Source organism: Salvia hispanica, chromosome 5 (genome assembly GCF_029641045.1).
Source record: "Salvia hispanica isolate PSC_SH4W2 chromosome 5, Shi_PSC_v1, whole genome shotgun sequence".
NCBI lineage: Eukaryota > Viridiplantae > Streptophyta > Magnoliopsida > Lamiales > Lamiaceae > Salvia > Salvia hispanica.
Genome location: NC_142696.1, coordinates 11,414,385 through 11,486,473, shown reverse-complemented (window position 1 = coordinate 11,486,473; position 72,089 = coordinate 11,414,385). Strand labels below are relative to the sequence as shown.

The 72,089-nt window shown below is 37.8% G+C and overlaps 3 protein-coding genes across 4 annotated transcripts; 2 read left to right on the top strand and 1 right to left on the bottom strand.

Moving 5' to 3' along the window:
• The first annotated feature begins 16,930 nt into the window (after positions 1 to 16,930).
• Positions 16,931 to 21,571, top strand: LOC125190276 (membrane-associated protein VIPP1, chloroplastic-like). 2 transcript variants are annotated; one of them, XM_048087537.2, is made up of 11 exons: positions 16,935 to 17,240; positions 18,029 to 18,153; positions 18,237 to 18,347; positions 19,200 to 19,264; positions 19,337 to 19,418; positions 19,497 to 19,571; positions 20,400 to 20,470; positions 20,566 to 20,648; positions 21,020 to 21,084; positions 21,158 to 21,232; positions 21,315 to 21,571. In XM_048087537.2, the coding sequence occupies exons 1-11, from the start codon at positions 17,120 to 17,122 to the stop codon at positions 21,420 to 21,422; spliced, it is 981 nt and encodes a 326-aa protein (XP_047943494.2). In that variant the 5' UTR covers positions 16,935 to 17,119; the 3' UTR covers positions 21,423 to 21,571. The 2 variants fall into 2 exon arrangements, with proteins under 2 accessions (XP_088915768.1, XP_047943494.2); XM_089059642.1 differs by having other exon boundaries at positions 16,931 to 17,240; positions 21,158 to 21,571.
• A 9,544-nt stretch (positions 21,572 to 31,115) lies between these two features.
• On the top strand, positions 31,116 to 36,270 carry LOC125190707 (coatomer subunit beta-1-like). Its single transcript, XM_089058483.1, has 5 exons — positions 31,116 to 31,173; positions 31,366 to 33,455; positions 33,963 to 34,472; positions 35,690 to 35,775; positions 35,845 to 36,270. Exons 2-5 carry the CDS (start codon positions 31,416 to 31,418, stop codon positions 36,047 to 36,049), a joined length of 2,841 nt encoding a protein of 946 aa, XP_088914609.1. The 5' UTR covers positions 31,116 to 31,173; positions 31,366 to 31,415; the 3' UTR covers positions 36,050 to 36,270.
• A 2,321-nt stretch (positions 36,271 to 38,591) lies between these two features.
• On the bottom strand, positions 38,592 to 40,546 carry LOC125186064 (isopentenyl-diphosphate Delta-isomerase I). The gene is made up of 6 exons (XM_048082380.2): positions 40,221 to 40,546; positions 39,906 to 39,961; positions 39,506 to 39,597; positions 39,277 to 39,379; positions 39,052 to 39,189; positions 38,592 to 38,977 (listed from the first exon to the last, which is right to left on the bottom strand). The coding sequence occupies exons 1-6, from the start codon at positions 40,427 to 40,429 to the stop codon at positions 38,709 to 38,711; spliced, it is 867 nt and encodes a 288-aa protein (XP_047938337.1). The 5' UTR covers positions 40,430 to 40,546; the 3' UTR covers positions 38,592 to 38,708.
• Positions 40,547 to 72,089: the final 31,543 nt, after the last annotated feature.

Below are 72,089 nucleotides of genomic sequence, written 5' to 3'. Positions count from 1 at the left end.
TATCAAGACCGAATCTTTCAGTAGATAGCATAAAGACATGTCTTACTGTTAGATCCATTCAGTGCTATACCACACCAACGTCATCTTATTTCAGAAAGGCTTAGAAATAATCGGACTGACATTGCAACCTTTCACGATAGGTATTCTAAGCTTATCTGGGTTGTGCAATTTTTCTTTTTCTTTTGCAAAGCATTGCATAGAACCAACTGTGTTACCTTAAAGTGGACGACGCCCACGACCAGTCTACTAAGCAAAAGACTTAGACTTTGTTTGGTTCTTATACATTTAAATGTTTATAAAACTTCTTATAAATGCACAAGCAAACACAATGTAATAATATATTGATTCTATTCGTGCGAAACTGCTAGAATAATACTGAATTGGGTTAAAAGTGGATTGTAGAGTTTTACGTACACAAGCAATATTCTATTCGCGCGAAACTTGCTCGAAACATGCTTTCAGTAAACCAAACTGATACACTCGCATTTTGCACTATTTTAAGGCCATTTTGTGATCCGTTTTTAATATCAAAGTTGCATTACATGTCCAGTAGTTGCATATTTTATCTATTTTGGTATTTTGACAAGTTTTGTGAGAAATGTGCATATTTAGGCCTAAAAAGGGAGTTAAAACACGAAGTAGGAAATCTGGAGAACTTCAAGTGGCGTCCGGCGACCGCCAGTGCTTAACGGAGACAATGACACGGCCGGTGACCGCCGGGAAGTGCGTGGCGACCGCCACAAAGAGTCAGAAACTTCTGGAATACGCACGGCGACTGCCAGCCAAGGTGCGGCGGCCCGCCACAAAAATGCAGTGCGCGACAGTTGTCTTCAAACTCAATTTGCCGGCGATCCTGAAGTCCGATCAGGGTGTTCTACACACCATTTTCTTCGCCTTGAAAGGAGCTTCAGGATGGTACAAGAATCACCTCAATCTCAGTTCTTTGGAGAGAGTTATGGCCGTTCTACCAAAGTCGTGCAATGCTGACAGCTGCAGGTTAGGCGGAAATTTGAAGAAGGAAAGAATATATTACCTTGTGAAGCCAAATCTTTTCCTTCTACTATGGGCAACGAAAATTACATCTTTCCTAATGCTTGGAGGAAACTTATTACCAAATTTATATCCTTCTAAAGCCTATATATACCATATAACCTCATTCATAGAATCCAACCCTTCTTTAGCCCCCAAAAGGGGAGCTTTCATATCTCCTCCTCCAACCTAATTCTTCATCATCTTTTTGCCAATTACTTCCATAGCATAAATTTGAGAGTTCTTCATTGTGCAAGGGGTTGGAGAAAGAAGCAAGAACATCAAGAACGACATGGATTCAACCTACGGGTTTTATTTGCTTTAGTTTTATGTTCCAATTGTTTTCACTCCAATCTATGTTTTTAGCTTATTCAATTATGTCTAACTAAATTCATAGGATTCTTTGGATGTGTTACTAACTTTTATTGGTTTGTACAATTCCTTTTTCTATTTAATATCCGTTTTGTTTTTACTTTGTTTCTTCCCTAAGTAGTTCTAATGTTGCATGATTGAGTGACACAATCTTGTATGATTTAATATAGTTTGCTTCATAACTGTGAGAGAGTTCTAGCGAGTTAGATTCACCTAGTAGACGCTACAGTTAGCTTCCCTTAAAACGGCACTGTTAATTGAGAGTGAGGACTTTACAAGGGTCTTAGGAGCTTTTTGGAGTTACGTGTTAGGATTGACAACCCTAATGTTGTAATCAACGTTTGTATCGCATGATTATAAGCTAGGTGACTCGTCCTTTCAAAGTATAAATTGTGCTAGGGTATTGTAGTTGGAATTTGTATAATCATAATTGTGAACGCACATCCATGAAATTCTCTTATCTCTCATATTTTATCTTTGTGATTTAATTGCATTTAGTAGTTTGATTGCTTTTAATTGTTTTTACTTTCAAAACCCAAAACTTCTCTTGTTTCTCTAGATAGTATTTGACGTTTAGTACATAATAGTCAGTTGCAATTATATTCCTCGTGTTCAATATCCTGGTACTGACCTTTAGCTATACTAGATCTACCCTGTATACTTGCAGGTATTTTTAGTGCTAATAAAAAGTGCATCAAGTTTTTAGCGCCGTTGCCGGGGAATATTCTTGCTTTAAGCTGATATTGTAGAAAGGTTGATAATACTAATTTAGAGTGTAATATTATTTAATTTTGGTTTTTTTTTCTTTTGATTTTTTTTAGGTACATGGAGAGCAAGGAGCGCAGCAACGGAGGTGTTCCAATAATACTTTAATTTTTTAGGTTTTTATTTTTATTTTCATTTTTGAAAAAAAAAACACTTTTTCGTTTATTTTCGTTTATGATTTAATGTATAATTTTCTAAATCTTTCTTCTTGTAGATGTTGAATAATGAAAGATAAACTATTGAAGATAGCATTGAAAACGATGTTGAATTCGGCCAAAGTTCTCCCCTTGATACTTGGAAGTTTGATCAAGAAAAGGCTAAGAAGGTTTTAGCTTTTAGGCTAATTGTTGATAAGTTGCCTTGTGAGTTTGTTGAAAGGAAGTGTTTTCAACACTTTGTTTTTATGATATGTCCTCATTTTAAGATTCCATCTAAAAAGGAACTTGGCAAGATAGACATTTGAAACTAAGATATTGAAGAGTGGCCACTTATTATTAGATTGTATGAAATTTTATTTTGGTTGGCATTGATGGCATTGCCTAGATGTGTACATTTTGTTGGTTGATTGATGTTAATCATGTTATTATAGTTTTGTAAATTTTTTTTATTTTGGTTTTTCGGTTTTTCGGTTTTTTCATCCAATTTCGGTTTTTGGTTGAAATTCATACAATTTTGGTTTTTCGGTTTAATTCGGTTTTTTAAGTTTGGTTTTCGATTTCGATCAGGGCGTTCTACACACCATTTTCTTTGTCTTGAAAAGAGCTTCAGGATGGTACCAGAATCACCTCAATCGCAGTTCTGTGGAGTTATGGCCGTTCTACCAAAGTCGCGCAAAGTTGACAGCTGCAGTCTAGGCGGAAATTTGAAGAAGGAAAGAATATATTTCCTTGTAAAGCCAAATCGTTTCCTTCTACTATGGGGAACGAAAATTACATCTTTCCTAATGCTTGGAGGAAACTTATTACCAAATTTATATCCTTCTAAAGCCTATATATACCTGATGAGTCTCATTCTAAGCCTTGGTTACAGGTCAGTATAACGTGCTTTATTGGATAATATCTGTAAAATAGTTGCTAAAGTGTGCAGGTTGAGGTACTAAATCAGGAGGAAAGGATCAGAAGGAATTGGCGTGAAAAAGCAGCAAAAAGTGTGCAATTGGCCAGTATGAGCAGAAAAAGTGCAAACTGGCAATTATGGGCAGAAAAGGTGCAAACTGGACACGAGAATGAAGGACTTGCTTGGAACAATCAATTACTAAAGAGGGGCAAAATTGTCATTTCGCATGAAGAGGCAGCCCTAGAAATTAGGGCAAGCCACCCTATAAATAGGAGTTGAACATAAGGGGGAATCATCACTTTATCATTTTTTTTTATCATCACTTTTATCATCACTTACAACTCATTTTTTTGGGGGAGAATAGCTCCATTAGCTCTAAGTTCCACTCTCTAAATCCAGCAGCCTGCCATGAAGATTCCGGCCACCAGCCAGCGGGGAGTCATCATGCCTGAATCATTCCAGCCGCCATAGTCCAGTTCCAGTTTCAGAAGAGGCCATCAACCATTTACATGCTTTCTTTTAATGGTTTTCTTAGTTTAAGAACTTGTTTTACTTGCATTTGTCTCGGATTTCAGTAGTTATATCTATTTGAAGCATCTTTTAGTTTGAACGTTTGAATGAAGTTAAGTTTTTATGGTTTTATTTGAGTTTTAGCTTTGTTATTGCTTTAAATCTCTCTAGTTAGCTAGATCTGATAGTTTTATGTTGATTTCTGTTGTTTAAGTGCTTGAATCTGCCTAGCTTTGTTAGATCTAGTTTTTCCTTAATGTTTACAAGTTTTAATATGGTTAAGTTTCTCAAAAATGCATGGAATTCGTTTCTGCTTGTTTCTGTCACCCTGTCCTGTTGACCAGTATGCGTAAATCTCAGTTTTTCTTGCATTCGTTCTTGATTTCAAGTTAAATATTGCATTTACGAATTTTTGAGCTTGATCATTCATCAATGGAGTTTGTTAGATCTGGTTAGTTTAGCTTGGTGAAGAAGAAAATGTCACAATCAAAGATATGTTGCTTTTGTTACTTTTTACTTTTGTACTTGCACTTTTTTCAGCTTTTCTGCAAACCCAGCAGTCAGTCTGCCAGCATGTCCTTTGATTCCCTTTACCTTTTGTCTAGCCATTTTTAGTAAGTTTCGTCTAGTAGCTTCTCATATGCATAACTAGGTGTCCAACTTTCACATTCACGTACACATCCAATAGCATTAAGCATTTAGTTACCTACTGGTCAGTATAGGTAGAGTCTCATTTTAATTTTACGCCTAGGTAAAACTCAACCCCAAAAGCGTGGTAGCTAACCAACCCTTCCAAAATGTCTTTGCAATTTCACTTCGCCTACATCCATCTCTGTGGGATCGACCCTTACTCCACTATACTAGCCAGTAGAAGTGGGTTGAGGTATTTTTGTTGACAAGAGGTTTTAGGCACAGACCCAACGACACAGCTAGGTCTAGGCACCCTCCTGGCCAGTTGACACGCACACTCAGAGTCACCGCCCTAATATAAAACCTCGTCTTGTCAAATGGCGCCGTTGCCAGGGATGGATGGCGTATCATGTGCTTTTGTTAAGAATTTTGGTGTAAATATTGTAAATAAACTTTTTTTTATTTTTTGTGTTCCGCAGTTTAAAGTCACTGAGTCCAACTGGCTAAGGGGAGAAGGGGAAAATCCAGTTACCGCTCATTCAGAATTAACCATTGCCTTGCCCGTTGACTCGGATGCGGGCAGTGAGGAAGATTGCGACACAACCATCAAGAGTGATCTGGATTCATTATCCACATCTGAAGAGGAGAAAGCCAACATAGCTGACGACCATGAAGATGATCCTAAGATAGGCTCACTGTACGCCCACTTAATTGGCGAACCACTGCAAGCTATCGTCACGACCCTAGGACAAGAAGCAGTCTACGTGAAGCCCCACATTATGGTCGTCCTGCCTGTGTTCTTGGGGAGGTGTTGTGACAACCCTTATGAGTTTTTACATGAATTTTGCAAGATCTGCAAGACACAGAAGCGGCCAGCGGGATCAAGCGAGGATGACTATAGGCTGAAGGCCCTTCCCCTTGCTCTTAAAGGGGAGGCGGATACTTGGTTCATGAGGCTGCCACCAAATTCTATCAGAACCTGGTCTGACTTCAAGATGATGTTTTTGGATCAGTTCTTCCCAGCGGCCAAGACAAGGGCACTCAGGGAGGAAATCCGAGGAACTACACAAGGTTATGATGAGACCCTGAATCAGTACTGGTCAAGATACATGGGTCTGTTGGAGGCATGTCCAAACCACCACATGTTGGAAATAGAAATTTACTCGATTTTCTATGAGGGGATGAATAAGGAGAGCAAGGACTTAGTGAACTCATCGAGTGGAGGAAGTTTTTCCAAACTACGAGTTAGTAAGGCCAAGAGAATTATGGAAAGACTTCTCTACGCGAAAAGGGCCTATGACGATCCACGTGCTCCCCTGCCCAGGAGAGGTATGGCGCATGCTGCAGCAGTGGGAAATGATGATCAGTTGGAGAGTCGGATTGACAAGCTCGAGAGGGCACTTTTATCGGCAATTGAGAATAATAAACCGCAAGCTCCTCCAATCAAGGCCACCACAGTAACTGCCCAAGAGGATCACTATCGAAATACGACTGGGCTTTGGAATTCAAATAGGAGCTTGAATCCTGGAAGGCAGGAGGATGCACCTTGGAAAGAACACCCGAACTTTAAATGGGAAGGGGGAAACGCTAACCAGCCTAACCCACCTCAGAATTCCTACGGTGGACCCCCAACCCAAGATACACAGCCGAACTGGTTAGGAAGAAACCAACATCACCACCCCAACCAGTTCAGCCAGTACCCTTCACACCAAAATCAGCCAAACTACCCATACAATCAAATCCATCCAAACTACCAGCCGTTTCCCACCGACCAGTATAACTCTCATCACAAAAAAAAATCCCTACCAAAACCATCCAAATCCCAATCATAGTCAACGCCACAACTCTAACCAATTTGACCAGTACCCCTCTCATCAAAATCAGCCAAACTATACCTACCACCCACACCCTAACACCCAGTATAATCCCCACCATCAGCAAAACCCCAACCATTTCCCACACCAAAACACGCAAGGAAGATCTATAGAAAAGATGATGGGAGAGATGCTTGCTTCACAGAAAAACATGAGGAATGATATGCAGTCAAACAATGAGGTGGTGCAAGGCATGCAAAACGCCCAGAAAGAGCATAAGGCATATGTGGACATGCTTAATAAACAATTGTCCCACCTGGCCAGTTCGATGAATGAGATTTGTGGGAATACAGGAAGGCTCCCAGCCACTGTGCACATACCTGACAAGGGTAATGAGAGCAAGGCGACATTATGGTTGGGAACATCCTACAAGGAGCCTGAATGGAATGAGCCATTGGGGGAATCAAGCAAGACGAAGGATAAGGGGGACATACTGACCAAGAGGAGTGGTCCTGATGAAATTAAACCAATTGTTGAACCTCAAATTAACGAAGCCCCAAAGGAGAGTTCAAGGGAAACCACTAAAGAATCTGAAGAACAGGTGAGAAAGATGGAGGAAGATGCTGCCAAGATGGCTGAGGGTCCGAACCTCGCATCTGAGGCAGTAGGAGATAAGAGCCTAGCAGAATCAATAAGAGAACCAGAGGAGGAACCTGCCAAGCCAGTAGAAAAGGCAGAAATCGAGGAAGTGATGGAAATGGAACCACAAGTACCTACTGCCCAGTCTGTGGCAGAAAAGTCAACCTCGACGAAACCCGAACCTGTAAAGAGGAAGTTGGTATTGAGGGATGAGCCGAAGGAGAAGCAGAGGCCGACGCGTGTATCAAAAAGATGCCTCGGGCATGGGGTGGCAAAGAAGACAGGGGCAACCACTGCATCTAAGGCAATGGAGATTTTGAGCGATGAAGATCAGGAGGATCCTACAAAACCTGGGGAGAATCCCGACTTGACTACTGCCCAGAAGGAAAGCCACCAAATTACAGAATCAGAATCGCCTACCGCTACTAGCCAGGAAGAAGGGACTCCTACAAAACCTGGGGAGAACCTATCTGAAGGGCCAAAAGAGGAGGTGGTCGTTGAAGCCCGGGAGCGCCAGTCTACTGCCCAGGAAGAGATACCAGCACCAGAATCCGACGTACATGAAAAACAAGACAAAGAGGAAAGATACAACCAAGAAGAAAGAAAGAAGAAAGGAAGGGGGGCAGCAAAGCAAAAGGAGACCAAGAATCTCAGGGTGGTCTTAACGGCCATTATCATCAGGAAGATGGAACGATGGCCCAAACTGATCAGGAGCAAGGACCCCTCTAACCATCGTCTACGGCCCATGGAAAAGAGGAAAATCATGGGGACTTTCAAGAATCATAAGAAAAAGAGAATGACACCTCTGATGATGTACCACCTGAAATACCCAGCACAGCAGCTACACAATGCACCACCCCGGAGGAGCCGAAGGAAGCAATGACATACCCCCACACTGACCAGTTAGTTTTTCTTTTAGATTTTTGTAATTTTTAGTTCCTTTTCTATGTGTGTCAGTTTTATGTTTATGTGTTAATATGTTTGTGATAGCATGCGTATATCCCTTTTCATAACACTTAGCCTATTTCATAGTCTAAGTGCAAGAAGGCTGGGGTTTACACCATATATGTGTTTAGGTTGTTTAGAAATTTTCATTTTGTTATGTGATTTGGTTTGGTAAGTATTATATCTTCTCCCACTTAGCCTATTGCATAGTCTAAGTGTGAGAAGTTTTTGATATATAGTATGTTTTTGCATATTTTGTTTCGTGTGAGCATGATTGATGTGGTTTAATGTTGTTCTCCCACTTAGCCTATTGCATAGTCTAAGTGTGAGAAGTTTTGTTGACATAGTATGTTTTGCATATCTTGTTTTTGTTCTACTTTGTCTATAGGTTCTCTATGTTAGTTACTCTTCCCCCACTTAGCCTATTGGATAGTCTAAGTGTGAGAAGTTTTCATACGTAGTATGTTTTCCATGTGTTATGTGTTTTTCTATGTTTTCTGTGTTTCTATGTGTTTGATACTAGCCATCCTGTTTTCCACTTTACTGAGCTACTTGAAGGCAAGAAAGGATGAAGTGGGAGGGGGACCTAATGGCCAGTATAACTGTATATATGTGTTGTCGTGTGTCGAGTCAGTTCCTAGTAAGTCAGTGTAGGTTAAGTTTTTTTTTAGGATATGTGTTGAATGAACGGGCTTAAAACTCAACCGTTTCGAACTGATGGTGGGGGGATTGATGGAAATAAAGCATGCTAAACAATAGAAACCGCCTCTCCCAGTAGATCCTAGTCAGTACAGATGATGCGAGTATGAGAGAAAAGCCCAAACTTAAGGCCATATACGAAAGCCCTCTTAAATGGTGAGTTAGAAGCCTAAAGTGGAACTACTTTCCGCTAAACATATAAAAAAAGAAGAGTGGCTGTCACATGATGTCTAGGGTGAAGTGACCACGTGTAGCTAAATCCTAAGGGCAAGAGGAAAATCCCCCTGAAAAAAAAAAAAAAAAAAAAAAAAAAATCTTTCCTTAGAACCCTTTTTTGTAGCCCATCTCCTTTAAACACCGATATAACCCACTAGCCACTCGGACTGTGTGTATGAAAGGCATGGCAAAGAGCTACTGATCAAGAACAAGGACAGAAAAACCAGCTGGTGAAAGGAGCAGAAAAAATGAAGAAAATTGACCAGGAGGAAATACTTGGTCCCAAAAAAAAGAAGGAAAAAGGGTGGCAAAGCCACGAAAAAGCAAAAAAAAAGAAGAAAAAAATGGAGAAAATGGCCTGGAAAAAGTATCCGGACCACACAAAAAAAAAAGAGAAGGAATAAGGGTGGCAAAGCCACAAAGGATGTCTACTGACCAGTTGGAGGCCAAATCATGAAAAACATCAAGCCAAGCAAGAAGAGATGCCAAGCGCCCGAATACACACAGCTCCTCCGCATCAGAATAAAGTAGTGTTATTTTGAACCTTAAAGCCTTAGGAACATCCACCCCAAACGTTACAAGCCCAAAGCCCCGTTACAAGGAGCTGCACGTGAGATCTAAGTCCGAAGCATCTGTGGTTCAGCATTTTGAGGGAAACAGTCCTAACATCCCTGGTGAGAAATGAGTGACTGAGCGAATCTAGTGTTTGGCCGAGGGTTTGGGTAATCTTGACGAGCGGATGTACTGGCTAGGAAGGAAAAGGGGGGCAGCGGAAGTTCGAGGCTGCTTACAGCCGGATTGAACTCAAACTTGAAGGTAAGATTGGTTGAAAATATAGCCTATTCAATGTGTTTTAATGTGTTTTCATTTATGTGTAATTTTTCTTTTAGTGTTTTTTCTATTTGCGTCAAGGTTTTTAGAGTGTTGCGTCTTTTGTTCTTTTTAGTTTAGGTCGGTCAGGGGAGGTAACCAGGCTTGCGAACTCAACTCATTATTTTTATTTGGCTTGTTTCTTCATAGAATTCAACCAATTCATAGTCCCCAAAAGGGGAGCCTTCATGGCTCCCCCTTCATTCTCCAACTCTAATTCCTTCATCCATCACCATTCGAGGAAAAACAAAAATGTAAGTATGGGGGAGTTGATACGCTCGGATTTTGCACGGTTTTAAGGCCATTATTTGGCCCGTTTTTAAGGTCAAAGTTGCATTACATGTCCATTAATTGCATATTTTATCTATTTTGGTATTTTGACATGTTTTGTGAGAAATGTGCATATTTGAGCCTAAAAAGGGAGTCAAAACACGAAAGTAGGAAACCTGGAGCTTCAGGTGGCGTCCGGCGACCGCCACAAAGAGTCAGAAACTTCTGGAATATGCACGGCGACTGCCAGCCAAGGTGCGGCGGCCCGCCACAAAAATGCAGTGCGCGACTGTTGTCTTCAAACTCAATTTTCCGGCGATCCTGAAGTCCGATCAGGGTGTTCTACACACCATTTTCTTCGCCTTGAAAGGAGCTTCAGGATGGTACAAGAATCACCTCAATATCAGTTCTTTGGAGAGAGTTATGGCCGTTCTACCAAAGTCGCGCAATGCTGACAGCTGCAGGTTAGGCGGAAATTTGAAGAAGGAAAGAATATATTACCTTGTGAAGCCAAATCTTTTCCTTCTACTATGGGGAACGAAAATTACATCTTTCCTAATACTTGGAGGAAACTTATTACCAAATTTATATCCTTCTAAAGCTTATATATACCATATAACCTCATTCATAGAATCCAACCCTTCCTTAGCCCCCAAAAGGGGAGCTTTCATATCTCCTCCTACAACCTAATTCTTCATCATCTTTTTGCCAATTACTTCCATAGCATAAATTTGAGAGTTCTTCATTGTGTAAGGGGTTGGAGAAAGAAGCAAGAACATCAAGAACGACATGGATTCAACCTACGGGTTTTATTTGCTTTAGTTTTATGTTCCAATTGTTTTCACTCCAATCTATGTTTTTAGCTTATTCAATTATGTCTAACTAAATTCATAGGATTCTTTGGATGTGTTACTAACTTTTATTGGTTTGTACAATTCCTTTTTCTATTTAATATCCGTTTTGTTTTTACTTTGTTTCTTCCCTAAGTAGTTCTAATGTTGCATGATTGAGTGACACAATCTTGTATGATTTAATATAGTTTGCTTCATAACTGTGAGAGAGTTCTAGCGAGTTAGATTCACCTAGTAGACGCTACAGTTAGCTTCCCTTAAAACGGCACTGTTAATTAAGAGTGAGGACTTTACAAGGGTCTTAGGAGCTTTTTGGAGTTACGTGTTAGGATTGACAACCCTAATGTTGTAATCAACGTTTGTATCGCATGATTATAAGCTAGGTGACTCGTCCTTTCAAAGTATAAATTATGCTAGGGTATTGTAGTTGGAATTTGTATAATCATAATTGTGAACGCACATCCATGAAATTCTCTTATCTCTCATATTTTATCTTTGTGATTTAATTGCATTTAGTAGTTTGATTGCATTTAATTGTTTTTACTTTCAAAACCCAAAACTTCTCTTGTTTCTCTAGATAGTATTTGACGTTTAGTACATAATAGTCAGTTGCAATTATATTCCTCGTGTTCAATATCCTGGTACTGACCTTTAGCTATACTAGATCTACCCTGTATACTTGCAGGTATTTTTAGTGCTAATAAAAAGTGCATCAAGTTTTTAGCGCCGTTGCCGGGGAATATTCTTGCTTTAAGCTGATATTGTAGAAAGGTTGATAATACTAATTTAGAGTGTAATATTATTTAATTTTAGTTTTTTTTTCTTTTGATTTTTTTTAGGTACATGGAGAGCAAGGAGCGCAGCAACGGAGGTGTTCCAATAATACTTTAATTTTTTAGGTTTTTATTTTTATTTTCATTTTTGAAAAAAAAAACACTTTTTCATTTATTTTCGTTTATGATTTAATGTATAATTTTCTAAATCTTTCGATGTTGAATAATGAAAGAGAAACTATTGAAGATAGCATTGAAAACAATGTTGAATTCGGCCAAAGTTCTCCCCTTGATACTTGGAAGTTTGATCAAGAAAAGGCTAAGAAGGCTTTAGCATTTAGGCTAATTGTTGATAAGTTGCCTTTTGAGTTTGTTGAAAGGAAGTGTTTTCAACACTTTGTTTTTATGATACGTCCTCATTTTAAGATTCCATCTAAAAAGGAACTTGGCAAGATAGACATTTGAAACTAAGATATTGAAGAGTGGCCACTTATTATTAGATTGTATGAAATTTTATTTTGGTTGACATTGATGGCATTGCCTAGAGTACATTTTGTTGGTTGATTAATGTTAATCATGTTATTATAGTTTTGTAAAAAAATTTTATTTTGGTTTTTCGGTTTTTCAGTTTTTTCATCCAATTTCGGTTTTTGGTTGAAATTCATACAATTTTGGTTTTTCGGTTTAATTCGGTTTTTTAAGTTCGGTTTTCAATTTTGGTTCGGTTTTAGTTTTAGGCTAAATTCGATTTTTCGGGTTCGGTTCGGTTTGGACGAAAAACCGAACCGAAACCCGAATGCACACCCCTAACGGAGGTACAGAGGGAGTAGTATATTTAAAGAATCTATGTCCATTACGAATAGAGAAATGTGGTATTACTATTATAGCTTACTATACATTCCATTTCTGTATTGAGTTATTTTGATAATACAATTATTTAAGTATAAAATATTAATTAAATACGTCATCTTTTTTATAAAAATAGTTACTTTTGGATAACACCGGTTTTGCATAATTAATAGTGGGAATGAAAAAACAATTACCAAACATGTAAAGAACTATTTTTGTGGATTAGACAAAAGTAAAAAATACCTATTTTTATGGAGAGAATAAATAATACTTCCTCCATTCTCTAAAAATGAGAACTTTGAAAATAATATGAATTTTAATGTAAAATTGGTAAAATAGGAGAGATAGAAAGAAAACTGTGATAATGGAAAATGAGTCCCAATTCATTAGGGAGAACGAAATTTCTACAAAATAAAAAAAAATTATTTTAGTGGATGGACCAAATAGGAACGAATTTCTATTTTTAGGTGATGGAGGAAGTAATACTAAAAATTTAAATTCAAGAAATCCCTTAAAAGATAGTAGTACAGTTAACGTTGCATCCAAGAAATCCCTTAAAAGATAGTAGTACAGTTAACTTTGCATCCAAGAAATCCCTTAAAAGATAGTAGTACAGTTAACAAGTACTTCTCCCATCCTATTATAAGTGAGACATACTCCCTCCGTCTAATGCTACTCGCACTTTTCACTCTGACGGCATAAATTTGAACATGAGTAATTAGTGTAATTAAATTAAAATTTTAAGTGCAATAAGGCAACACTTGATAAAGGAAACACGATCTAACTCTAATATCTTAATTAAATACCGTAAATTTTTATCTAAAATAAAATAGAAACAATGCAAATAGTTTGTGACAATCCGAAAATGAAATGTGCAAGTAGCATGAGACGGAGGGAGTATTTCTTTTTAGGCCGTTCCACTATAAGTGAGACATTAATTTACTTTTATGGAAAAAAAACAACACTCTATTTCTCTCTTACTTTCTTCTCTGTCATACTTTTTCTCTCTATTTCTTTCTTCTTAGAACCAATGTCTAATAGAAATATCTCACATGTAATGAGACACAAGAAGTACGGTTTAGATGGAGGTTTGCGTGATATTATGCGAATTTACGATGAATTGAATATGTAAATGCATTTTAAAGAAAAATAAATTTATTGGTGGTAATTTTAGAAATATTACTCCTCCTTTTGTCCCACTATAAATAATTCAAATAATTATCCTCTTATAACTAAAAATATGAAAAATAAAAATAAAAATACAATAGCTTTCTCCTTTAGGAAAAAAGTCGTATATTTTGTTACCTTAGGTTGTGTAAGATTACAGTATTTGGCTAGCCATGGAAAGACAAATAAATTACTTCCACTATTCTAATAGTATAGTCATTTCCAATATCATGAAATTTTCAAAAAATTAGATTATTTCCACGAACTTTAAAATTAATAAATAATATCATGAATTTTATCTCGGGTTTAGGTTTTTCCCACGAATGAAAAAATTCCCACAAATAATATTATGATACGGATTTTTTTTCGTAATTTCTCGACAACAATTTTGAGATCTCTAGTTTTTCAATCTTTGAAAATAGTTTTTCTTGAAGCATACCCTCCAAATTATTCTTCAATCTACTAAAATAACATGAATTTTTTCATTTGTGGGAAAAAACAAACCCGAGGTAAAGTTCGTGATATTATTTGTCAATTTTAAAGTTCGGGAGAAAAACCCAACTTTTTGAAAATTTCATAATATTAGATGCCAATATCCCTTTTGTAAGAACATCCACAATAGCGGCTAGCCGATTCGCGTCGCTAGCCGATCGGCTAGCCAAACCATTAGAACCGGCCAGCCGAGAATCGGCGAGAAAATCGGCGTGGGCTAGCCGATTCGCGTGCGCTGGCCACCATTGTGGCATGCCGATCGGCCAGCGTCAATTTTCATTTTTTTTTTTTTTTGAAAACCTATATCTACGCGATTTTAGTTTCATTTTCATTTGCACCACTTGTTTTAACGAGTTTTCTCTCTCTCTAAATTTATGTACAAGAGCAACATCGAGCGATGGACAACAACAACGAGTCCAGTCCGACGACGAGCGGCTCTCATACTCCCACGGTACCCGTGGGATCTGGATGGGGCCAGATGGGCGGGCAGATGGGCCCAGGGTTTAACGTCCCTTGGCAACAGTTGATGGGGATGATGGCTGGAGCGCCGGGGGGATGCAGGGGGGATGCCGTGGGGGATACCGGGCAGGGTGCAGGCGAGCGGCGGGCAGTCAGCGTCGGGATGGGGAGGTATGCCCCAGATGCAGCAGCAGATGATGAAGCAGATGATGGGGATGATGTGGCAAGGAGGGATGCAGCCCGGTATGCATCCCGGGATGCAGGGGCCACCGGGGGGGGGACACAGTCTATCGTCCCTCTCTTGATTTTTTGACGGCTTCGTCTCACACGTCGACCCCAGTGGAGACGCAGTTCACTGGCGATGACCTTTTTTCATTGCATGAGATGGGGATCGATCTCGGGGAGTCGGACACTCCCGTTCCAGCGGGTCGGGCCGCGCCGAAGAAGAAGAAGGCCAAGGGGAAGGGCAAGGTGGTCGGCGGGTCGTCGCAGCCCGCTGTTGACGACACCCCCACGTGAAGGAAGTGGACAGAGGATGAGTACGCCGGCGTGGCCAAGGGGTGGTTGTCGGTTTGCGACGATCCGCTGGTTGCAAACAACCAGCGGGTCGTCAACATGTGGGCAAAGATTTAGAGCAGCCTACAGGAGGAACTGCCCGCACGGGAAGGATTACAGCGGGGAGGAGTGCCGAAAGGGGTGGGAACGGATCAGGACCGCGGTCGGCCGATTTTCGGGGTTGTACGCCAACGCCCTCCACCAGCTGACTAGTGGGCAGAATGAGGAGGACGCCCGGAGGATAGAGGAGAGTCAGTTCCCCTTGCCGGGGAAGTATAAGGAGTTCACCTTCTGGGAATGCTATGTGTTGCTGAAGGACTCCGAGAAGTTCCGGGCGGGGTGCGACGCTGGGTGGCCGAAGAAGCAGAGGCTGAACTATTATGGCGACTACAGCGGCAGCAGCGACGGGTCCCACGACCTCCTCCCGGATGCTGAGGAGTTTCCGTCCCTTCCATCCTCTACTCGTCGCCCTCGCCCGGTTGGCCAAAGGCGGGCGCAACGTGTAGCGAGGGGAGCCCCAGGAGGTCATCTCGGCACCCGCCCCCCCACGCGCGTACACCTTATTCTCGCGTGCAAAAACGGAGGAACGGATGTTCGCGGTCTTCCAAGAGTGGAAGGCCGCAACCGACGCCACGGAGAAGAGGTTTCTCTACTCGATGCTCGAGAACATGCGGGTGGATTTGGGTGCATCGAGGGCACTGGTGGGGGTTCAGACGCGGGCTCAGATAACCCGGGTGGCGGCGGCGAGGACGGCGGCGACGAGGATGGCGGCGGCGACGACGAGGAGTAGAGAGTGGCGGGGCTCGTGTGTGGAAGCCCTTTTTTTTAAAAAAAAATCATGTATTTTTTTCATCTATGTACCTTTTTTTTAATGAAATGAATGAATTTTCCCGTATATGTCTTGTAAATTTAATTCCGTAATTTAATCGTAAATTTAATTCCGTAAATGTAGTTATTTTTTAATTATTTTTATTGCGGCTGGCCTATTTGAGTAAATGCTAACGTGGCAGGTGAATTTTTAGTGCTGCTGACGTAGCAGGGAGAGAGAGTGGCTGGCCTATTCTTATTGTAGATGCTCTGATTATGGTAACAATCCATACTAGTGAAGTCATTTATCTTTTTAGTAAAAGTCAATACATTTTTTCTCACTTACTTTATTCTCTCTTCACCTCTCTACTCTTTTCATTTCCTACTTTATTCTTCATTACTTAACTCACTTAACACAATTTTTTTTAAATCGCGTTCTGAAAAGAAATGCCTCAACTACTATGAAACTTAGTATAATAAATGGATGTAATTAAATGCAAACTCCAAATTATGATATGAACTATTAGAAATGTCAACATATTATAAAATAATAACCACAGAAAATGTCAATACAGTATCAACGATTGATGCTGTGTTGAAATTAAAATCATAAAATTTTACAATATATTAACATTTAACATTATATGAAGAAGTTTAGAATTTATTATTTATAAGTATAATATATAAAATTTGCATTTTAACACTGCTCGTCAATCTATTAATAGGATCGAGTAAAAGTTACTCTATAATCAATCTATTAATAGGATCGAGTAAAAGTACATGGTAGGGTAAATATTTGGAAAATCACAAAATTTGATCAATTCCTAATCAATTCATTATTTATATATGTAAAGTCTATATTTGGCTAATTTTTCACCACTTCAGTTTCTTCACAAATAAAAAATCAAATATATACTCCATCCGTCCCATTGAAGATGACCCATTTTGCTTTTTAGTTTGTCCCAACTAAGATGATCTATTACCTAAAATAGAAACACCTTTATCTCTACTTTATTCTTCATCTCTTACTTTACTCTTTCCTCTCAATACATAAAATAAATTTGCATAAAATTTCGTACCGGCCAAAAAAGGGTTATCTTCGTTGGGACGGAGGAGTATGAAAATCTGATCCTACCATGATTAGAAACCACAAACGAAAGAAAAAATAAATTGAAAACAAAACCCCGAAAACATAAGCGGTAAGCCATTGCCATTCTGATTTCTGCAAAATCAATAGAGAGCGGCTGTTTTCGGCTCTCTCAGACTCAGCCTATTCGTATTCGTAGAAGATTGGGAATTCGTTTTTTACAGAGAAAGAATACTAGAAGACAACAATTAATTATTGGTGGTGATGGCCTTGAGAGCGCCGATAGCAGGGATTAGCATGGCTTCCTCTACGGTTAGCTCCTCTGCTCCGTCGTGCAATCGAGGGCCTATTGTGCCGTTCAGGCCATCTTTTTCCGGCCGTGCAGGTAGTTTCTGTTGATTGAGCTGTTGGTGCAAATGCAAACCCTTGTCGTTTTTGATAATTGGTTTGGGTCAATTTTCGATTTTGGTTACTTATTGAGGTATGGGTAATTGATAATTTCAGAGCCTGCCTACATCTCTTGGTGTGGGGTTTTAGGAGATTTTATTTGGAGCTGAATGCAGTGGATGGTGATGCATTTCATACGATATGTTTGTGCTATTGATGCAAAATTAAGTACATGTGTCAAGAAATTAGGGTTAAAGGTTTTCATTCGTATCGAATAAGTGTTCCCTAACCATCAAAAACTCGTATAGTGTACTAATGATGTGATCAATTATACCTAGTTTTACATTCTCAATTTGAATTATAACAAATTTGCGTTAAGGACTAGGGCATACTGGGAAGTTTGGCTTTTTTGTTATAGAATTTTTAAAAGGGGACACTTATTCAGGGATGGAGGGAATTATGCTCGAGATTTTTTTGTAAAAAACTGTGGAATAAGTGAGATCCTTTTTTTTTTCATGAATGACAGGTTTGAGGAGCTCTTGTAATCTTGTTGGTTTACAATATTTCCCATTGGCTTGCATGTTGTGTTTGATGCATATTTGGATTCGTCTTGTCTTGTCATATTTGCGTAATAAGTGCTTGTTCTTTTGCTGAAGTAGTTAAAAACTTACTGTGCATGGGTGACATTTCTTCTCAATGTTGTTTATGGCCTTTAGTAACGGATCAAATGTATTATCCCTGGTGTTTATGGTAGATCCCCACTTTTTTTTCCTTTTTTCTGGGCAGTGGGTACTCCGATATACACAGCTCTACGGCTGTCTTACTCCAGTAGATCCCAATGCAACAGCCTTGGAGGGGGTGGACTTGGTACTCAGATGAATCTTTTTGATCGGTTTGCTAGAGTTGTTAAGGTTGTGAACATACTTGAGATTCTTTTGAGCATTATTGGCAACCATATATTATTGACTGTATTTCAACTCTTTTTCAAGTTTAGTCATATGCAAATGCTGTTATAAGCTCATTTGAGGACCCTGAGAAAATACTGGAACAAAGCGTTATAGAGATGAATGAGGATTTGATCAAGTTGCGTCAAGCTACAGCACAAGTATGCCATGTTATGAATTTTTTGTTTACTCTGCATTTCTTTCATCAAAGATTATTTTTATTATTTCTGAACTCACACATATTATAGTTTTCTTGGTATTTTCTTCTTGGTGAGGGGTTGGTATTTAGACTTAGCTTAAGTCATAGCATCGAGTGCTCCAATCTTTTACGGTGCTATTGGTTGCTTTCGTGGAGGCAACTAAAGCTGGATTAGAAAGATATATTCAGAAATGAGAGTGAGTAGCTAAACTATTACATTGTTTGTAAACATAACAACACTGTAGTTATCAATTGATTTTAATTACGGAACATTTATTATTGAGGACAGATTGCCCTATAATAGGATAAAAGAAAATTGAAGTGTGATTCATGCACAAAGACCATATGCCTATGCTAAGTGGTTTTTGAATTATACTCAATTTTCACTGATGTCAAAGTTTCAAACACGCACACATATAGTTAGACATTGTTTTTTCCCTTTTTATATGGATTTGGTGTGTTACGTTTAGGGATAAATTTATGATACTTCCTATTTTTAAAGTGGAATTTTTACATCTGGTCCTTAGTAGTTTTTTTTTTTTAATTTCCTTTTGCATATATCTCCAACAACACCAAATTCATGGACGTTATAGTGAACAATGGACAAAGTTGGGGATGTGAGGGGGTTTAAACTTCGAGGTGGCTGTTTTGGTCTTGGGGTTTGGGTTTCTTTGGAAGGCCAGAATGTCCCAACAAATGTTTATTCTTGGAACGTGTACTTGATTTGCGATATCTTACAGTCAATTAAAAGTTCACAAAGAAGAATTTATCATGGGAAGGCAAGCTATCACCACTCTGTTTATCTCTTCCTTAGGTTTTGGCTTCTCAGAAACAGATGGAAAATAAATATAAAGCTGCTCAACAAGCTTCTCAAGATTGGTAAGAGACATGAGTCTGCCATTCTTTTTACTTTCACTTTCCTGCAGCACTCACTCTAGAGTTTTATCACAGGTATGGTAGAGCGCAACTTGCTCTGAGTAAGGGTGATGAGGACCTTGCTCGTGAAGCTCTTAAGCGTAGAAAATCTTATGCTGTAAGGACTTTCATTTACTTAGTTGGATATTGAAAATTATTCACTTTTATGTTATACTGAAGTGATGCAAGTTTCCAGGATAATGCGAGTTCTTTGAAAGCTCAGCTTGATCAGCAGAAAGGCGTAGTTGAGAACCTTGTCTCCAATACAAGGGTGCGTTTCTTCAGTTTTTTTTTGTGTTTTTTGATCCACTTGTAATTTGTAAGCATTAATATCTTTTGCAACTTGCATTTTCTTTCCCCTTCAATTAGAATAGAATACAACGGTGGGTTTCCTCACTTTTTATTTTGTGTTTTTGGATGCACTTGTTACTTGTTAGCACGCATTTGTTGTAAAGCTACATAAATTATGGGCAAAATTGTCAATTAAATCACAACTTTTGGTTGACTTCTAGTCAATCCCACAACTTACAAAGTTAGCTAATTAAATCATAAGTTATCACACTTTTGCAATTGTCCCATAACTTCAAAATATTCGGCAATTACATGGCATAATTTAATGACATGGCATTTATGTGGCATTATGATGCGGTATTTCTCCTTCCATCAGTGAGTGTATGTGTATAACAGATTTATAAAAAAACGTCGCTCTTCATTCTCAAAAATTTAGCCCTAATTCTCGTCGGATCTTTTCAGCCCTAATTCTCTTAAATAAATGATGTTATGTCCACATTGGAAAACACGGGCATCTACTTCACCACATAATCACCAGAAATTTTAAGTTATGGGAAAATTGTAAAAGTATGATAAGTTATGATTTACTATTTAGCTAACTTTGTAAGTTGCGGGATTGACAGGAAGTCAACCGAAAGCTGTGATTTAATTGGCAAGTTTCCCTATATTATATCTACATCTGTTCCTCCTTTTTCAAATTTCATGAAACTTGCATTTTCTTTCCCCCTTTATTAGAATATAAATACTAATATTTTTCTATCGACTTGAACATATTATCGTTTTATTAGTTGACTATCTTGTTCTACAGCTGCTGGAAAGCAAGATACAAGAGGCCAAGTCGAAAAAAGAAACCCTCAAAGCACGAGCTCAATCAGCCAAGTTTGTTCTCGCCATATGGTCTTATTGTTATTCCCATTCGCAATCTTCTTTCTTAGTTTACTGCAGTTTGCATCAATTCTCCATCTTATTTTCAGAACTGCAACAAAAGTGAGCGAGATGTTGGGGAATGTGAATACGAGTAGTGCTCTTTCAGCGTTTGAGAAGATGGAAGAAAAAGGTAAACCAATCTATTGAAAAGTGAGCTTCTGCCTCACTAACCCCTGAACGTTAAAGATTTATCAATACATGAGAGTATCACCTTAATCACCTTGTTTAGTATTTGAGATAGTACCCAATCGAACACACTAGATGATTATGTAGGTATATTCAATCTTCAAATTCATTAGCTATGTTTAAGACGTAATGCAGAAACCTTGCCTCAGTTTTTTGGTTGCTTGAGTTTCCCTAAACCTTGCACTGAGCGAAGAACCAATACATCTTAGTCCTTGTTTTGTAGTATTAACAATACAACCACAATCAAAGATCAGTCGATATTATTGTTAAGGAAAATTATATCTAAAGGGCTTCCTTGTTTCTCTTCTTCCATAGTTATGGCGATGGAATCTCAGGCTGAAGCTCTTAATCAACTGACAGGAGACGAGCTTGAAGGAAAGGTAGTTTGAATGTCTACATAAGAGTTGTGCATAATCTTTACATAGAGCTGTGACTGCATTACCCATTTTGCAGTTTGCTTTACTTGAAACCTCATCAGTCGATGATGATCTCGAGGACTTGAAGAAAGAACTCTCAGGAAGCACCAAGGTAACTAGCTCGATTCTCAGCTATGCTTGCTATCAACGTGTCAGCATCACATTTATCAAGTTGAGCTATTTCCGTCTAACAGAAGGGAGAGCTTCCACCGGGGAGGCCCGTTGCAGCAGCATTGAAGTTTCAAGACCCCGATATCGAGAAGGAGCTGAATGAATTGAGGCAAATGACCAAGGAATACTAGTTGGGGTTATAGAAGCATTATTTGAGTGTTAAAATATGCTGTAACTTAAAATTCTTTAGCCGCAGATTAACAAAGTAGGTAATTCTGTACAGTATGTCTTTGAAATATTTTTTATACGGTCAAGATATCTCAACTGTTGTGTTATTTTAGGAATCTTTAATTATTAGTACTACTATAATTTCTTGTACTAATAATGGAATACTTACGTAATAGTTTACGAATTTTGGGCTAAATTAGTGAATTTGGATAGCATAAACTTTTATTTATGTGGTTTATTTCTTTTTATTTTTCTGTGGATAAAAATGGTCCCATAAATACCATAAAATTGCTCATGCATGACAAAAATATATCCACATGTCCTATTTTCAGTTTTGTTTGATTAGGTCACTTTATAGTTTTTAAGTTCCTTCTAATTTTATTTCATCAAATTCTTATTTAACTGATCACAATTATTCCGTTTACTTTTGTGTTAATTAAAATATACCACCTATATTTGTCAAAACTAAATTCCAAATTATATCTTAATTAAATGAGTATACTAGAAAGTGGAAAAAAATTTAAATCTAAATTAAGAAAATATTGTGATTTTAACTAAAAATTCACATATATTGCGGTAGAATTGTAATTAATAGCTAAGTAATTAGAAATCTCAAACTTTGACCAATTTTAAGTTATTAGATTAAAAAATCTAGTGATTGAAATAATATTAAGTGAATTATATTTTAAATTTAAAAAATTATTAAATAAACATAATGGGTATTAATGACAATTCTCAATTAGTTAAAACTAACCACTTTTTCTCTTATCAAAATCATCTTAAAACTTAAATTTACATAATTCTCTTGATTTAAATTATTTTTTCGTAAAAGATACTATATCATATTAATGGTATTTTTATAAAGATTCTAATGAGATCTCAATCCAGGGGCGTAGCCAGAATTTTCCTTGAAGAGAGGAAAAAATATAGTATATAGGAAAATTTTATGCATATGAGGAGGGGCATTTAGTGTATTTGATCTATATAATTGAAGATGTGTATATAGAAATATAATGAAAAAAGAAGGGTGAGGAGGGGCAAATGCCCCAGCTGCCAATATGTTGGATTCGTCCCTGTCTCAATCGCATATGTTCCGACGATTATCGGATGATGCAATTTATAATTTTTACTTCAATTTTCGTATATGTTGATAAACAGATTTTATATCAATAAATGCATCAAAAAGTTTCAATATAATACATGTACAATATCAATAAAATTGTGTTCAAGTTTTTGTGTACGTGCGTTGAAATATTTATATCATTGTGTTAATATTTTTAATACACTATGTTGATATCAGAAAAATCACGAAAATTATCATATTATGACAGATTGTCGATTTTACCCTTTTATTTATATTTTATATACTAGTATTTGTTGAAATTCGTGAGGTTTAATCTCATCCACTCATTTTAACATCTAATTGTGTAGTATTGGTCTTAGTTTCGTATTGGAGTACTATACTCCCTCCGTCCCATATAGTTTGTCTCACTTCCTTTTTCGCACTCGTTTTGCAAAAATAATACTCCCTCCGTCCCGGAGTATTAGACTCACTTCTTTTGGGCACATGATTTAAGGAATTGATATTTAAATAGTTAAAGTGGAGAGAGTAAAATATGAGAGAGGGAAAAAGTAGAGGAGAGAAGAGAGAAAAAAGTAGGTGGAGAATAAAATAAGATAGATGCTTTTTGCTAAAAAAGGAAATGAGTCTAATATGTTGGGACATCCCAAAAAGGAAAGTTGGTCTAATACCTTGGGACGGAGGGAGTAATAAATAGGTAAAGTTGAGAAAAAGTAAAACAAGAGAAAGAACAATGTAGGTAACATTATTCTCTACGTTATTCTCTCTTTTACATTACTTTTTCTCCACTTTAACAATTTATTATTATGTAAAACGAGTGCGAAAAAGGAAGTGGGACAAACTATCTGGGACGGAGGGAGTATGGATTTTAATATGACCCTACCGCGGTATATCTTTGCACTACTGTCCATTAATTGCATATTTTATCTATTTTGGTATTTTGACTTGTTTTGTGAGAAATGTGCATTTTAGAGCCTAAAAAGATAGCTAAAAGTCGAAGTTGGAAATCTGGAGCTTTCGAGACGTCCAGCGGTCCGCTGCAACCTGACCATCGACCGCTGAGCCAATAGCGGTCCACTTAGGAAAGTTGTGCTGAAAAGAGGAACACGCCCAGCGACCGCTCCAAGTGATCCAGAAGCTATGGGATGATTGCCAGCGACCGCTGTTCAAGAGGCAGAGACTCCAGATCAACCCACAGCGACCACTAGCCAAGGTGTAGTGGCCCGCTGGGAAAACACGGCGCACATATTTGACCTACTTTCTCCCCAAGATTTACCATATTTGGCTACTTTTTGCCTCAATTAAGGATGCACGAATTTATGGATATAAATACCCCCTCAAACCTCTTCAACAAGGATCTTCTTTTTGCTGCATAATTCCATAGCATAATTTTTAGAGTTCATCTTTGTTCATCAAAGTGCAAAGGTTTTGAAGAAGGATTCAAGATATGATCAAGACTACAAGGATTCAACCTTTGGGTTTTATTTGCTTTAGTTCTCATGTTCTTTTTTATTTCCCTAAAAACTATGTCTTTAGATTATTCTACCATGTGTAGCTAAATTTATAGAATTCTAGTAGCGACTTTGGTTATACAATTCCTTTTTATTTAATATTCGTTTTGTTCTTACTTCATTTCTGTTCTAAGTTCTGGATAATTTCTTCACGTTTGAGTGACACATTCTATGATGATCTAATTAACTTGCTACATAATCGTGAGAGGAGGTTTGCGAGTTAGATCGGCTTAGTTGACACTACAATTAGCTTCCCTTAAAACAACACTGTTAACTAATAGTGCGGACTTTTCAAGGGTCTTAGGAGCTTTAGGGAGTTACAAAGCTAGTATTGACGCCCATAGTGAATTAATCTACGTTTGTACCGCATAGGCAAAACTTAGGCGACTCGTCCTACTGAAGTAAGAACTGTTCTAGGGTGTTGTACGTAGTTGGAATTCGTATAACCATGTGAAAGCACATCCCTAGAATTCTCTTATCTCATCTATTTATCTTCGTGTTTTGTCTGCAATAGTTGTTTAATTCTATTTTTAATAGTTTTTATTTTCAAAAATTAAAAAATCTTTCGGTTTTCCAAATAGTAGAAGAAGCTTAGTAGAAGGTAGACAGTCTGTGATTGTTTTCCATGTGTTCGATATCCAGTACTGATCATTAGCTATACTATTTATACCCTGTATACTTGCAGATATTTTTAGTGCTAATAAAAAGTGCATCAATCTTGACATACCAAAATTTTCGGCATATAACGGAATTTACAGTATGTCATGTATCTACTATCATGAGTAGTGTCACGACCGCACTTACCAAGGATAGCAAGTACGGTTGATCGCGTCTAGGGAAGGATTAAAAAATTGGGGAAGAAAAGAGAAAAATAACATTATACTTTGAACATGGCTTGAAATGTTGGAAATAACTTGTCGAAATGATGGAAATAACTGGAATAAAATCAGAGTAACATCTAAGCTAGTACATAAACTAGAATGGAATAGTATCATGACAATATGTAAATTAAAAAGAAATACTCCGTAGTACTTGTTTAGCAGAAGTGTTTAAGAGGAAATGACATTGTGTATAGAGATACGATGCATTCAAACAATATTCTACTAAAAGTCATTCGTCGTTGATGCACTTTTTATTAGCACTAAAAATACCTGCAAGTATATATGGTATATCTAGTATAGCTAAAGGTCAGTACCGGGATATCGAACACGGGAAATATAATTGCAAATGACTATCATGTACTAAGCTTCATATACTATCTAGGGAAACAAGAGTTTTGGATTTAGAACTAAACAAAAATAAATAAAGCAAATAAATAAAGTAAAACAACAAAAGCAAAGAAGATAGAATTAGGCAAATAGAGGAATTTCAAAGATCATGATTTCACTAACTCTTTAGTTATTCTAATTAGTTCTACGTTCATCCGACTCAAGTTTTACCACGATTTCTGCCTATCATGCATCAATACTCATGTCACAATTATTGTATGAACATATAAGATAAACCAATCAAAGCTATCACCGAACAAAGATTGACAATAATTAAGGTAACGACCAATTAGTCGAACAAAACTTCAAGAAAAATAAAGTGGAAACGAGTTCTGAACATTAAACATAAAAAGAACTACATAAAAGTCAAATACTATCAAACCTCAAAATTCTATTGTTTAGCAATACATAGACAAATGAACTAAAACAATTAAAGTACGAGACATGAAATAAACAAACAAAACCCAAGGATGAATCTTGAAGTCTTCATGCTCCTCTATCCTTGCTTCAATCTCCAAGAATGATGGAAGAATTAGGTTAAGGAGTGGAGAGGGAGGAGCGTTGGAGGCTCCCCTTTTGGATGCTATGGATGGGTGAATATTATGAATTAAGTTATGGGGTATATATAGGTTTGAAAATGATTTAAACTTGGTAAAAAGTCTTCTCCAAGCAATAATAAAGATGGAATTTTCTTGCCCCATAGTAGAAGGAAAAGATTTGACTTCACAAGGTAATGTCTTCTTTCCTTCTTTAAATTTCCGCCTAACCTGCATTTGACAGCTTTATGCGACTTTGGTAGAACGGACAAAACTTTCTCCACAGAACTCCTATTTAGATGATCTTGGTACCAACACGAAGCTCTTTCGAAGACGAAAAGAATGACATGCAGAACTCTCTGATCGGACTTCAGAATCACCGGAAAATTGAGTTTGAACACAGCTGTCGTGTGCCGCATTTTCCCAGCGAGCGCTGGAGAGAGTCAAAGAGTTCTGGAGTGCTTTGCAGCGATCGCTGGCGTGCGCCAGCGGTTCGTTAGGTTTCCTTCCACTCCAGCTTCCGAACTTTGATTTTTTTATGCCCTTTTTGGCTCTATCTTGCACATTTCTCGCAAAACACGTCAAAATACCAAAATAGACAAAATATGCAAATAATAGACATGTAATGTAATTTTGACACTCAAAACGGACCAAATAATGGCCTTAAAATCGTGCAAAATCCGAGCGTATCAGCCGTATCTACTCAACACCGTTCATGGTCGTTACCGCTTAACCTACACATGTTGAAAACATATGCAGGACTAAGAACTTGATATACATAGTGAACACATGTCGAAATACACTTTTCATATATCTGGTTTTGTCCAGCAGCGCCGAGTGGGCTTGGAGTTTTATCTTAAAAGGAGTACACTAAAATATTTTTTTTTTAAATTCGATTGCAATCTATTTTTCCTGAAAAATATATCATATTTGAACCACGTGAACCAATAATGTGACAACATTCCACGATGGTCACTGGATTGACCTATCATTGCTCATAACAAAACATGGTAAGACAAAACATACTATAAATTTAAATAACTGAATGCATACTTGAAATATATTTACTTTATTTAAAAGAAATCCCACATTGTTCTTTTAAAGTTCTTTAACTTGAATTTTCCTCACTCCAACCTTAATCTCGCGGAGATAGCCTTTTTTTCAAAATAATACTCCCTTCATCCGCCATTTGGAGTTCTGTTGACTTTTCTGCACTCATTTTGTAAAAAAAATAATAAATAGTTGAAGTAGAGAAATGGTAAAGTAAAAGAGAGAATAGTGTAGAGAAGACTTTAACTTGAATTTTCCTCACTCTTAATTAATTTCTTTTTTCTTTTGTTCACTTGGAATTATTTTACAGTAATTTAATAAGGTGATTTAATACTTCAAAATTTTAATTTCTTAGAATAAAATATTTATGGAATAAATTTTATAAATTCAGAATGATGTATTCATTTTCTTCAATTTTTCGCGGCTGCCTGAGGCGTTGCAGGCGATGTTGGCCGACCGTTCCCGTCCCCAAATTCCTACTCCTTCGGCCCATTGAGAATCATAATCATATACTCTTTGAAATACTTATTTGTTGAAATTATGATGTTTTTTGCTTTATTTTTTATTCATTCATCCATTATTCCTGCAAAAAAAAGTTTTATTCCAATAACCTAATTCTTTTTATTGTATTTAGGTCAGATACTAGACATGCCGAATTCGTCACCGGCGTTCCCCATCTGAATCTGCCACCGGCATTGCTCCCTCCGAACCCGCCGCTACCGCCCCCAAATTGGGACCGTCCGCTTGGAACTGGGTCCCGTCACTAGGATACTGTGACGCGCTGGTATTCGGGGAATTGCTACCGTGATTCACTTTATTTAGAGCTATGGAGAATGAGAGGTGTGAATAAAATGAAGTGCTTTGAGTTGTATATATAGAGGTGAAATAAAAAAAAAAAAAAAAAAAAATCGCTCGGCTAGAGGTGTCAAGTGGGCCGGGCCAATCCTGGGCCAGGCCAAGTTTATATATGTTCATTGGAATATTGGGAGGAGTTAGAAAGGAAATAATATAAATATATAATTTACTGTCAAATCTAATCAAAATAGATTGGAATAGTAGTATACTGTATAGACAAATAAATATATTTCCACAAAATTAGGGTTCACGATAATGCACATTTATATATTCCTAAATAATGTAAACTGATAAATACTCATAAATGTAAGAACATAATACACGCATAAAATATACTAATATTATAGTCTTGATATGTATATTGATTTAGGATTTTGATCAAAATAAAAATCCCTTTAAATCAAGAAATACAGGCCGAATGTCAACCATAGGATTAGGCGAGATCATCTTAAAATTAGAATATCTAATGGCTGGATTAATTTCTGAAATATTATTATTTTAGTCACTAATAATCCTATAAGGTTACTTATGTCATACCATCTAATCGGTTGTTATGGAAAATCCTATAATGTTGCCTCTCACTGACAAATCATCTGCGTGAGTGATGAATCAACATTCCATAACTTCAACTCCTTCATATCTTCCATATTCTTCACACGATCTTCCATTCATTATCCATTAAACTTAATTCCAAGGAGATTTATTATTCTTGAGCAATTAGTTTCCAGATTTCGTCATTGTCGTGTTCCAGATCAATCTGTTCCATTTTCAATTCTATACCATCGTCGTTGGCAGATCCCACATATACTGCCATCGTTTCTCATATCATTTTTCATTTCAGTCGGCGGTCAGGCGGTCAGAATCTTAACCTATAATTCTAGTTTATGAATCTTCTTTGTCATGACTCGAATATTGGATTATTATGATTCAATTTACCCATAAGTTTCCATGGCCAAAATATTCATCTAGTATGACCCAAAAAATAGATGATGTTTTGGGCATTATAATGATATTCTTGTACTCAGTAGTTTTATGTCATGTCTCGAATATTCGATTATTATGACCCAATTTATCCATATGTTTCCATGACTCAAATATTCGTTTAGTATGACCCAAAAGCATAGATGATGTTTTTGGTTATTGTTTGTGTATTCTTCTGTCGTACCAATATTTGATTTTTTTATAATATGTTTAAAACATGAGAACAATCGTGTATTTGGTGTTTTTTAATATGTTCAAAACATGAGAATATTATTCGGTCGTACTAATATTCAGTTTGTTTGATATGAACATTTCGATCAAATTGTATGAGACACTCTGGTACTCAGTAGTTTTATGACATGCCTCAAATGCTGGTATATTATGACACAAATTAACCTAATAATGCTATGACACAAATATTCATTTACTATGACCCAATATATCGAGTAATGCTCATCACATGGGCTATCGTCTACAAGAAACAAGAGGAAAGCATTCCAAGGACATTGTAATGGAAGTTTATCTCATCTTACAAATGAAATAATATATGGTAACAATGACATCCAGCCGAGACATCAACATATATGGTTTAAAAATGAGATTTACAAGCTCTAAACATCGTTTCATTAAAATAGTGGTAATCTAAACATCCTTTCGGTGCTTTTGGGATTAGAGGTATCTTCTTCCTCACCGTCGTTCTCTGATACACTACATGACATCCAACCAATTGAAGTGAAAATTTTACCAGATTTTGTCAATTTTAAGTCAATCGTTGTACGAAATGTTACTAACCTTTTTCCGTCATGCCTCGCCGATCCAGAAGCTCGAGTGTCGACCATTGTTGAAGTAAGCTTTTGGTTCACCCTCCTCCTCGATTTTAGAATCGTTAATTAGGATGAGGGTTTTTGTGGAGTAGCCGATTTTGTAGAGTAGCCATTTTGTATGGAGGTAGGGTTTTTCTTGATTTTGTGGATGAAGAAGAAGATTTGAGGGAAAGTGGAAGAGCTTAACGTGTGGAGTAATGACTCCCAATTAATCCGCACTTAAAAAACGGAACGACAGTTCCTATTTTTTTTTATTCCTAATTTACCCCCCCTCACATGACACAAATCTGTCTTATTATGACCCAACAAAAACGAGGAGTCATTCCAAATCGTGGACATTAATCTCCAAATCTGACGGTCCATATATGATCTGTATTTCTATACTTAGGGACTTCTTTTGGTAGATGAAAACCCTGTAAGGCATACGCTTAATTAACTAATCCATCACTATAATTATGGAAATATTTTTTTATAAAGAAAAACTAAGTAAAATTAATCTCTATAATTATACAAATCAAACTTGATATAACACAATTACACGATTTGCAAATTATAATTAAATCTAAAAATAAGACATATCAATATTGAAAGAAAAATTGTCAACTAATCATTATAATTATGAAAATAAAATTTGTTATAAGTCTTGACTTAGGTTGATTAACATCAACCAAATTAATTGGTGGTCTAAAAGTAGCAATGAATTAATCTTGTTTGATTGTATGCATTAATCTTTTAAAAGTTATTAAAAAATGGAACACTTTAAATATTGAAATGGCATATGGAATAGCTTTACTACTCCTAATTACATACGTAAGTTGTCCTGGGCCGGGCCCGGTCTGGGCCTGGCTAGTCCTAGGCTTGGGCTTGGGCCGGGCTTCAGGTGGTCCTGGGCCCGGGCCGATCTTGGGTTTATAAAACAGTCTAATTGGAGCTAGATTAAACCACCAAGGCCAGCCTAGGCCCGCTCCATTTCACTTGCCCCGCCCACTTGACATCTCTACACTCGGTGCGCAATAGGCGCCGATCGACGTTCTTCCCTCCTTCCTGTGGCGCACGCTGGGCACTGTAGCTCAGCCCTACCCCTGCAATAAGCGCCGATGGGAGCGACATCCGCGGCGGGATGACACCCCTATATGAATGCTCTTAGTCTTATACTTATCTGTCCGATAAAAATCGATTTTTTTAGGATGACACGAGTTTAAATGTATAACTAATAAAGTATCAGTAATTATTTTTGATGGCATGTACTAAAATTGAAAGAATGTGACGATGGAGAAGTTAATTTTCAATGGGTCAAGCTACAGTGGACAAATAAGACGAACTATACCCCCTCCATAAAAAAAAAAAAAGAGAGGTAATAATGTAATTTCTATTTATGAAAATTCTTTTTATCATTTTTTGTAAAGTAATAATGTCATTTCTATTTATGAAAATTCTTTTATCATTTTTTATATATTTTGACTATTATATTTTGTTTTTTTTTTTGTTGTTGTAAACATAACACCAAATATGGATGTTTTATTTGTATGTGAAAACACAGATTTCACAAGTGATTAATGAACATCACCGCCAAATTCTGCCACGAATAGCCCCTTTCGGCGCCAATCGGTAAACCTTTTCTCATTCGATCATAAAATGCTTCTGATTTACCAATACACATACATACATTGTTGTTAATGAGTGTATAGGCTTTGGTTTTCCCAACAATTCGTTGATTGCTGATGCTATTTTCATATTAATTAACATCCGTGAATAGATTTAGGGTGATGATCAATTTTCAGTGTTTAATGTACATTTCAGTTATCCAGCTCCAGTTGATGTTTAATGATCAATAAGGTTAATAGTGAAAAATGGAGAAAACGTGTTCTGTGCTGGCACATTTTGACAAGACCACTCCAGCTATTGGTAATGAGATCAAACAGGCACTTGAAGGGAATGATGTTTCAGCTAAGATCGACGCAATGAAAAAGGCGGTCATGCTTTTGCTAAATGGCGAGACCCTTTCTCAGCTGTTCATTACTATTGTAAGATATGTTTTGCCGTGTGAGGACCACACTGTTCAGAAACTGTTGTTGCTCTATTTGGAGATCATCGATAAGATTGATGCAAAGGGCCGAGTCCTACCAGAAATGATTTTGATTTGCCAGAATCTCCGTAATAATCTTATCCACCCAAATGAGTATATTCGTGGTGTCACCCTACGGTTCCTTTGCCGTATTAGTGAAGTGGAAATCATCGAACCATTGGTCACCTCCATTATGGCCAACTTGGAACACCGACATCCTTATGTTAGGAGAAATGCAATTCTTGCTGTGATGTCAATTTACAAGCTCGAGCATGGTGATCAGCTCTTGGTTGATGCTCCAGAGACCATTGAGAAGTTTCTTTTGACAGAGCAGGATCAATCAGCTAAGAGGAATGCCTTTCTAATGCTTTTCAATTGTGCTCAGGATCGTGCTATTAATTACCTGTTGACCAACGTTGACAAAGTACAAGACTCGGGTGGGCCTATGCAGATGGTTGTCTTGGAGCTGATCCGGAAAGTTTGCAGGACTAACAAAACAGGGAAATATGTTAAGATTATTATATCTTTACTGGATGCCCCTTCAGCCGCTGTGGTTTATGAAAGTGCTGGAACCCTTGTTTCATTGTCATCTGCTCGGACAGCTATTATAGCTGCAGCAAATACATATTGCCAGCTTCTTGTTTCTCAGAGTGATTATAACTTTAAACTCATTCTGCTTGATAGGCTGAATGAACTCAAATCTTCCCACACAGACATTATGATTGAAAGAATAATGGATGTCCTGAGGGCATTGTCAAATGCAAATCTTGACATTCAAAAGAAAACACTTGATATTGTTCTGGAATTGATCACGCCTCGTAATGTCAGTGAGGTGGTTGTTACTTTGAAGAAGGAAGTTGTAAAAACTCAAGGTGGAGAGCTTGAGAAGAATGGTGAGTACCAACAAATGCTAATTCAAGCTATCCATTCTTGTGCGATAAGGTTCCCTGAAGTGGCAAGCACAGTGGTCCATTTGTTGATGGATTTCTTGGGAGATAACAACGTAGCATCTGCAATGGATGTTGCTGTATTTATGCGTGAGATGATTGAAACAAACCCAAAGTTAAGGGTTTCTATCAGCACCAGGCTTCTGGATACGTTTTATCAGATCCGAGCAGCACGAGTTTGTTCTTGTGCTCTTTGGATTATTGGTGAGTATTGTCTATCTCTATCTGAAGTTGAGAGCGGCATTGCAACCATCAAGCAGTGTCTAGGAGAGTTACCATTCTTTTCAGTATCTGAAAATGAGGAAGCTGCTGATTCTTCAAAGAAAACCCAGCAGGCAACCTCAATCACTGTTTCATCTAGAAGACCAACTATCCTTGCGGATGGAACTTACGCAACTCAAAGTGCTGCATCTGAAACTGCCTTCTCCGCTCCAGCTGTATTTAAAGGATCTTTGGCAATGGGGAATTTGAGATCTCTGCTTCTCACTGGTGATTTTTTCCTTGGTGCAGTTATCTCCTGCACCCTGGCAAAGCTCATCTTAAGGTTGGAAGAGGTTCAACCATCAAAAATTGAAGTGAATAAAGCAGCGAGCAACACATTATTGGTTATGGTTGCCATGCTACAGCTTGGGCAATCCTCGGTTCTCCCTCACCCAATTGACAATGATTCTTATGATAGGATTGTTCTCTGCATGAGATTGCTATGTAGCACAGGGGACGATGTGAGAAAGATCTGGTTAAAATCTTGTCGTGAGAGTTTTGTTAAGATGCTTTCAGATAAACAACTTCATGAAACTGAAGAAAGTAACGCGAAGGCTCAGGTTTCCTGCACACAGCCAGATGACCTTATTGACTTTTACCATTTGAAGAGTCGAAAGGTGAAATACTGTACTTTTGTCGATTTCTTAGTTCTTACCTTTGATAAACATGATGATTCATCGTTTCCTTGTAGAATAAAAATCTAGCCCTTGTTTTTATACCAGGTAGTAATTGACATTGCAACCCAAAAATGCCATACCATTTCCCTGTGAGCATGTAAAGTAATTGTAACATACATTCATCCTTAATCAACATGTTCTTTTCCCATGGATATTAATCTGTCCAGAGGGGCTTCAATCCTTACTCTTTACCCCCATATTTGCTCAGGCTAACAAGGCCTTACTTACAAAGGTTCAAGGAGGCCTCGAAAAGTACTGTTGAGAGTTTGGACTGCAAATCTCTACCAGACTCTTACAATTCGCTCACATAAATGTTTTCTTAATGTGCAATATTATATCAAGATCTTCAATGTAGCCAGGATGATGACTGATTTTGGCATTTGCTTGTTTGTAGCAGAAACAACATAATGGATGCTAATCATTTCTCTCATTTTTGTCTTTACTTAGGGCATGAGCCAGCTTGAGCTGGAAGATGAGGTTCAAGATGATCTTAAACGTGCTACTGGGCAATTTGTTAAGGATACAGACGATGCAAATAAATTAAATCGTATCATTCAACTGACAGGGTTTAGCGACCCTGTATATGCTGAAGCTTATGTGACAGTTCACCATTATGACATTGTCCTGGATGTTACGGTGATTAATAGAACAAAGGACACTCTCCAAAACTTGTGTTTGGAATTGGCTACAATGGGTGATCTTAAACTTGTTGAGCGCCCACAGAATTATACCCTAGCGCCAGAGTCAAGGAAGCAGATAAAAGCAAATATCAAAGTGTCGTCTACTGAAACTGGAGTCATATTTGGCAACATTGTTTATGAGACCTCAAATGTGTTTGAGCGGACTGTTATTGTTCTCAATGATATCCATATAGATATCATGGACTACATATCTCCAGCTGTTTGCAGTGATGCTGCTTTTAGAGCCATGTGGGCAGAATTTGAGTGGGAGAACAAGGTGCGATTGCTCATACTAAATTTTAATAAATATTAAAACCATTATATGTCTTCTGATATAGATGTGGAGATGATCATAACTCAAGCCATTCAGTTGATTCTTGGCTAGTTTGTTACTATAGCTTTATAGATATGTATACGCACTTAACGAGCCATTCAGTTGGTTAGATTAAAGCTCACATATTTATTATGGTCTCGTTCGGTTTGAAAGATGGAAGCTCACTACATAATCTAGGATAAAATGTCACGTGATTAACCATCCTAGCCACCCCCCTCCAGCAAAAATAGTCTTGGTTTAAATTTTGGTACCATGTTACCGTTGGTAGTTTTATCATCTACACAACTTAATTAGTTTGTCGTTTTTTATTATTTGAATATTTTCGGCTAAACATTTGAAATTGAATTTTGGTGAAGTGTTATTTTTATTTACCAGGATAAGATGTGAATGAGATCATATTTGAAGAGAAAGTGTGTGATGATGTGGTGACAACCAATTAAGAACGGTAACAATAAATTAGCAAATATATGTATAGAAATTATAATCAAACCGAACAGATTATTTATAGTCGGGGTGCGTTAATATCATCAACACCTCTTAAAATAACACCATACCACCATTCCTAGCCAATCATTTGTACACGTGGACGAATAATCAGCTGCCATGTGGCAATCATAAAAAACTCTCAAGGTTAAAATTCTCGGCCAGCAATATACAACACTGTATACAACAATTTTTCTCGGCCAGCAATATCCAACACGCTATAGATTGTTGTCTAGTGTTTATACTATTATTGTGTAGCGTTTATAATATTGCTGGATACGTGGTGGTATGGTGTCACTTTAAGATGTATTGTCATTTTAACACAAACCTATCTCAGTATAATACTCCTATAACCTTAAACGATTCTTGAGATTCAATAATCTAAAAGCTAGTAGTATTGTTCTCTAACCATGTAAGCAGTTAACTTTGGAGGCAGAAAAAAGGATTGATTCCCAACTTATGTGAATCTTTATAATTTGTATGCAGTGAATTCTTTCAACGGTTTCATATGTCATAGCGTTATCATTCATAAGAAAGTTCTTTTTATGTCCACCCCTGCATATTACTCTTTTTGTTTGGCCTATTGCAGACAACTGCATTAAGTTAGGTTGTGTTAAGCAAATAAAACTTGTTAACTTGTTGCTCATTAATTTTACGATTTTGTTGTCTTGTACCAGGTTGCTATCAACACGGAAATTTCAAACGAGAAAGAGTTTCTTGGCCACATAATAGAATCTACCAACATGAGATGCCTAACCCCACAGTACGTGAATTTAGATTCCCGTGGTAACATGAATGAAGGATATGATAGAATTCTGTTTGGTGTGTGTAGGTCTGCTCTGGAAGGTGAATGTGGATACATGGCTGCTAATCTATACGCAAAGAGTGTGTTTGGTGAGGATGCGTTGGTAAATATTAGCATGGAGAAACAGGCAGACGGGAAGCTGAACGGATATATCAGGATCAGGAGCAAAACTCAAGGAATCGCCCTGAGCTTGGGCGACAAGATTACGCTGAAGCAGAAGGGAGGGAAGTGATCATACTCTACTGGTAAATATGTTTGTTATCCGTTCGTTTCGTTCCTCTACTCTTCTTTCTTGATACACTCACTCATCTTTATAGTTTTTCCTTTCCATACATAATACAACTGTAGACAGTATTCTCGTTTTTGCTTTTCTTTATTTCTATACTTTGCCCAATACTATTTGTTGCAAGACTAAACTCCATTTCTGGCCCTATATATGACCATTTTTTTATATACGTCCTAGACAATATGCACGAGTTCTGTACATACTATGATTTAGATTATTTTTTGTCATTTTTTGAAAAAGCTGTTAAAGTTAACAATGAAGACTAAAAAGATCAATTTTATGTTGAGGACCAAAAAGAATGTACTCATGTGTTAAGGAAAAAAAAAAAAAAAAAACAACTCAAAAATTTCGAAAGTAATTGAACTCCAAACCAAAAATTCATCAAATTTCAAGAAATCGATGATACAGTTCCAGTGGACCAAATCTTGCTCGCTCGTCATCAGTGGTGGCAAGACTAAGGTTTGAGGAATACACTGAAGGTGTTTGAGTTTGTGTTGATATCTATGAGAGTTGAGAGGTAATGGCATCGACAAAAATTACATTGATTTAGCTAGCATAGTTTCACATTTCTTGGATGACATTTTTCTCAATTTCTCCCCTATGTTGTCTTCTTCCAACATCGATCAATTATCAAGCAACATCATATCAGCTTGTCACTTGATTGTGATTCTGCGGCTCTTCCACATCCCAACTACATCCCAACTGTTCACAATTGAAACTAAAAAAAAATACTCCCTTCGTTCCATAGTAATGAAGGCATTTCTTTTCGGCACGGAGATTAAGAAAAATTGTGTTAGGTGAGCTAAGTAAATGGAGAGTAAAGTGGCAAATGAAAAAGGTAGAGAGATGAAGAGAGAATAAAGTAAAAGAGAGTAAAGTAGGTGTGGAAAAATGTGTTGACTTTTACAAAAAAAGGAAATGACTCTATTACTATGGAACGTACTAAAATGGAAACATGACTCTATTATTATGGAACGGAAGGAGTAACATATAACTGTCACACATCGGTGCCAAGAGAAAACTGAAACTAGTATATAAAACCCATAGGTCACTCCTCCTATCACCAATTGGTTTTAGGATGGAACCCATGGATTTCTATCACCAACATTAGCTCCTCTAGTGAGGCGCTCGCAACCTAGACCCGGTCTCGTTGGATGGTTGGCGATTTCGTGTTGTGTTAGCTACGCGGGGACCACAATTGTACTCTCTTTGTCTCGTTATAAGAGATTGATATTCCTTATTTGATTGTCCCGTTACAAGTGACCTTTACTCCTCTTACTTTAGTCCCTATTTATCTACTTTACTCTATCTCCTACTTTATTCCCTCTCTACTTAATTGACATACTCTTTTTCTTATATTTCATGCCGGAAGTTGATCACTTTAGATACAACGGTTTGGAGTATTGTTTATGACCTAAATAAAAAATAATTATATGTACATGAAAAACAATAGACTTTTATACTTGTTATATTTTGATTTTGTGGTTATTTTGTGTTTGAAAGAGGAGTTAGGTCATTAGGTGTTTAATCATTTAATAGAGGAATCAACTATTGATTTTGATATATTAAGGAGATGTGAGTTTTAGGGATGTAGTACTTGAAACTTGTGGGTCTAACTCAAATTGCCCACTAAATTTAGTGGATTAAGGTTAGAAATTTTTAGTCTTTTAGCTAACCTAGAGTCGGATGGAATGACATGACCCTATGCACAACTATTGTCTATTCTTCTATCTTAGTTTAGCAACCCATTCTACACTTTAATCATGATTTGATAAAATTTATTAACTATACAAAAATAAAATTAGCCCAATAATTTACTTAATACATACATACATATATATATTCACATTTTATTAATATTAATATATAATATAATAAGAGAGAAACAAATAGACAAATTTATTAGAAGGTGTTTATTTTAATTTAAATTTTTACAAATCATTTATATTTTTAACATGCTCATATTCATTATAACCTTATCTAATATGCTAAGTCATTCAACAACTCATGATTTGTCAATTATTATAATTATAATTATTAATTATTATTATTATATAAAAATACATAAATTATTTTTGATATTTAATATTTTGCCCGATTAGCCTATCGGATTAGCACGAAATCTAACCATTCAAAGTTATAATTGAAATTTCTAATCTGATTAGCCCACCACATGGAATAGTCCGACTGACATACCTTCAAACTTACACAAAAATTCCATATTCAATACTTAGTGCAATAATGTTCATCTCCTCAAACCATACAATTATTAAGTTGTTATTGTATGAAAGTGATTTAGCTCATGTTTCAAAAGCAATTAATGGGCAACATGAGGATGAAATGATTTAGGTATTGAGACGTGTTTGCTTACAATTTCATGATTTAGATGCTGAGATATGTTAAACGCAAATGGTGTGTTTGGTTTTACAATTTCAAGCAATTTGATCCTGTTTTAATTTGAGTGTAACGTAACGAAATTAACAAGCAGTTGAGAAGTAGTAATAAATTTATTTGAAAGCCACGAGAAACAGTAAACAAAGACAAAAGGAGATACCTAAACTTGACACACGATTTTAAAGATAAGATGACACAAATTGAAACCAAATCACGCAGTTGGTTTCTCAATGAGCTTGTGAATTGTCTTCATGTCAACCGCTTCGTTTATGGTCCCTTTCTCGACGTGATCCCACCACTTGAACAAGAAGTTATCGACCACTAACCTGAACCATGGTGACAGCTTCAAACCCCCCTCACCGGCATCCGCTTTCCGCAGAAGCTCCTTCAGCTCTTCCCGGTTCACATATTTGACATCATGTACTTCGTCTGGATTTGGGTGCACGCTCACATCCCGCACAATGAAAAGGAGATAATCCACTGCATATATCAGTATAGAAACATGAGCATGCCTTGATTGTAACGTAATCCTAATTGAAGATGCAGCTACTTACGTTCGTGCTCTCCCCATTTTCCATCGGACGGGGCTTTGTACAGCATACGCCCCAAAGGAACAAACTGGTCGACAGGGACATCTTCAGCAGGAATGCCAAGTTCATCCAACAGCTTCCTCTGAGCAGCATTCCGCACACCTTGATCGAGACAAATTGGGTGAGACGAGACAAGAGGAGAGGAGAGAGGTGCTTGGTTGTAATTGGATTATGAAGAAAATACAATACCAAGAGCATTTTCTTCGATAAGCTCAGAATCACGGTATAGTGGATGGCTGCAGCAGGTGTTTGTCCACACCAACGGGAAAGTAACCTTGGTTGTGGATCGTTGCTGAGGAACAAGAAAGAAGAAGATAAGGAAAAGTGGTGAGCAAAATGCCTATCTAGCCTCAAATTGTAGCAACAGTAACAGCAACACCAGAGAAAGATGGACATGGCATGAATGTATATAGCTTACCTGAAGCAATAACTCGTATTTTGAGTTAAACAGGAAGACACTGAAAGCTCTGTGCAACAGATTTAGAGCCTCGATCTTTTCCATCAGATGGCCTGCATATTAAACAGAGCTTTTTCCTGTTAACGATATGATATGCGACTACTTACTCCCTGTTCTGTTTTAGGCCATCTGAAGGTACTTGTAGCATTTAAAACTTTATTATCTCTCCTAATTTACTCTTTTCATACTTAACCTATAAACATCAATTTCTTAAATCTCGTACATGCCTCAAATAGCTTGGGGCGGAGGCAGTATGACTTAAAGCAGCAACTTTCTACCAAATTTCAACAACATATAATCATACTATTTCTGGATTACAAAAACATTGAATCAGAATCTAAAACCTAAAAAGAGGACTCACAATTGTACTTGGATTCATGACCAACCACTTGATCATTCTCATCAACCAATATGCATCTGCATACATTAAAACAGATAAATGTGATCCCTTTTACACTTGGATAGACTGTGAAATGGTAAAGGTAATTCAATTTCGAGATAAAAAGAAAAATCAAAAAAGAAAGAAAAAGACAAAAAAAAAAAAAAAAAGAAAAAAAGAAAAGGGAAAATTGACAGCATCAATTCAACATCAATAAAAGTTTCAATCAACAAAATATCGAAAACCCACAATCAAGATCTCAAATTAAAAAGGGGAAAAAGGGGATAGGGCACAAACTCGTCTTCAAACATGAGGCGCCTCTGCACAGCGTCCATGCCGACATCACCCATGGCTGTTGAGGTGGCGAAACGGAGGAGGAAATGAGTGGGTTTGGGATGGAAGAGAGGTTTGCAAGAAGTGGGTTTAAAAAGGAGAGATTTGAGCGGAGAAATCGATGGAGAAGCAGCCAACCATTTTTGAAACGGGATACCAGTCAAGGACGACATTTCTCTTTCTCTTTTTTATGGAAAATAAATTATGCCATTTTTAAAACTGGGTTTCCACTTTACTCATTACTGTTGTGGCGGCGGCGCTGGTGTGAGAGAGCCTTCTTCACCAGCATAAATAATCAAAAAATCATATTTTCAATTTTATTTTATCCAGAGAGCAATATAGATATTTTAAACTTTATATTTTACTTATACTCATTCCGTTCCAAAAAAATATAAACATTTGAAATGAGACGATACAGAAATTAATTGCACAATTAATAAAATAAGAGAGATAAATTTTCAAAAAAATAATTTATAATATTATTATTGAAAAATAAGGCTCACCTTATTAGAAAAGGAAAATATTATTAAAAACAGACGGAAGTATTTTAATAAAATATTTCAATCTTTATTTCTATTATACCGATATAAAGTATATGTGTGAGTTGACTTTGAACTCTAAATCTTATTTTCATGGAATTTTCTTATTTTTAACCAATGTCTAGCTTCAGGTTAACTTGTTCTATAAATCAATATTTGATTCGATTAATATCTAAATGGCCAATGCAAGTTTAAGTAGGTCCAATTCGATTTCTTGGTGATTAGTTTCTGTCACCTAAGTTTTCATACAATAAATTAACTACAAGCTTCTATTATTTCTTTGGCCGGGAGTGGCCCGCATTCTTTTAATGTTTTAAATGCTAAAAAAGTTAGATTGCCTAAAGTCAAACATGCTATGCTAAATTAAATAATATTTGTAGCGCTTTAATTTCGTTCTTTAAATAAATTTTTTTTTCTCTCACATTCATATTCGAAAATTTTCGGAATATAGGCCTTCATTCGTTAACCTTTTAGAATATGAGTTCGAAGTATGCAAATTTTTCATAATAATATATTTTTTTACTTTTTTATATTTATTCTCTTATTTTTTATTATTTTTCTTTCAATAATTATAAATTTACTAAACTCTCCTTTAATCTAATTTCTTAAAAAAATCCATCTGCTCTCTCAAATTCTCACACTCCACTTCACCGCCGCCTCCTCCTCCAGGCTCCTCTTCACCCCCTCCGCCTTCAGTTCGGCACCTCTTTGCTGCCTCCGCTTCGCCGCTCTTTGTCACCACCCAACTGTATAACTACAACCTTCTTCTTCGTCTTGCCATAATCTTGTTTGTTTGTGCTTGTGTGCAGAATCTAATGCTTGTTAATTGAATACTCCCAACGTGCTGAGCTTTCAAAAATTCAAAAAAGGGAAAATAATTGGGTTATGAGAATTTGAGAGAGCATATTGATTTTTTTGACACTTAGGAGAGCATAATGAAATTGTTGAGAAATTGAGTTTAAGGATAGCGTTGTTAATTTATAATTGGGTAGAAAGTAATACTTCCTCTGTTTCATAATAGAAGTCACTTTTATTATGGTCATAGGTTTTAAAAAATATAAAGAATAGTGGGTTGGAAAAGTGTAATATGAAACTCACTTTTTATATTAGTTTTATAATAAAATGTGAGTGAAGTGAATTAATGGAATGTAGGACCTACTTACCATTTATAGTAAAATTGAAGTGTGACTCTTATTGTGGGACGGACCTGAATGGCAAAGTGTGCTTCTTATTGTGGGACGGAAGGAGTAAGAAAAATAAAGAGAATATATATAAAACTCTTATTCTGAAAAATTCGCATATCTCGAGCCCATATTCTGAAAGGTCACAAATTTAATCTACAATCTCAAAAGGTCAGCAAATACTCTTTTTTGAAATTTCTCTTCATATGCAACAATTTGGCAATTAATGGTTTTTTTTATTAAATAATGTTATTCATTCACATTTTAAATATAAATGTAAATTAATATTTTGATCAAAAATCTAAGTTATATACATGATTGATCTAATATATTCAACGCTGTAGTATTCCGCACATCCGCCATTTAAAGAATTTTAATGGATTTTAGGAAATTATTTAACTTTAGGAAGAAAATTAAATATAGAAAGTGACTAAATATAGAAAGTGACTAGAATGTGTGACTCATTTTTAATATTAATTTTATAATGAATTATGAATATAAAAAATTAGTGAAATATGAGATGCGCATACTAAAAGTAAAATAAAATAAATCATTCTACAAATCGTAGACAATCCAAAATAGCAAAATGACTCTTTAAATGATATAAAAATGGAGTAATAATTTAGCAATCTAAAACTGAATAAAATATGATTTTTAATTATTTAGATAATTCTCGATCTATATACCACACGACCCTTATAATTTAGTTTCTCTTTTCTATTATTCTGATCCAATTGCAAGTGTTAATGTGAATGTAACTAATAAGATATGCTTAAACTACAAACTAGTACAGTGCATCACTTCCTTTCCAACTAGGCTAAGATACTTAGCTGATTTTATTCGATTAGTTTATATTTTGTATGGTTTAATTAATCTTCATTGTTTTAACAACAACAAATTGCGCATCACGAGGGCAGATCGTGGAATTTCGCCTACAATAGCAACAAAAGTTGGTATAAATTCTAATTGCGTAGTTGGTATACCTAATATCATAACTTTTCATATTATTCCATATTTTGTCATACAAACATATAGAATCAAAGAATAAGAGCAATTTGGCGGGTGTGGATGACTATTCATATTTGATAATAAGAAAAGAAAACTACTATTCTCTACCGTCCCATAATAAGAATCACATATGATGTGAGCACGAGTTTAAAAAAATATAAAGAATAGTGAATTGAAAAAATTAATAGAATATCAGATCCACTTTTTAATATTAATTTTATAATAAAATGTGAGTGGAGTATGTTACTGAAATGTGAGACCTACATATCATTTATGGTAAAAATGAATTGTGATTGTTATTATAGGACGAACCAAAATGACAAATTGTGATTATTATTATTGGAATGAGGGAGTAATTTTCTTTGCATACGACAAAAAAATAGTACTATTATAATCACAAGATACATGTGTTGCAGAATAACAGGATACTCCATACTAATTAGTGTAAGTGTACCAAATATTGATACTTATTCAAAGTAGAAACGAATAGATATACAAGTTGTATAATATTACGACTCTTTCGTAACATTTGACATTTAAAAACCTAAGATTTCTTTGTTTGAAAAATTGTTGATGTTGACTTTTTTATTTTTAATTACTTTTAGTCTTTTTCTTCCTAATAATATCCCATTATATTAAAACAATCCATTTCATGCATTAAAACCTACATACGCTATTCCCATTTATAAAACTAAAAACAATTTTTTTATTTTTAGTTTGACTATAGGTGTACCGAACAAGCCTTTGGTAGAATTCGACTTATCCTGATGACCGGGTTTGCGGATTAAGGCCTAAAGTCATTCAACAAGTGACGAGATTTAAACCCTTGACCTTAAATCACCACAACTTCGTGCTGCCAACTGTGTTGTAGCCCGTTGATAAAAAAATAATTAAATAAACACACACAAAAAAAATCTTTTAATTTGGTGCAGGGGAGATTGATCACATATTTGATGATTGCACATGTCAATAAGCAAAACATCACACCACCTTATGGTAAATAGCTACTAAGTTATATTTCCCAGGTCCCAATTATCTGTTCCGAATCCAACTATGAGTATCTTAATTTATTTAAATTACTCTTAAGTAACGAACCTTACATTCAACTAGCTTATTTTATTTATATTTTATTAAAATATCAATACATAAAATAAAACTCACATTCCACTTACTTTTAAAATCCACCTCTTTATATTTGTTCGTGTCAGATCAAAATGGAACATATATTGAAAGACGAAGGGAATATAAACTTCTAAAAATCACATAAATGTCAAGACATCATGATGAATTGTTGAGATATAAATTTACACATTTTAATAGTATATCTGAAATTTTGATATATAGAGTCTAAAATGGTCAAAGAAAATTATATTTCTGTTAAGGTATGACAATTATATAGAGCGTCGAATTTTTTTATTTTTTCAAACCTAATTTTAAGCCCACGATAGATCGCACCGTGGGCCACTATTAGGGATGAGATACTGTAAAGCATATTTTTCGAGTTGCTTGTTTATATAAACCTTATTTTCTAATATGAGAATGAAATATTTTTTGTTACGTAGTGTTTGACATTTCATTTATCTTTTAAATTACATAGATTTATGAGATTGAAAGCAAATGAGTCTAGGTCTTACAAATTGTAGATTATTGAGTGGTAAGGTTACTCAGTCAATTCTCTTGCAAAAGTACAAATGAATTTCACAATGTATATAGGTGATAAGGCGTGTTTTGTGCATTAGTTACTTATCAGTTTAATGTGTTTAAACAGATAATATGCGTAAACAAGTCGTTCAGTGTGTAGAAAAAGGGTAGAAATGCATGCAAATGAGTGTTGAAGGAGAATCAAGTGGAAGTAAAACATGATGATGTAAACTGATCAGAATGCTGTGATATGGAGTTGAGCGCAAGAATGACAAGCTTTTAGGAGTTGCCTATTCTGAAGGGCAAAAATCTCAACACACGAAGAAAATATCCCTAGGGATTGAAGCCAAGCCATCCTATAAATAGAAGGAGGAAACATGAATAAAAGTGTGTCTTTGTGAGGGGTCATCGAGAGTCCGAAAATCCATCATAAAGGAGGAACCACCGTCATCAGCCACATCTGGTGTCTCTCACTCCACACTTGAAGCTTTCGTCCTCCATCACCGCAGAAAGGGGGAACCATGCCTGCTGCCATCCAGTCATCTTAGCTAGTTTATTAGTCCCACCGCTCTTAGGAGCTAGAAACAATTTACATTTCAATTTTTTTGCATTTACTTTCGGTTATTGTTATCGTTTGCAGTTTAGTGTTAGAATCTCTCTAGTTAATCTAGCTTATGTTTGATCATTTGTTTTGGATATTTTGGATCTTAATTCACATGCTAATTGATGCACTTTTTATTAGCACTAAATAAACCTGCAAGTATACAGAGTATATATAGTATAGCTAAAGGTTAGTACCAGATATCGAACACGGGGAAGACGAACACAAAGTGTCTATCCTCTACTAAAACTCAATTACTATCTGGAAAAACATTTGGGTTTTGAAAACTTTTGAAAAACTAAAAGCAATAAAAAGCATAGATCAACTAAAAGCAAATAAACCAGGAGAAAGACAATAGAGATAAGGGAATTCCAGGGATGTGTGTTCACAGTTATGGTTATACAAAATTCCAACTACAATACCCTAGCACAGTTATTACTTTGATAGAACGAGTCACCTAGCTAATGCTCATGCGATACAAACGTTGCTTATAAGATTAGGGTTGTCAATCCGAACACGTAACTCCAAAAAGCTCCTAAGACCCTTGAAAAGTCCTCACTCTCAATTAACAGTGCCGTTTTAAGGGAAGCTAACTGTAGTGTCTACTAAGTGGATCTAACTCGCTAGAACTCTGTCACATTTATGAAGCAAGTTATATTAAATCATACACGATTGTGTCACTCAATCATGAAGCATCAAGATTAACTTAGGGAATAAACAAAGTAAAAACAAAACGGATATTAAATAGAAAACGGAACTTGCATAACCAAAGTCGTTACTAACACATCCCTAGAATCCTATGAGTTTAGTTACACATAATTGAATAAGCTAAAAACATAGATTGAAGGGAAGACAATTTGAAAATAAAACTAAAGCAAATAAAACCCGTAGGTTGAACCCTTGTCGTTCTTGATGTTTTTGAAATCCTTCTCCAACTCCTTGCACCAATGAAGTACTCTAGGTCTTGATCTCTTTGAAGTATTTTGCAATTGGAAGTTCTCTCCTTTGATGAAGCTTGAGGTCTTATTTATAGGGGAAAGCCATGACTTGCTGTAGAAGGAAAAAAATCTCCAAAATATGGTAAAACTGGGTGCAAATCTAGGGCTTCTCAGATTCGCCGCCTTTCTCCGGCGGGCCGCCGCACCTTGGCCGGCCGGACGAGACTTCTCTTCCAAGCACATTTTTCCGAGGCGGACCGCTGCGTTGATCTGCCCGCCGGGCGCCGGCGGTCGCTGCACACATCCGCGGCGGTCGCCGTCTGACTCCAGATTTCCAAACTTGGCGTTTTGGCTCCCTTTTTCGGCTCAATTATGCACATTTCTCACAAAACACGTCAAAATACCAAAATAGACAAAATATGCAAATAATGGACGTGTAGAGTGACGTTGACATAAAAAACGGACCAAATAATGGCTTTAAAACAGTGCAAAATCCGAGCGTATCAACTCCCCCAAACTTACATTTTTGTTTGTCCTCAAACAAAACAATAAAGACACCAAATAGACGCACGGAATGCACAAGGACTAGACGTTATAATTGCCTCAAAAGATGGAAGAACAATTTAAACATGTATTAACGCAATCAAATCAAGCATGGCTTATTAGTGCACTTTCATTACTAACTCGTGGAACACCTTGAATTCAAGCCCTCACATGTGGCAAACTTCCAAAGATGGGAAGTGCTCTCTCACTCTCAAAGTGTATAATGGTAATGTGTACATAAGCACTCAAATCATGCATCATGCAAAGTTTACCATATGCTTGCTCAAAGTCTACTCCCTCCTCTACTAAATGTGATTAAGCTTCAAAAGTCCGAAAGATCTTTATCTTTGGCTGTAATGTAGGCTCTTTGGTAGGTGAGGAATATTTGGCTAAAAAGTGACTAAAAATAAAAATATCCCAAGTAGAGTAAAGATAACTCCACTTTTCTAACCCAAGACACTTTTAACACTTCATTTATTTTTCTCCTTCAACTCACTTTCCAATCCTTTGATTTTCTTCTTCTTTTCACAACCTTTCACACTTTTTCTTTTTTTTTTTTCTTTTTATTTCTTACACATCCTTTCTTTTCTTTTCTAAGATCAAGCACATACTTGGAATTTTTCTCAACTTTACAACTTGTACTTTCTTTACACACCACTTTTATATTTCCCCCTTATCTCTCCAATTCCTTTACAAAATAAGATAGTAATGACTAACTAACCCAAGGAATTGTCCCCATAATTTTGGCTTCCAAAGAAAAGGCTTAAAGGCTTAAAGGCTCAAACTTGGCTCCGAAGGGAAAAATTTTGAATATAAAATTTTTTAGAGGGTCACGGTTTTTAGATAAAAGTAGGCTAAGAAAAGATGACCAATCATCCTCCTAAATCGACTTAAACACTCTGTAAACTTAGGCAAGACTAGGAGCAAGTTCTAGAAACATATACATGCATGCAGATAAATCACACAAGAATAAATTTTTGGCTCAAATCCTCACAAGGTATAAGCATGAATCAAGGCGAACAGGAAATTCACTAATTATGCACCTTTTCACCAAACCATCAAATCAAAACGTCTAGCCATACTTAAAACATAGATGGAATGTAATATCATCGACAACTCGATCTAAAGTGTGTCTCTAAGCATGCGTGTTTCTAAGTTCTTTATGTTAAGTTCACGACATGGATTCAAGAAAACATTTTTAGAACACAAAATTCTCCTATGGGGTTTTGAAAAACAAAAGCAAAAACTTAAAACAAAAAGAAAACCCTAAAACAAAAACCTAAACTCATGGTCCACCATTTCATCCCCCCAAACTTATTTACAACAATGTGTAAAATAAGTTTGTAGAGTCGGTTGGGACGTGAGTGAACTACTAAAAAGAAAACATACCTTGAAAAATTTTGTGTCGAGGCTTGATGGGACGAAAATTCGAAAAATTTGAAAAATCGCTCTGGAAACTGTGCCCAGGTGGCGGTGCGCCGCGGCATGTCCGACGGTCGCCGCACATCAACAGATTGTTCCAGAGAGTGGCGGCGGCACTTCACTATCTTGGGCATGCGAGTGCTCCCCTTGCTCATTATAGTGATCAATGACCTCATAAGTGGAGTCATCCTCGGCCTCAAAGATGGGGATACGAGCCAGAATATTTCTCTTCCTAAATTCCCCATTGACGGGGTTGGCCTCAATGGCTCTTCGGTGGGCCGGAGTGTCGAGCTTCCAATTGACTTGGTTTGCCCAAACATCGACCTTGGTCAACTGCGGGATTGGAACGTGGAAGTTATCTCCCGCCACTTGCAAGAAAAATGCTTGACCCCAATAGTCGGTCTTCAATAACCCCACCGGGAAGAGCACCTCATAAGTAATAAAGCGCTCCCCGCCATCTTCCGTCAACCCGGCGAAAGATATGTCCAAGTGCTCGGAAATCGCCGTGATCAAGCCCCCACAACAACTAACCCCTTTCTTCGTGATCCGGTCCACATAGAGCGTGAAGAGGGTTCCATAGTCGAATCCCTTCTTGTTGAGAAGACACCAAATCACATTGAGCTCTGTTTGGGAGACTCTTCCCCCATCAACCCTAGCAAACATGAGTTGGGTCATAGCGCGGTGGAGGTACCTCAAAACGGGGTTGCGAATCGAAGAAAACTTGGCATAGCCCGCGGCGTGCTCGTGCTCATTTGTCATCGCACCCCAAACCTCGTCAAAATCGTAGTCATTGTCTTCCTCGGGGTTGGGTTCGAAGCAATGGAACACTCCACTAAGCTCGTCCATGGTAAGCGAGTGCCAATGGTTGCCTACGCGGAAATCGATGCTAAGCGGGACATTTTGACGACGGTCCTTGGTGACCTTCAATGAGCTAAGGAACTCAAGAGTGTACTTTCTAAATGACGGCCACTTCCTCTCGAACATGTAGCCAAGACCGTTCCCGTTGCCTATGTCACACAACGCTCAAAAGTCCTCCGCGATCCCCAAAGTTTGGAGAGGGAGATCGTGGGGATATGTCGAGGGCGCTGTCCCTCTCGCCGACACCTTCTTCCACATAGCCTTTTGCTCATCCGTGGCAAGGCTAATGCTATAGTTCTTCGCATTCTCTGGTTTTCCCTTTGATCCCATTATCTTACAAAAGAAAATATATACTCTTAAAAAGAATACCATCAAATAGGCGAACAAAGGGTCCTCCAAACTTGCCCTCAATATAACAAAAACCAAGAATCAAAAGTCATGTGCAAGTTTGTATATCATAGCACCCTATATGGTAACATGTAAACATGTAGAGTATAATCAACCAAAATAGAACACTTTAATCCATCCCCCAACGTGAATTCATCCCCCATGCAGAGACGTATCAATAATAAATCAATACTAAACAACAATCTCTTAGAAATTCACAAGTATTGCAATTCATGGAAGTAATAATAGCCTCACAATGCTATGGACATGATTACAACATATTAACAAGTATAAACAAGATGGAGTCACTATTCACCAAGCTTCAATTCACCACCCATAACATAAATTAACCATGGAAATCCAAAAACAAGCATACACATTCATCCCCCATCATATAATAAGAGTTTCTACCAAACAATTCATCCAATACATACCAAAATCCATGAAAGAATTAAAGCAATGCTCAGAAATTGAGTTAGGATTCATACCTTGTGTTGATGAGAATTATAGGAGAAGAACTCTAATCTTGGAGAGAATTGAGAGAATGAGAGTGTGGGTGCGTGAATTTGGTGATTTATAAAGGTGGGGGTTGTGTGCAAGGAAGGAATTTCAGAAGGAATGGGAAACATACCTTATATTAAGCCTTTCTCATTTCTGGACTGCGTGGCGGGCCGCCACACGGGCCTTCGGAAAACTGCGCTTTCTGGCGGGCCGCTGTGGCCCGTACAGCGGTCTCTTCGGCCCGCCCTAGACCTGACCTATCCTGCACATGTGAACACACGTGTGGCGACCGTCGTGTTATTTGCGGCGACCACCACTCGTTAATTTTTTTTTTGAAAATAAAAACGAAATTAAAGAAAGGAACAAAATAAAAGAAATTGAGTTGCCTCCCAACAGCGGTTTTGTTTTTAGTTGTTAGCTCGACTTGAAGTGGCCCACTAATTGGGCGGATCAGCGACCCGAGTGTTGAAAATTGGCATAGGGAGCAACTTGGTCCCTAGCTTCTTCCACCACTTATATTTTCCCTTTTTGGTTTTGATAACATAAATCTCGGGGTCCTCCTTGGGTCCTTTCTTCTTCTTTTGCTTCTTCTTCTGCTGAATAGAGGTAGAGGAGTTAGGGTCGTCCTTTTTGGGAGAATGTCTTACCTCGTTGACAATGTAAATAGTGGAGGTAGAAGGATCCTCCGCTTTAAATGAGTCTTGGGGCTTGGTCAAATTCGTGATCATGACTGCCCTACACTGTCGTTCCATCTTCACCCGCTTTGCCTCCTCAAACTTGAGCATCTCGCTCTCGATCTTATTGGTGGAGCTGCTATAGTTGTCACTAATTGTGATATCTCCACGGCCTACATCAATCAAAGCTTTGCAAGTGGTAAGAAAATCTCTCCCCAAGATTAGAGGGACGTTCTTGTCTACTTTCATGTCAAGCACAATAAAGTCGGCGGGGAAAATAAAATCGTCTACCTTAACTAAAACATCTTTAATCATACCTACTGTTTTGATGGACGAGTTATCGGCCAACCTTAGCGTCACGTCTGAAGTTTTGAGCGGCCCAATGTTGAGCTTTTCGTAGTACTTCAGTGGCATGAGATTGATGGATGATCCTAGATCGCACAGGGCCTTGTCAACTTTCCCTTCTCCAATCTGGCATCTAATAATGAACTGACCCGGATCTCTCTGCTTCATTGCCCTTTCTTTTTGGATGATCTCGCTGCAATGATGCGGTAGCTTTAGGTCAGCTTTAGTCGGCTTTTTTCTTCCTCATTACCGCCTCCCTTAGTAGCTTTGTATACTTGGGTATTTCCTGCAACGATTCAACTAGAGGAATGTTAGTATGGACCTTACAAAACATGTTTAAAAAATGTTTGAACTGCTCTTCGAGCTTAAACTTCCTCTTTGGTTGTAAAGGTAGCACAATCCCGTTATGCCGCACGACTCCTTCTTTAGTAGGCGATTCTGCCTTGTCCGCAGCGGCCCGCTGCGGGGTGTGCGGCGGTCCGCCAGCTGCTGGGCAGATTACATTTGGTGCTTGTGTGGCGACCAGCTGCGGTGGTGGCGGCGGTCCGCCGACGGCTTGGCAGTCCTCAGATTCATGCTTTGCCACCCACTTCTTGTTAATGTCGTCCACTCGTGCAGCTGCTTTCGCCCTGTCCTCATCTAACTTTTTATGGATTTGCTCCATTTGAGTGTTGATGTTTGCTATGGCAGTTGAGACCGTGTTCATTCCTTGCTCGAGGTTTTTTATCCTAGCTTCAACCACTCCGATCTTGGTATCATTAACTTTCATGTCTTGTGTAATCACTTCTAAGATCCTTGTGATTCCTTGGTCATACTTCTCCTCCATTTTTATTGGTTCAACTACTCCTCCTTTGCCAACGTTAAATCCTGTAGGGGTTGCAAGAAATTATTGTTAGAATAGGAAAGGTTTGGATGAGGTCGGTTTTCATGATAAATGTTGAAATTACCACCCCCTGATTAGAGCGATAATTATTGTTGTAATTTCTCTTGCAACCGCCTCCTTGCATGTAGCTGATTTTCTCCACTATCGGGGCAGGGACTTTGGGTTTAGAGACCGCTATGATGGAGGTTGGTGGAATCGGATCCTCCTTCCTTGATGTGTCCATTTGGTCTACCCTAACCCTAAGTTCGGCCAAATCCTTTGCAAAAGAACTTTCCTCGGCCTCTTCGATTGCAGCTATCCTCTTCCTCGAATTCCTCGATCACCGCCATGGCATCTTCACCCGACCTTCTCAAGAAGCCTCCGTTCGCCCCTGAATCCAACATAACACAATTTATTTAATTAAATCCATTATAAAGGATTTCTACCTAATGGTCCACGGTGAAACCGTGGTTAGTGCACTTTCGGAGGAGAGCTTTGAAACGAGCAAACGCCTCGTAGAGGGGCTCGTCATCGCCTTGGATGAACTGAAAGATTTCGCTTTTCAGCTTCAAGATGGTGCCTGGCAGGTAATACTTGTCGAGGAAGGCAGCTATGATGTCCTTCCATGTGGAAACCTTCTCTAGGGGCATACACTCAAACCACTCTTTAGCAGAATTAGTCAGTGAAAATGGAAAGAGTCTTACCCTTATGGAATCGTCGTCGACACCATTTAACTTGAATGTGTTTGCAATTTCCACAAATTTGGAGAGATGACGGTTAGCTCCTCTGCGGCCCTACCTGCAAAGGAGTTTGCTCGACCCTTTGTATAAGGGTCATGTGTAACTCAAAATTGTTAGGATCAATTCGAGGACCTTCGGGAAAGTAATCGTATTCCCATTATTGAACATGTTCATCACGGGTAATATTTCTCTGTTCTTCTTTTCAAGTGCCTCTCGGGCTGCCCTTTCCGTATCTCTCTCGTCTATCAATTTCTGGACCATCCTGCAATTTTTCGAGGTCCGTTTTGTCACCCATCAATCCTGATCCTTTTTCACTCCTTATTCTCCTACGAGTTCTTTCAAGTTCTAAATCGAGCGGTTCTAGGTTGTCCTTCCCAGAGCGCGTTCGCATACAAAACCTGCAAGAATAAAAAAAAACAAATTAAAACTAAAAATAAAAACAAAAAGCAATTAAAATCCAAAGTAGTAAAATTATCCGTTTGAAGATATCACTCCAAAGTGAATTGTCTTCCCCAGCATCGACGCCAAAAACATGATGCACTATTTTTAAGCACTATTAATACCTGCAAGTATACATAATAGAAATAGTATAGCCAAAGATTAGTACCGGATATCGAACACGGGGAAGGCAAACTCAAAGTGTCTATCTTCTAATAAGACACAATTACTATCTGGAAGAACAAGAGAATTTTGGAAACTTTTGAAAACTGAAAAGATGAAAAACAATTAACAACTAATTGCAAATAATTCACGAGATAAAATATAGAGATAAGGGAATTCTAGGGATGTGCGTTCACAGTTATGGTTATACAGATTCCAAACTACAATACCCTAGCACAGTTATTACTTTGATAGGACGAGTCACCTAGCTATGCTCATGCGATTCAAACGTTGATTACAAGATTAGGGTTATAAATCCTAACAAGTAACTCCAAACAGCTTCTAAGACCCTTGAAAAGTCCTCACTCTCAATTAACAGTGTTGTTTTAAGGGAAGCTAACTGTAGCGTCTACTATGTGGACCTAACTCGCTAGAACTCTCTCACAGTTATGAAGCAAGTTATATTAAATCATGCACAATTGTGTTACTCAATCAAGAAGCATCAAGATTAACTTAGGGAAGAAACAAAGTAAAAACAAAACGGATATTAAATAGAAAAAGGAATTGTATAACCAAAGTCGTTACTAACACATCCCTAGAATCCTATGAGTTTAGTTACGCATAATGGAATAAACTAAACACATAGATTGAAGGGAAACCAATTTGAACATAAAACTAAAGAAAATAAAACCCGTAGGTTGAATCCTTGTCGTTCTTAATGTTCTTGAAATCCTTCTCCAACTCCTTGCGCAATTGAAGTACTCTAGCTTTTGATCTCTGTGAATTATTTTGTAAATCTTGGAACAGATCTAGGGCAATTTGGATTCGCCGCCTTTCTCCGGCGGGCCTCCGCACCTTGGCCAGCGGTCGCCGCGTTGGAGTCCAGAGTGTCTGTTCCTTCGGTGGCGGACTGCCGCATGACTTCCGGCGGTCGCCGGGCGAGACTTTCTTCCAAGTGTAATTTTCCGAGGCGGACCGCTGCACTGCTCTGACCGCCAGGCGCCGGCGGTCGTCGGTCGCCGTCTGACTCCAGATTTCCAGATTTTGCGTTTTTGCTCCCTTTTTCGGCTCAATTATGCATATTTCTCACAAAACATGTCAAAATACCAAAATAGATAAAATATGCAAATAATGGACGTGTAGAGTGATTTTGACATAAAAAACGGACCAAATAATGGTCTTAAAATAGTGCAAAATCCAAGCGTATCAGACCTAACTCTCTAGAATCCTATCACAATTATAAAACAAGTAATATTAAATCATACACGATGGTGTCACTCAATCATGAATCATCAAGATTAACTTAGGGAAGAAACAACGTGAAAACAAAATGAATATTAAATAGAAAAAGGAATTGTATAACCAGAGTCGTTACTTACACATCCCTAGAATCCTATGAATTTAGTTACACATGATGTAATAATCTAAACACATAGATAGAAGGGAAAGCAATAGGAACATAAAACTAAAGCTAATAAAACCCGTAGGTTGAATCCTTGTCGTTTTGATGCTCTTGAATCCTTCTTCAATTCCTTGCACAATGAAGTAGAGAGCTTTTAATCTCTGGAAAATATGTTTAACAAGAGCATCTGTTTTGATGAAGGTTGAGGGCTTATTTATAGGAAAAAAGCGCTCCTCATCATAGAAGGAAAAGATCTGCAAAATATGGTAAATCTTGGAGAGAAATCTAGGTCAAATCTGATTCGCTGCTTTTCGTGGTGGGCCGCTGCACTTCAACCGGCGGTCGCCAGGCCGCTGCATTTTCGAGGCGGACCGCTGCAGAGTGTAGGTCGCCGGTCGCCGCCTGAAACTCCATATTTCCAGACTTTGCGTTTTGACTTCCTTTTTCGTCTCAAATATGCACGTTTCTCACAAAACACGTCAAAATACCAAAATGTATAAAATATGCAAATAATGGACATGTAATGCGACTTTGACATTAAAAACGGACAAAATCTGAGCGTATCAACTCCCCCAAACTTACATTTTTGTTTGTCCTCGAACAAAACAATAAAGACACAAGAATAGACGCACGGAATGCACAGGGATTAGATGTCGTAATTGCCTCAAGAGATGAAAGAATAGATTAAGCATGTATTAACGCAATCAAATCAAGCAAGGCTTATTAGTGCACTTTCATTACTAACTCGTGGAACACCTTGAATTCATGTACTCACATATGGCAAACTTCCAAAGATGGGAAGTGTTCTTTCTCTCACTCTCAAAGTGTATAAAGGTAAAGTGTACAACACTCAAATCATGCATCATACAAAGTTTACCATAGGCTTGCTCAAAGTCTAATCCCTCCTCTACTCGATGTGATTAAGCATCAAAAGTCCGAAAGGTCTTTATTTTTGGTTGTAATGTAGGCTCTTTGGTAGGTGAAGAATATTTGGCTAAAAAGTGACACAAACATAAAAAATATCCCAGAGTTAAATTGACTCCACTTTTCTAAACCCAAGACACTTCTAACACTTTGTTTTTCTCTTTCAACTCACTTTCCAATCCTTTGATTTTCTTTTTTTTTTCTTTTTTGTTCTTTTCATAACCTTTCACACTTTTTTCTTTTTCTTTTCTTTCTTTTCTTTTTCATAAGCATCGTTTCTAAGATCAACCACATACTTTGAATTTTTCACTATTTCACAACTTGTATTTTCTCTTCATTTAGCACACTACTTTTTATACTTTCCTCCTTATCTCTTCAATTCCTTTACAAAAGATAACAAAAGCTATACTAACCCAAAGAATTGTCCCCATTAATTTTGGCTTCCAAAGAATAGGCTTAAAGGCTCAAAATTGGCTCCAAAGGGAAAATTTTGAAAATTTGAGAGGGTCGAAAATTTTGAAAATTTGAGAAGCTATGAAAAGATGGCCCAACATCTTCCCTTATCAACTTAAACACTATGTAAACTTAGCCAGAATAGGAGCAAGTTCTAGAAACATATACATGAATGCAGATAAATCACACAAGAAAGAATTAAGGCTCAAATCTCACAAGGTATAAGCATGATTCAAGGCAAACAAGCTATTCACTAATTATGCACCTTTTCACCAAACCATCAAATCAAAACGTCAAGCCATACTTAAACATGGATGGAATTAAATATCATTGGCAACTCGGTCTAATGCGTCACTGATGCACTTTTTATTAGAACTAAAAATACCTGCAAGTATACAAGGTAGATCTAGTATAGCTAAAGGTTAGTACCGGGTTATCGAACGGGAATATAATTGCAACTGGCTATTATGTGCTAAGCGTCAAATACTATATAGAGAAACAAGAGAATTTTGGATTAAAAACAATTAAAAGCAAGTAAACAACTAAATGCAATTAAATCACAAAGATAAAGTATGAGTGATAAGAGAATTCTAGGGATGCGCGTTCACAATCTTGTTTATACAAATTCCAACTACAATACCCTAGCACAGTTTATTCTTCGATAGAACGAGTCACACTAATTATGCCCATGCGATGCAAGTGTAGATTACTAACACTAGGGTTGTCAATCCTAGATTCGTGACTCCTAAAAGCTCCTAAGACCCTTGAAAAGTCCTCACTCTCAATTAACAGTACCGTATTAAGGGAAGCTAACTGTAGTGTATTAAGCTAGGTGACTCGTCCTTTCAAAGTATAAACTGTGCTAGGGTATTGTAGTTGGAATTTGTATAACCATAACTGTGAACGCACATCCCTGGGATTCCCTTATCTCTATCGCTTATCTCCGTGTTTTATTTGCATTTAGTTGTTATATGCTTTTTATTGTTTCTAGTTTTCAAAAGTATTTCATAACCTACTTGCTTTTCCAGATAGTAATTAAGGCTTAGTAGAGGATAGACACTTTGTGTTTGTCTTCTCCGTGTTCGATATCCGGTACTGACCTTTGGCTAGCAGGGAAGCGCGCAAGAGAAGAGCTATAGCTAGTCTCCAGGTTCTATACTATATATACTCTGTATACTTGCAGGTTAATTTAGTGCTAAAAAATAGTGCATCAGCAAGGCTTATTAGTGCACTTTTATTACTAACTCGTGAAACACCTTGAATTCAAGCACTCACATGTGGAAAACTTCTAAAGATGGGAAGTGTTTTTTCTCTCACTGTATTCGAGTTAAGTATAAGCACTCAAATCATGCATCATGCAAACTTTACCATAGGCTTGCTCAAAATCTAATCCCTCCTCTACTAGGTGTGATTAAGCATCAAATATCCGAAAGGTCTTTATTTTTTGTTGTAATGTAGGCTCTTTGGCAGATGAGGAAAATTTGGCTAAAAAGTGACTAAACATAAAAATATCCCAAGTAGAGTAAAATTGACTCCACTTTTCTAAACCTCAAGATACTTTTAACACATTATTTTTCTCCTTCAACTCACTTTCCAATCCTTTGATTTTTTTTCTTTTCACTTACAACCTTTCACTTTTTTTTTTCTTTTTCATGCTCATCCTTTTTAGATCAAGCACATATTTTGAATTTTTCACTATTTCACAACTTGTACTTTCTCGCATACTACTTTTCCAACTTTACTCCTTATATCTCCAATTCCTTTACAAAAGATTTAGAATCTTTACTAACCCAAGGAATTGTCCCCATTTATTTGGCTTCCAGAGAATAGGCTTAAAGACTCAAAACTGGCTCCAAAGGAAAAAATTTTAAAAATTTTGAGAGGGTCAAAAATTTGGATATAAAAAGTAGGCTAGAAAAGATGGCCTAACATCTCCCCTTATCAACTTAAACACTATGTAGACTTAGGGAGACTAGGAGCAAGTTCTAGAAATGTATACATGAATGCAGATAAATCACACAAGAAAGAAATTAAGCTCAAATCTCACAAGGTATAAACATGATTCAAGGTGAACAAGCAATTCACTAATTATGCACCTTTTCACCAAAACAATCAAATCAAGACGTCAAGCCATACTTAAACATTGATGCAATGTAATATCACTGGCAACTCGGTCTAAAGTGTGTCCCTAAGAATGCGTGTTTCTAAGTTCTTTATGTAATGCTCACGACATATTTCACAAGGATTCATCTTCGGGTTTTATTTCAAAACAAAGCAAAAATAAAAACAAAAACAAAAACAAAAACAAAAACAAAACCAAAAACCTAAACTCACGGTCCACCACTTCATCCCCCCAAACTTATTTACAACAATGTGTAAAATAAGTTTGTAGAGTCAGTAGGGATGTGAGTAAACTAGAAAGCAATAAACATACTTTGAAATTTTCTCGTGGGGTCCGATAGGGGCGAAAATTTAAAAAAATATCGAAAAGATCGCGCCGGAACTGTATTTGGGCAGCGGTCACTGGGTGCACTCCAGCGGTCGCTACGGACGAGTCAGATTCTTTCAGTGCGTGGCCAGCGGTCGCTGGCTATAGTCCAGAAACCTACGAAAAATTTTCAAGGCTTTAAAAATGAAAATTAAGACAAAAATAACCAAAAACTTTAAGCAAAAATTGTCAAAACATGGTTGGGTTGCCTCTCAACAAATGTTTGTTTTTCGTCTTTAGCTTGATGTTCTTTGAAGTTCATGAGTTATCCCCCATCTTGGGAACTCCTTTGGGATGCCTTTGTACCTACATATTCGCAATGTGAGCATAGAATGAAGAAAATTGTAGTAGGATACAACACATAGTATTTGGCAATCCCCCAAACTTGAACCAAATCAATGTGTAAACATAATCACATGCAAGACCAAGTAATCTACCTTGATTCAAAAATCATCCCCCATCAAGATCTCTATCCCCCACTAATTTGCAATAATTTTCAACAATAAACCAAGGACATGCAAAACAACTTACACAAGTCATGCAAGATAAAATAGCCTCACAATGCTATGAACATGAACTATGCGTATCCACAATCAATTCAATGGGGTATTAAAATTTCATCCACGACAAGAGGCTTAATTCAAGCCCACCCACCAATGATCAATTCCAATAAATCCAACTCACAAATTCACCAACAAATTAGCAAAAGTATATCACCCCCCATTAAACTCCAATTCAAACTACCAAAATATATACCAACAACAAAGTCATCCAATGAAAGAATTCAAGATCAAAGCTCAGAAATTATAAGAAGAACGTACCTTGCGTTGGTTGACACTTGAGCACAAGAACAATTTGGTAGAATCCAAAGTATTTAATTGAGTGATGTGAATTTGGAGTGTGGGTGTGTGAATAATGTGGAGAAAAAGAATTTAAAGAGATGGGAGAAGTGGAAGCTAGGGTTAAAAAAATGAGAATGAAAGAAGGAAGGAGAAACATACATTATGTGAAAATCTCGCTTCTGACATGCTTTAGCGGTCGCTGACTGCAGTTCAGCGGACCGCCATGGATGGTATGTCCTTACTATTCTTCTTTCGGCGGACCGCTGCAAACAACTTTAGCGGACCGCTGACCCTGCTCCAGATTTTTTTATTTTAGAAAAACGAAAAAAAAACTTTAAGAGGATTTTTTTTAAAAAAAATGAAAATTAAAATGAAGGGTACTTAAAATAAAAATAATAATAAAAACTACTACTAGCTTTAGTTCTACGGAGGAAAACTTCAGCTCTACGGAGGAAAAATAATTTAACCTAGAAAATAACAAAAAACTAGAAAGCAATCAACATGGAACTTTATATCTCACCCACGCTCTACAGAGCTTATCAAGCGTTGCAGCAGAAGATTTTGCAAACACAGAATGTGACACTGGACACATAAGATTGAACCCACACAATTGTACCTCAGATGATTCCTCAATTTGGATTCTTTTGCTTTGCTTCTACTTTCTCCCCATGCATGACTTAACTGTGGATCTTCATCAAAATTAGTTTCGTCAGCAAAACAAGGAATTAAAATTAAAGGGAGAGAAGGTTTGAAAGATTTCACCAATTTGTCGAGCATACGAGAACTTAATTCGAGTATCATATCATGTTCCTTCTCCCACTTTTTCCATGTTTCCATTGAAGTTGTCAAAGCTTCCATAGCAGTGTCTAATTTGTGTTTGCTTTCAGAAACCTCCTCTGCACGTTTCTTGTTTCTTTCTAAAAGTCCACTCATCAAGTCTTCAAGGCTGTTGTACTCCCATGTCTCTGCCCATATTGGAAGTATCCTAATATTGGCCAAAGTCATTGATGCGCTCCTTGCTTTTCCTCAAGTACCTCGAAAAATAAAAGAAAAACAAAAATTAAATTAAATAATATTAAACTCTAAATTAGTATTATTAACCTTTCTACTATATCAGCTTAAAGCAAGAATATTCTCCGGCAACGGCGCCAAAAACTTGATGCACTTTTTATTAGTACTAAAAATACCTGCAAGTATACAGGGTAGATCTAGTATAACTAAAGGTTAGTACCGGGTTATCTAACACAGGGAATATAATTGCAACTGGCTATTATGTACCAAGCGTCAAATACTATCTAGAGAAACAAGAGAATTTTGGATTAAAAACAATTAAAAGCAAGTAAACAACTAAATGCAATTAAATCACAAAGATAAAGTATGAGTGATAAGAGAATTCTAGGGATGTGTGTTCACAATCTTGGTTGTACAAATTCCAACTACAATACCCTAGCACAGTTTAATCTTCGATAGAACGAGTCACACTAATTATGCCCATGCGGTATAAGCATAGATTACTAACACTAGGGTTGTCAATCCTAGATTCGTGACTCCTAAAAGCTCCTAAGACCCTTGAAAAGTCCTCACTCTTAATTAACATTGACGTTTTAAGGGAAGTTAACTGTAGTGTCTATTAAGTGGATCTAACTCGCCAACCTCCTCTCACGATTATGTAGCAGGTTATATTAAATCTTCATCGGATGTGTCACTCAAACATGAAGTATTGCGGAACAACTTAGGGAAGAAACGAAGTAAAAAACAAAACGGATATTAAATAGAAAACCGAATTGTGTAAACCAATAAAAGTTACTAACACATCCCTTAAATCCTACGAATTTAGTTACACATGAAAGAATAAGCTAAAAACACAGATTGTAGGGAAGTCAATAAGAAAATAAGAACTAAAGCAAATAAAACCCAAAGGTTGAATCCTTATAGCCTTGATCTTCTCTTGATTCCTTCTTTAACCCCTTGCACAATGAAGAACTCTCAAATTTATGCTATGCAATTAATTGGCAAAAAGATGAAGGGCGAAAGATTAGGGTTGGAGGAGGAGCTATGAAAGCTCCCCTTTTTGGGGCTATGGAAGGGTTAATTCTATGAATGGGGTTATGGGGTATATATAGGCTTGAGAAAGATTTAAATTTGGTAATAAGTTTCCTTCAAGCATTAGGAAAGATGTAATTTTCATGCCCCATAGTAGAAGGAAAAGATTTGGCTTCACAAGGTAATATCTTCTTTCCTACTTTAAATTTCTGCCTAGACTGCAGCTGGTAGCTTTGCGCGAATTTGGTAGAACATCCATAACTCTCTCCACAGAACTTCTATTGAGGTGATCTTGGTACCAACGCGAAGCTCTTTCGATGATGAAGAGAATAACATGTAGAACGCCCTGATCGGACTTCAGGATCGCCGGAAAATTGAGTTTGAAGACAGCTATCGCGCGCTGCGTTTTCCCAGCGGTCGCTGGCTAGGGTGTAGCGCCCGCTGGAGAGTGTCAAAGCCTTCTGGAGTCTTTGCAGCGACCGCTGCCCTTGTTCCAGCGGCCCACTGGGCGTCCCTTCAGTTCCAGCGGCCCACTTGTCCCGGAAATTCACTTTTTATGCCCTTTTTCTGCTCTATTTTGCACATTTCTCACAAAACACGTCAAAATACCAAAATGGATAAAATATGCAAATAATGGACATGTAATGCAACTTTGACACTCAAAACGGACCAAATAATGGCCTTAAAACCGTGCAAAATCCGAGCGTATCAGTTACTAAGCATGCATGTTTCTAAGTTCTTCATGTTAAGTTCATGACATGGATTCAAGAATATTCACCTACGGGATTTTGATATCAAAACCTTAAACTAAATCCTAGAACAAAAACCTAAACTCACGGTCCACCACTTCATCAACTTTTTGTTATCTATACAAAGTAGGAATAGTATAGCTAAAAAGAAAACATACCTTGAAAAATTTCGCGTAGAGGTTGGACGGGACGAAAATTCGAAAATTTAAAAAAATTGCGCTGGAAACTGCAATTGGTCGGCGGTCGCCGCGGCCTGTCGGGCGGTTGCCGTAAATGGGCAAAATGTTTCCAGAGAGCAGCTGGCGGTCGCCAGGAAAGGTCAGAACCTGCGAAAATATTTCGAAGGCATGAAAATTAAACCAAAACCAAAAAGTACATAAAACTCAAATAAAAATTGTCAAAACATGAAAATAAATTTCCTACGAAATTGGAGATGGACCTAATTACTGATGTAGGAAACTTGAACTTTAAACATGGAAACCGAGTTGAGAGTTTAAACTAAGTCTAACTAAGGGGGCATGGAATGAAGTGTAATCCCGGCGTCGGAGTTGTCATATCCTCCGTCGAGACTACAGAGCTAAGCTACATGGAAACATGAAAGTAAATCAAAGTGGTAAAGAAAACAAGGATCCAACATCGGAGTCGTCAATTCCTCTGCTGAAGCCATTAAATCTAACTAGAAAGTGAGGTGTGAAAGAGCTTCTAAGATGGAGGTGTCAATTCCACCGTTGAAACGGCCAACACACTATAAATCTACACTAAAATATAGAGAACATGAAAATACACCAAAGCGGTAAAGAAAGCAAAGATCCAACATCAGAGTCGTCAATTCCTTTGTCGAACCTATTAAATCTTACTAGAAATCAAGGTGGTGAAGGAGCTTCTAAAATGGAAGCGTCAATTCCACCGTCGAATCAACCAACACACTGTAAACCTGCACTAAATCAAACATGAAAATAAACCCAAGCGGTAAAGAAAGCGGTAAAGAAAGTAAGGATCCGTCATCAATTCCTTTACTGAACCCATTAAATCTAACTAGAAAGCAAGGTGGTAAAGGAGCTTTTAAAATGGAGGCGTCAATTCCACCATCGAATCAACCAACACTCTGTAAATCTGCATTAAAGTATGGAAAACATGAAGTTAAATGTAATCCTGATGTCGGAGTCATCAATTCCTCCATTGAAACTACAGAGCGAACATGAATCTAAACATCTAAACTACCAATCGCGAAAAGCATCCAAGAAATATAAGTAAATGGCATCATCAACATGAAAATAAACAAAAGCTTCATAAAATTGGAAATAAGTAAGATTTAGCGTTGGAGTCATCAATTCCCTTGCCGAACCCATTAAGTCTAACTACAAAGCGTGGTGGTGAAGGAGCTTCTTAGATAGAGGCGTCAATTCCACCGTCGAAACGACCAACACCGTGTAAATCTACACTAAAGTCTTGAAAACATGGAATGAAATGTAATCCCGATGTCGGAGTCGTCAATTCCTCTGTCGGGACTACAAAGCTAAGCTAAACTAAACTAAACTAAGCTAAGAGAGCTTCCTATCTAAGCTACTGTAGTGTTGAGTCCCCTTCTTTATTGTAGAAAATTTCTATGTATAGAGCGGCTTCAATCTTCAACCCTAAGGTAACTTCTCGTCTGATTTGACCATTTTATCCTTGTAGTAATTTAGACTGACCTAGTAGATATGTCCTCATGTGGTGGCCTGATCAGCTCATTTCTTCATGTGTTGGCTTGATCAGCTCATGCCTTCATATGGTGGCTTGATCAGCTTGTGTCTTCACTTGATCAACTTGTTAGCCGCCAGGTATTGTCAATTCACCTTCGCCAACTTGATCAGTTTGCACCATCTGCTTGATCCAGCTTGATCAACTTAGCATGGCTGCCTGGCATTGTCATCCCATCTAGGCTCTCTTGATCAGCTTGTCTCCAATTGATCAATTTGTCCTCATATTTGGCCATTTTTTGCTCCTTTTCCGAGTTGATCAAGTTAATCTTGCACTTGCTGCGTTTTCATTTTATAGGTCCTGCACACTTAAATTCACTAGTTTTTTGCGCATTATCTCCCCAAAAAGCGTATAATATCACCCAAAGCCATTGCATGAAACGAGCCTTATCACCCCTCCACTTGCAAAAAGTAACCTTGACCACAATAATCGGTCTTCAAGAGGCTTACTAAGAAGAGCACCTCATAAGTGATGAAGTTCTCCCCCATATCTTCTATCAACCCGGCGGTAGAAACGCCAACATGCTCGGCAATCGCCGTGATCAAGCCCCCACAACATATAACCCCTCCGTCTTTCTTCGTGATCCGATCAACATAAAGAGTGAAGAGGGTTCCATAGTCGAACCCCTTTTTGTTGAGGAGGCACCACATGACGTTGAGCTCTGTTTGGGAAACACTTCCCCCATCGACCCTAGCAAACATGGGTTGGGTCATAGCTTGGTGAAGGTACCTCAAGACGGGGTTGTGGATGGATGAAGACTTGGCATAGCTCGGCGCTTGCTCCTCCTCCGTGATCATCGCGCCCCACACCTCGGAGTACTCGTACTCATTCTCCTCATCGGGGTTGGGGTCGAAACAATGGAACACCGCACTAAGCTCCTCCATTGTGAGTGAGTGCCAACGGTTGCCCAAGCGAAAGTCGATGCTCTCGGGGACACCGTAACGGTTGTCTTTGGTCACCTTAAGGGAACTAAGAAAATCGAGAGTGAGCTTCCTATATGATGGCCACTGATAAGTCGTATTCTAAGCCTTGGTTACTGATCAGTATGTCGTGAAATGCATGTATTATCTGCAAAACAGTTGCTTAAGTGTGCAGGATTAAAGGATCCAAGTCAGTAGGAGACGATTCAGGTGACGCAAGTGAAAAGAGCGCTAGAAAGGGTGCAATACTGACTAGGATGCATGCCAGAGAAAAGGCTCGAGATGGAGAAGAAGGATAGCTGGGATGATCATTAACAAGGGAAGAAAAGTCAAATCGTGAAGGAAGTCTACCCTAAAAACAAGGGCAAGTCTCCCTATAAAAAGAGCCACTTGGAGAGAGAGAAAGGTCGGTTCGGAGTTCGCAAGCTCTCGGTTCTCATACACACTTAGTAGAATTCTCTCTAGAAGATCAGTCCTTCAGCATTATCCAATCTCTCATTCCTCGCCACAGCTATGGTCACTTGACGTCCAAGAGTCTGCCGGAGAAATCATTGTTCTATCGTTCTAGCCAGTTTTTCGCAGTAGTATAGCAGTATCACCGCCCGGAGTGGCAAAACAATCGTTATTTGCTTTTTAGTTTAATCTTTACCCGCTTCCTTCATTGGATCTGTTGCAAACATTTACATTTGTTGCCTTTTGAAGTACTTAGTGAAGATCCAAACGTTTAAGTTATGAAATTTCTATACCGAATGTCTCTTTGATTTGAGTTTGCTTCATTCTGCCTAGGAAAGTTAGATTTAGTTGTCGCTTTTAATTTTTAAGTGCGTGCATGTATTTTCTTTCGAGTAAGCTAGATCTGTGGTTGTTGATCGAATTTTATAGTTATGTTTCAGTCTGAGTTTTCGTGCATGAATTTTTTGTTCTGCGCTGTGATCACCACCTTGCATGTTAGTCAGTAGAGGCAGTTTACAATTTCAGCTTTTCATCTTAAGTTAACATTTTAATCGATGGATCTTGAGTTTGAAGTTATGAATCTGAGTTTAGTTATGGAGTTTGTGTTTAAATGATTTCTGTTAATGCTTGGTGAAGAAGAAAACGTCAAAATCAACTTTAGCCTTGGACCACTTTTACTTTTAAAGTTACTTTTGCTTTTGTCTCCCACTTTTCAGTTGTACCTTCCAGACTTGTCAGAAAGCCAACCAGCAACCAGATATGCCTTGTTGTCAAAATTTCCTCTTTTAGTAACTGTCTACTTTTCACATACCTCTGAGATACCTTGTCCCCTATTTTCACGAATACAACCACATGCCTGTTATTTTCACGCCTACTAGTCAGTAGAGTACCATCTTTATTTCTCGCCTAGGTAAAATCCCAACCCCAAAAGTGTGGTAGCTAACCAAAAAACACACAGGAATATCACCACAGTTATCCGAACGTGTCCATCCTTGTGGGATTCGACCCTTACCTCCATTATACTAACCAGTAGAAGTGGGTTGAGGAAATTTTTTTGATACCAGGTTCCGGTTGTCGTGCCAACGACTCAGCTAGGTCGGGAATCTCATCCTGATCAGTTGGATGCACTCTTGCAATTACACACTCGACCGAAAACTTGCACTTTCAGCCACCTTCTTTGGAACATGTAAATGAGGCCATTCCCATTGCCACGTCGCATAACCCCCGAAAATCCTCCATGATCCCCAAAGTTTGTAGAGGAAGATCAATGGGATATCTCGAGGGTGTCTTCTCTCTTGCCGACACCTTCTCCCACATAGCCTTTTGATCGTCTGTGGCAAGGATAATACCATAGTTCTTGGTGTTTTCGGCTTTCCCTTTGATGTCATTATCCTACAAAAGAAATAAAAACTCTGAAAGGAGCACCAACAAATAGGCATATAAGGGTTCCCCCAAACTTGCACTCAACGAAGCATAGTTCAATAACCAACAAATATGTACAAGCTTGTACAATAAGGCATTCTAAATTGTAGCATGTAATCATGTAGATCAAAACTAACAAATTAGGACACAACAATCCATCCCCCCAACGTGAATTTATCCCCCATGCAGAGACGTATCAACAATAAATCAATACCAATCAACAATCTCTAAAATTTCACAAGTATTGCAATTCACGGAAATAATATAGTCTCACAATGCTATGAACATGATTGCAACATATAAACATTTAAGAATAAGGGAGAAAATCACTAAGGAAAAACCAACAAATCACCACCCTATGTAGAAATGTAACCATGAAAATTCAAGAATAAGCACCACAAATTCATCCCCCATACTAGAACAAGCTTTTGAACCTAACAATTCATCAATGAAAGACCAAAATCCATGGAAGAATCTAAGCAAAAATCAGAAATTGAGTGTAGGATTCATACCTTGTGTTTGAAGAGAATTGAAGGAAGAAAGCTCTAATCTTGGACTGGAATGAGAGAATGAGAGTGTGGGTGTGTGAATTTGGTGATTTATAATGGTGGGGTCATGTGCAAGGAAATAATTGGAGAAGGAATGGAGCAAAGAAAGAAAAACATACCCTAAATAGGCAGAATTCGCGTCTGCCCTCTCTGTGGCGACCGCCGCGAGATGTGTGGCGGGTCACCACACGCTAAGCGGAAAATGGCGCATCTCTGGTGGGCCGCTGCGGCCCGCACAGCTATTTCTCCGGCCCGCCCTAGGCCTGTCCTAAAGCCCGGCTTGTTCCTGCACATTGAACAACCGATGGCGACCGTCGTGGATTATGCTGGCGACCGCCACTCGTTAAATTGTTTTTTTTATAACGAATAGAAAAGTTAAAAATGAAGGAAATTAAAAAAAAAAATACAAAATTGGGTTGCTTCCAAACAAGTGCCTTTGTTTTAAGTTGTTGGCTCTACTTGAAGTGGCCCATTAAGTGGGCGGATCTACGACTCTCGTGTTGAAAAATGATAGTTGAATCATTTTGGTCCCAACCTTCTTCCACCACCTATACTTCCCCTTGGCAGTCTTGATCATGTAGATCTTGGGGTCTTCCTGGGGTTGATTTTTCTTCTTTTTCTTCTTGTTCTTCTTCTTTTTCTACAAAACGGGATTAGGGAGATTAGGTTCGTTCTTTTTAGGAGAACTGGTTACCTTGTTGACAATGAAGATAGTAGAAGTAGAAGGGTCCTCCACTTTAAATGGATCATGTGGCTTAGTCAAATCGGTCATCATGACCGCCCTGCACTCTTGTTCCATGTTAGCTCGTTTTGCCTCCTCGTACTTAAGCATCTCGCTTTCAGTCTTGTAGGTTGAGCGATTGTAGTTTTCACTTATGGTGATCTTGCTGATATGCTCAGATTTTGCACTGTTTTAAGGCCATTATTTGGTCCGTTTTTTATGTCAAGTTCACTCTACATGTTCATTAATTGTATATTTTATAAATTTTGGTATTTTGACGTGTTTTGTGAGAAACGAGCATATTTTGAGCTGAAAAAGGGAGTCAAAACGCAAAGTCTGGAAATCTGGAGTTCAGACGGCGACCGCCGCATGGTGTACGAGCGACCACAGGCGCCCGGCGGCTAGTGAAGTGTAGCGGCCCGCCTCGGAAATTCAAGCTTAAAAAGGAGTCTCGTCCGGCGACCGCCGGAGGATGTGCGGCGGCCCTCCGCCAAAGAGGCAGAGACTCTAGACTACCGCGCGGCGACCGCCGGAGGATATGCGGCGGTCCGCCGTGAAAAGCGGCGAATCCGATTTGACCTAGATTTGGGCCCAAGATTTACCATATTTTAAATATCTTTTCCTTCTATGATGAGTAATGGCTTTCCCCTATAAATAGGACCTCAAGCTTCATCAAATGAGAGCTTACTTTTGCAACATAAATTCCCAGGGATTAAAAGCTAGAGTACGTCATTGTGCAAGGAGTTGAAGAAGGATTCAAAGTAATAACTATGCTAGGGTATTGTAGTTTGGAATTTGTATAACCATAACTGTGAACGCATATCCCTGGAATTCCCCTTATCTCTATCGTTTATCTCAGTGTTTCATCTGCATCAAGTTGTTATTTGCTCTAAATTGTTTTCAGTTTTCAAAAGTTTCCAAAATCTTTAGGTTCTCCAGATAGTAATTGAGTTCTAGTAGGAGATAGACACTTTGTGTTTGTTTTCCCCGTGTTCGATATCTGGTACTGACCTTTGGCTATACTATTTCTATTTTGTATACTTGCTGGTATTAATAGTGCTAAAAAATAGTGCATTACTCGCCTTGACCTACATTAAATAAAGCTTTGCAAGCCGCATTACTCCACGGCGGTCCGCCAATTATTCCCCAGCCGGTTGAGCTAGATTTTGGAACAGACACTGATGAAGCCCCGGCGGCCGCCGCACCTCATCGCGATGGTCCACCGGCCGAGAGGCAGCAGCTAGACGCTCCGCCACACAGCAGTGTCGCCATTCCATATCATCAACGATTGAAGTGCCCGGTAAGTTATTAAGTTACTAGATGCAGTGATTATCTATGCCATATCTGATAGTGAATGGGTAAGTCCTACGCATGTAGTAGCTAAGTAAGGGGGATGATTGTAGTGCCCGGTAAGGATGGAGAGATGATAGCCACTAGAGTAGCTACAGGATGGAGAGATGATAACCACATGCATGCATAGAATTTTACTTGAGGAAAGGCATAAACCTCGTGTTCAAAATCAACGTAGGCTTAATCCTATCATGCAAGATGTAGTGAGGAAAGAAGTGATTAAGTTACCAGATGCAGTGATTATCTATGCCATATCTGATAGTGAATGGGTAAGTCCTACGCAAGTAGTAGCTAAGTAAGGGGGATGATTGTAGTGCCCGGTAAGGATGGAGAGATGATAGCCACTAGAGTAGCTACAGGTTGGAGAGTTTGCATTGATTAAAGGATGTTAAATGCAGCCACTAGGAAAGATCACTTCCCTTTACCTTTCATTGATCAGATGCTTGATAGACTAAGGGGATATGATTACTACTGCTTTTTTTATGGTTATTCTGGTTATAATCAAATTGCAATTGCTCCCGAAGATCAACATAAGTCTGCCTTTACTTGCCCTTATGGTATTTATGCTTATAGGAAGATGTCTTTTGGCTTATGTAACGCTCCTGCTACTTTTCAGATATGTATGATGGCTATATTTCATGATTTGATTGAGAAAGTGATGGAGTTTTTATGGATGATTTCTTTGTGTTTGGCAAATCTTATGATCATTGTCTTGAAAATTCAGCTAAGGTTTTGCAGATGCGTAGAAACTAACCTTGTTCTCAATTGGGAGAAATGTCACTTCATGGTGAAAGAAGTATAGTTCTAGGGCATAAAGTGTCTTCTGCAGGGATAAAAGTTGATAGGGCGAAGATTGCAGCCATTGAGAAACTCCCACCTCCATCCAGTGAGAAGGCAGTGAGGAGCTTTTTAGGGCACGCAGGGTTCTATCGGAGATTTATCAAGGATTTTTCTAAAATTTCTAAACATCTTTGTAAGTTGCTTGAAAAAGATATAAAATTTAATTTTACTTCTGATTGCTTGCAGGCCTTTGAGAACTTGAAGAAAGCTTTAGTAAGCGTTCCCATTTTCATCACCCCATATTGGAGCCAACCATTTGAAATCATGTGCGACGCAAGCGACATTGCAGTTGGTTCAGCTTTAGGACAGAAAATGGACAAAATTTTTAGAGTCATTTATTATGCTAGTAGAACTTTAGATTCTGCTCAAGCTAATTATACGACTACTGAAAGGGAAATGCTTGCTATAGTCTATTCTTTTGATAAATTTACACTGATCATGCAGCTATTATGCACCTGTTTGCGAAGAAATATGCAAAGCCTAGACTCATTCGATGGATTTTGCTTCTTCAAGAGTTTGATGTTGAGATAAGAGATAGACGAGGCTATGAGAATGTTGTGGCAGATCACTTGTCACAGTTGGAGCATCCGGTGTAAGGAGAAGATTTATCACAAGAAATCAACGAAGATTTCCCCGACGAACATCTGTTCTTCACTCAAGCCACCTTTCCATGGTATGCTGATATTGTTAACTATTTAGCAGCCAAGGTACACCTTCCTGATCTTACTCCTTATTAAAGGAAGAAATTTTCTAGAGATGTACGATCTTATTTTTGGGTTGAGCCCTACTTGTTCAAAACATGTGCAGATACTATACTTAAGAGGTGCGTACCTCAAGAGGATTGGGCGGCCATAGTTGAAAGGTGTCATTCGTCACCAACCGGAGGACACTTCGGTGTGCAAAGAACCGCAATCAAAGTGTTGCAAAGCGGTTTCTATTGGCCTACAATTTTCCGTCACTCCGCCAGCTTTGTTCTCCAATGCAATGAATGCCAACGCACAGGAGGAATATCTAATAAGAAGGAAATGCCTATGAACACCATTCCCAAAAATCAGGAGAGTACCAATATATCCTACTTGCAGTTGAATATGAGTCTAGATGGGTGGAAGCAATTCCAACCAAAACTAACGATTCTAAGGTTGTCACTGCTTTTGTTAGAAAAAACATCTTTTGTAGGTTTGGTACACCTCGTGCTCTCATAAGTGATGGACGATCTCACTTCAACAATAGATGGCTAGACAATGTGTTGGACAAATACGAGGTCAAGCATAGAGTCACCTCACCGTACCATCCTCAAGCGAATGGGCAGACCGAGTCAGCAAACAGGGAGATCAAGTTAGTTCTACAAAAGACAGTGAGTGTCAACAAAAAGGATTGGGCCCTTCGGTTAGATGATGTGTCGAGGGCATACTGCACTGCTTACAAGGGTCCTATAGGTATGTCTCCTTATCAACTTGTGTTTGGAAAATCATGTCATTTGCCTCATAGAGTACAAGTCATATTGGGCAATCAAGAAATTGAACCAAGATTTTCAAAAGGTCGGCGAGGATATGCGTCTTTTTCTCAATGAGATGGACGAATTTCAATGGAAGCCTGATAAGGCTAATTTCATGCATTGGTAATGGGGGTAAATTATGTGATTTCCTGGATCTAACAAGGTTTTATAAGCCAGGTGTGTAGAGAAATCGCCAAATCCAGGAAGAAGGAGAGGATCACCTGGAGAAGGAAGTTGGCAGAGAAAGTAAGCTAAAAAGAAGAGGAGTTTGCTAGACGAAGGAGCATCCGAAAGGACGGCAAAATGGGAAACACAAGGAAGAGTCTAGAAGCTCCATCCCTTATAAATAAGAGCACGCACCTAACATAAAGGGAGTCTGTTTTTCTCACCATTAGCTCTTAGCTCAGCCTTTCTCATTCTCCGCACACACTTTTAGGGAAATCATGTTAGTGGTTCACGGTTCAAAGTAAATCAGTCGTTGTGTAACACCGTCTCCACGAGAGGCGAAGATACAATCATCTTTTCCTGTTTTCTTTTTACGTTTCTGGTTTTCCCGAGTCTTCATTGTTCGAAGCTCAGTCGTATTTTGTTACAATTGCGTTG

Coding starts and splice junctions, on each gene's coding strand:
- LOC125190276 (XM_089059642.1), top strand. CDS start 17,120: ATGGCCTTGAGAGCGCCGATAGCAGGGATTAGCATGGCTTCCTCTACG. Junction 17,241..18,028: donor ATCTTTTTCCGGCCGTGCAG/GTAGTTTCTGTT, acceptor TTTTCTGGGCAG/TGGGTACTCCGATATACACA. Junction 19,419..19,496: donor AGCGTAGAAAATCTTATGCT/GTAAGGACTTTC, acceptor GCAAGTTTCCAG/GATAATGCGAGTTCTTTGAA.
- LOC125186064 (XM_048082380.2), bottom strand. CDS start 40,429: ATGTCGTCCTTGACTGGTATCCCGTTTCAAAAATGGTTGGCTGCTTCT. Junction 39,962..40,220: donor CGCCTCATGTTTGAAGACGA/GTTTGTGCCCTA, acceptor TAATGTATGCAG/ATGCATATTGGTTGATGAGA. Junction 39,598..39,905: donor TCATGAATCCAAGTACAATT/GTGAGTCCTCTT, acceptor TTTAATATGCAG/GCCATCTGATGGAAAAGATC.
- LOC125190707 (XM_089058483.1), top strand. CDS start 31,416: ATGGAGAAAACGTGTTCTGTGCTGGCACATTTTGACAAGACCACTCCA. Junction 34,473..35,689: donor AATTTGAGTGGGAGAACAAG/GTGCGATTGCTC, acceptor GTCTTGTACCAG/GTTGCTATCAACACGGAAAT. Junction 35,776..35,844: donor ATGAGATGCCTAACCCCACA/GTACGTGAATTT, acceptor TGGTGTGTGTAG/GTCTGCTCTGGAAGGTGAAT.